Genomic DNA, 72,089 nt, shown 5'->3' on the forward strand with positions numbered 1-72,089 from the left:
GAAATAAAAGGATAGATAGGCGCTCGAGCTAAGATTTCCATCACGAACCTTTAAGAGGACATGAGGCTGCTTTCCACTCAGGGAATTTTTAAAGCCATTAAATCGCGCTGACCGTGGTGGCATTTCATAGTAGATTGAATGGTAATTTTTGCGTTACTTTGTTGTTTTAATAGCAGGTGTGCTAATATTATCAGGGGTAAGAATGGAAACAACAAGAAACAAATCTGTACAAATACTACCAAAAGACGACGCCAGCAGTTTGAACGTACCGAATGTTTCCTTCGTGGAACGTCCGATTGAGAAATAATTCATTCGCTGTAAATTCCTAGTCATCTTTTTGGGTTGCCACTAGTTCCCTTAGCCATTATGCCCTTTTGCTACCGCCTTTTCACTGCTGCTACTGCTGATGGCACGGAATAGACGTTGCCGGTTAGAGGCGCTGAGCTACACCTCGCATTTGGTCCGGTGAACTGCCTTACCATTTCTATCAGGCGGCCTTGCTATCCACTATCATCAGCTGTTCCACGGGTTTGTTGGTGCTCCGGGTGTAGCCGGCCAGCACCCCCGACCTGCCATTCGTGGACACCTGTCTAAACCGAAGTAGTGCAATAACACTGTTCCGGTATAGAATTGTTTCGATAAAAATAGTGCATGCGGAAACAGTTGAAATGGACGAACCAACAGCAGTCGAAACAGAAGTTAGCAGAACGAAGAATAAGAAAGCTATATAAAACGTCGTCATGGTGATACGAAACGATCTGTGATTTTTAGTGTTCCAGAAATGCTTCCCCTGCAGAAGGAAAGCATTGGAAAATGATCGAGGGAAAAGGCGGAATATGAATCCTGGAAAGTCTCGCAAAGTTTTCTGTTGTAGATGGACGAAAGAAGAAATTAGAATGAATGGGTTTCCAAATAGACAAGAAAATGTGTGCCCTCTGAGTTTTGTATAGTGATTTGTAGTCATATGTGGATAACTGTTCTGTTGCAGTTTTACCTTTCATCATATTTTGAAGTATACAGAACGTAGGTTTAGGTTTGTGTTTATAGTCCCCCGTCACGACAAATATCGTTTATATAAGACCACATAAATCATTCATTAGCAAAACATTCATACCTAATATCCGCAGTATAGACAGTTAGCAAAGCATTCTGACTAACTATTGCACTATTGTTTGATGATCACAATGGTTAAAGATCCGCGTTATTTCATTATCACGTTCTTGAAATCATTACCCTGTTTTACTTCGACTATAGTCTTGGAGTGCGTGGTATGGGTTTTGGGCACTGCAGTCTGTACTGTGACATGCCCGATCATAAATTAAGGCTTCAGCAAATATTGATCGTGGTTTCGCGGTTGTATTACAACAGTTTATGAAAAGAAATTCCACGTAATATCTTCCTTTTTCGTCCGGTGCTTCTCCCACCGACGTTACTCTTTTCGATGTGGTTGGTCGACCCTCGCAGTTGCTAGCATTTGCCCTCACCCACCCTACCTCCTTTTGCCCCCTAGCTCTGATTTGCCTTCCCTTCCAATTGTTATGCCTACCGCGTCCCTCGCCCCCCGATCTCGGCCCATCTATTTGTCCGTGTTGTACTATTCATAGCGTTGTTTTACTTGCTGGCACCATCATCAGATCTCTACGGCCTGATCCTTTACCGACCTTCCACTTTCCTCTTGTATCCTTTACTTATGCCAATACCCTTGCATCCTTTGCTTCTCTTTCCCCTGTAGCCTCCCTCTCTCCACCGAAACGCCTACTTGCTCAACTACTAGTCAGCAACTCACTGGCAGTTTGTGCAACTCCGTTGCAGATGTGTTGATGTATTGCGATGATGCTGAGTGCCTCGACATCACTTCCCATCTGTTTGCTTATTTTCTTCTTCGTTTACGTACATACATAGATAGACAGTTGATGCTGAGCTAACTGCTATGGTGCCAGCTGTTGCTAGTTGAAGCTCTCTTAACACCGGTGTGCTGTAAGCGGGTCAAGGCCATGAGTGCTTGGAGCACGCGTATTACTTTAATGGGGCCCTTTGAGGTCTTCTTGGCATGCCGCGACGCGTATGCGTCGCCGCGTCCATTTATGTGCCGCGGTGAGAGACACGGCACGACAATGGTGACGCAACCCACACCAGTAGTAGCGGAAGAACTAGCAAAGGAATAACATAAAGCGTAAAAGTGGAGGTGGCGGCAGGAAAATACTGCAAGAAATGGAGAAGGCGCGAGTAAAAGAGGATAAGAGGCAAACCTGGCCAGGATACGATCCAAATGTTACTAGTGTGCTACGTCTCTAGTTTAGGCCCGAGGGAAACTAGTGACCATTGGCGTGGCACGTCTCTGTATGTGAGTGTAGGAAAACGGTACATTCCCGGTTTATCGCCACTGTTGGCAAAAGTATCGTTTGCCCAGCGAAGGATGGACCTAGAGACGGGCAGTTTTATCATGCCGAGGCCCTCACCTTTGTAGCTAACTGTTACTATTTTTGTAGTTTCCATCGGATCATAGGAAGTGAGGCAGAGGCAGCTGAGGGTTGGTTCGCTCTGGATGCGTGTGCTATCACATGCGAATCTTGCTGATGACTGCCGCGTGTCGTTTAGGTAATAGAGGAACCACTATGACCGGTTGGTGGTGACGCCAGCAGGACCCAGGGGGCTGTTAGCTACTGCCTCTCACTGAGCGTCCAATGACCAGTTCAATAGCGACTAGAGACAGCAGCTTTTCTTGCAGTTGGTTGAAGCAACCACAATGACAACAGCATCGTCAACAGCAGTGAGCATCTAGCACCAATAGCAGCGGGCCGAACAACGCTTACTGCCAACATCCTGCCGTTAAAAGGACTGGCATGGCGGAGGCTTCTTTTTGACTACCTGACCTCTCGCTCGCCCTCTATCTCTGCCAGTGGAGTAGGTAGTCGACTGTAGTCGCAAGGGGCCAACAAAAGGATCTACTAAAACTGTCCGCCTGTCAACGAACCGATCCGTTTACTTACCTTGTCGCATCCACGGTTTCTTATGCAGTCATGCTAGCAAAGAGCGTGCACCCTTAATAGATCCCCCGACATGAACGGCGTATAGTGACGCATGAAAGAAAGTGAAGTCAATGCATTGTGTTGTCTGTAAAGAGGGAAAAATTAGGCAGAGCCTTTTGGGTGGGACCGGCCTCTGGGGTCCTGTTGAGGATCTTTACAAAAAAGGGGAGTCCGAAGGCTTTGCTTGTCCTTTCGACCGTCTTAAATCTTACTTACCACCGTAATGCCGCTGCCGACAGCTCACATCTTTTTCATTTCAGTGGCATCATTGCTTATTTCTTTCGGCGTTACCCTCGCCGGATCCAGAGGTGGTACCGTGGCTTTTCGTTGTCGTTGACGCCGATGTAGTCCTCCACGTCTTCGTCTTTCACCGCACCTCTATCGAAGCACGAAATAAACACAACCTCCTAGAGGATGCGCTCGTCATCTGCCAGTCTCGCAGAAATTGATAATCGTAATAGCTAAAGAGGACAAAGAAAATGAGGATATAGGTCTTACGTTGGTTTCAAGCTGCTTTAAAGCCGTACGAAGGAGATAGTTACTGCACTAAAATCACTTTCTTAACCCGCAAAACACATTATAGTAACCTGGATGCATATGCATTGGCATCTGTTCTTATAACTCTACTAGATTTTTTTTACATATTAATAGATGTTTTATATGCAGGCTTAGTCGAAAACGATTTAGGAGAATGCCTAAATGCTGCCTATAACTGTATCTTAGTATGGGTGCCGCCTTAGTAACGTCAAGAAGCTTGACTTGAACGCTTACTGCTTGGTCTAGCGCATCGACTCACTCGATATAAATTGTATTCAAATTATTACGCTTAGGCCTATTCAAACAAGTTTATCACGTATGTCTGTAGGGCGCACTCGACGCGGTCAGATACAAGATGAGTGATGTTTTACTTCAAAGACGGTTTGTGACATATTGCACTGACTCTTCATCGTGTAAATTTTCAGGCTACTACACGCCTCAACATTGTCTGCTTTAGTGGGTTACGTATGATGCCTTGCGAACATTGTTTCGTGTCTACAATTCTCAACGTCTCATAAAGACATATGCGTATAGGTTTAACAAAACGGCATCTTCTATTACTTAAGCACGGTATCAGAAATATTGTTTTACGCTTTATAATAAGTCGACACATTGTATTTGATTCGCTGTACGTCTACTGATTTGTCTTTACCCCGCCAAGCGATTGCATAGGATGAAGATGTCAGAACGAATACGAAAAAAGACTGCCTTTTTCAAACGTTGAAAACATGAATCGCGCTGTATGAAGCTAGCAGCGTCCGAAAGGATTAAAAGACGGATCGTGATCGAACGCGATTTTAGAGACTGCAGGGACAAATCCTAGCCCCTGCCTCCTTGTGAGCTTTTTCTGCATCGTTGACCATCGAACGTCCTCCGGCCGCTCGCTCGTGTGCCCGCTTTACAAGAATCCGGATCTGAAAACAGAAACCTATAAATAATCGAGCTTGCAATTCGAGGCTTAATTCTGTGTCTCCATCTCTGGAACAGCCTCGACCAAGAAGATGCCATGCTGCTGTTGAGCTCTTTTTTATCCAAAGGAGCTAAGCCTCAAATCTGCCTATCCCGTCGATGCTGCAAGTTCGGTCATCACCACTTGCTGACTCAGCTGGCTAGGTGAATCGAAATTCGAGTGCGGCATTTTGTACACGCAAGATAAGTCATGCGTATAAACCCACTTACCACTTGCGTCAATCCTTTTTATACTGCGGTATGAATCTGTGAATGGATGTTTATGGCATTGAGCAGTCAATAGTTATCTGCTTACTTGCGAGGAGGTAAGATAGCACAATGTTTATATATTAAAAGCTGAAATAATGAGATTTGGTAGTACGACGATTTTTGTTCTATTGAGCTGCGTAAAGGCAAGGCCTAACCTTTTTGAGCTTGTCCTGTTTTTTGCATTTGCACTAAATTAATAAAAACTAAATTAAACTTGTAACAACGACATAACACGGAAGCATCCAGCGTACAAAACAGTTGTGTGTGATGAGACGAATTGTTCATTCCGCTTAATGGCTCCCGGTAAATTACGTTTACAAGTCAATGTGTAATCATTTTGTTCAATGTGTTTATGGAATCTTATCGTCTCACCTCTTTCGCTAGTCGCCAGTTATTAGGTAACGGCTCGCATACAGCCATATATTTATATACATATGTATTTCACTGATTTCAATTCCCCGTGCTCATTACTTCTACAATTTAGTTGACAAATATAGATTAAATGTTTGCCTTTGTACGCAAATAGGATTCAATACGGTTTTCAAAATCTGTGTTTCCTTAGTCTGTATTAGCAATTTAGTCAAATCCGTCTCGTATCCTGAAAATTTGTTTCAATTGCATCTTTTCGTCCGTCCCGTGAACGCATATACTTCTGCATTATTTGTGGGTCTATTGGACAGAAGACACACACGAATATCCTTAGTTGTGCTTTGACTGATGGTGGTTCAGCTCTGTGCCGTTTTATCTGCTGGTAGATACCTACCATCGATTTGATAAATACGTAAAGAATATATATCATAAGATGTCCGTCAGCTACTCAGCAAACGCTATTCTTACGGCCGAATTAGTACACTGCAATAGTGGGGTCGATTTATGAATCTAGCCGAGACGTCCATTGGCCAAACTACAAAAGTAGAACGACGCATTGACGCTGAGCTCCAAGGGAGCTCGACTTCCTAGTATAGTGCGCTAGTATCTGACCGGTGCTGTTGAGATCAGGAAACGACGAAGCGACAGCGAGAAAAAAACATAAGGGCAGCGAGGACACTCGATAAAGCCCCAACTACTGAAGAGATAACCAAACTTCTTCCCGTCGAATGCGTCTTTTCCACTAGTTTTCCCTGAAGACAAGCCGTCGCCTCAGAGCTGCCAGCGAGTACACGCATAGGATGTACCCGATCACCTAGCTTCTGTCGAAGGTAACTGCTGAAAGAAATAGTGAAACGCCAGACAGATATGGATGCAAACCGTAGGGTCATCCAACAAATACAAATGGCAGATGGGCAAAAGTAACGGAAAAGCAGACCATAGCGGGCGGAGCATTCGAAAAGAGGACGACGGCCTTGAGGAACAGGACAAAACGTCGAATCTAAGGTAAAAGCGAAGGGCACATTGATGCGAAAACGCTTGTGGTCTTACGCGGCCATTCCTGGAGTGGTTGCGGTTACCGTTGGATCACTGCCGTTTCGATTTGAACCGGGCCTAACGGCAAATGTTATGGATGTGTCCTTCCGCTCGTCGAGGACATCGCCGTTGCAGCTAACCACACGCTTTGACATAGGAATACTTTTTTTGCAGAAGTTGTTCTATTAAAATGTTGGGCCAGTGTAGTTTCGCCGATGAGTTTCGACCTTTTATACTGTGTCATTTCTACAAAACGTCCTGGAGTGGGTCGGTCCAGCAACTATTTATTTCTATTGTAACTACTCTGATCACCTTTGGGGGGTGGCTAGTTTATACACAGTTGTTCCAGAAAGCGACTTCAAGTCAATGAAATCAACAGGGCTTGCTTTCACACAGAGGTTTCAAAGTCATATATGCGGCGCGCGTGCTTATCCCTATGATTAGTTTGTGGGCTTGCGCCATATCCAGCGTAACATTATTACTGAATTATTATACGTGTACAATAAACGGAGCTATTTCATGTGAAATCTTAAAATTCGAAGCGAATTTGTACGATATGACTAAACTACCTACATCGTAAGCAAAAAAGGACTAATCAAAGCGGCGCAATTTCTATCACATAATTGAATGGCTACTGGCAGTGACAGCAATCGTTTGAGAGAAGATCCTAATGGTCTTCTAAATTCGAACCTAGACTAGTTTACGTATCCGTAAATTTAATGGGCAAGTACATTATCACCATCGTACTAGACGGATGTCGGCATTATCATTTTGGGCTAAAATTTAGCCTTCTGTCTCTCTAAAGTAATGTTTAAACGACAGTACCGCATATGAAACCCTGACCATCTATTCAGATCTGCTCACAGTTATGGGCAAGCATTATTGCTTGCTTTTAGTATTGATATCTGACTAACATGAGCCGATTCCGAACAACAACAAGAAGAGGATGGTAAAAGTTGGCCCGTTTGTCATCTCTTTGCTATAAAGCTCTTCCAAATTCTCCTTATAGAATGACTGTGATCGATAGGAAAAATCTACTTGTTCAAATTGCGTTAGAGAGATGAGTAGATTCTAGTGAATACAGACATACATGCAATACCTGAGATGAAAATAATTCTACACTTTCCTTACTTGTTTGGTACTCGTCATCAAAGAGATATTGTTCTCGTATTGGTTCTTTGGTAAATTGACAGGGATTTGACGGTGCAATATTTTGAACGGAAGTATGATAACTTCAGCCGAACATTCCTATAAAATATCTAGCTTTACTTCACGGCTATTATTTATGAACTTATGCATATTTTCAAGAGCTGCTCTTTATAGAAGCAGCGATGAAATTCAATCGATGTGATAAAACACCACATAGACCTCCGTGACAATGACTGAGGCCTCCGTAAGAAACTTTTAATCCGGCACCGCAATTGCCAAACTATAAAAGTAACTTAAGGTACGAACTTTTGATATCTAGGGAAATCTTCATATCGCCTAGGGAATTGCTCAAACCTATTGGCACCTGCATGATGCAAAAGGCTGTCGGCGCTAGAACTCATCAAAAGCGAGGGCCCAAACTGTCAGGCAGATTTACGTCGGCCACGGATCTCTTTGGGCGCACGTAACCAGGAAATCCCGGATCGCCGCCAAACGCAGCTTTTTACAACCAACGCTTCAGGTTATTTGAAGGCCATAGCACACAGTATTTGTGTGCAACCGCTTCCCTCTCCGGGAGCCGTTGTGAGGTCTACCGTCACTAATACATTTCTGGTTTGTTCTAGTTTTGTTCTTAAGAGGGTAAAGAGAAAATGCGAGAGGGAAAGGGAGAAAGAGCTACCCCCAACTCTCCAAAAAGCCCCTGTGCTGAGGGAAGCGGCTGGACATTTAGCTGCCGAACTTGCTTGGCCTGGGACTCCACGGGAGTGTTTAAATTGAATATGCAGATGGCCGCAGCACGCACTTCACTAGCCCCACTGGTTTTGGTGTCTGTGCTGCTGGTACAATTGCGGCTATTTTGAGAGATAGCAGGGATTTCTGCAGGAGCAGTCGGCGATCCAGTATTTCGGCACTTGTTGGATGAGGGCCTTTAAATCAATTCGTTGATCTGGTCAGCGCCGGTTTGAGCCCGTCGTTTTCATCGTGGCTATCGCTGGAGGATTGCGTGTATCTGTCTTTATGTTAGAAGATAACTGTGTATGCTCGTGAGCAGTTGTCGCATTTGTCGTGACCTTTTGTTTTCTATAACAGCAGATCTTCTTCATGACCGGAAAAGTTCAGGACGAGAAGTTCTTGTTTTCTTCTTGCTCGAGCTCCAGTCCTAATTCTCAGCGTGATCCTATCAACTTTAGCCTGAATGAGCTACCCCACCGGATCGCTGTTTCATCCTGCTTCCGTTCCGCTCTACTGTCTTAAGTGATAAGGACACTTGCTGCTTTTGTCACCCCGATGATTTCCTCATTTCTTCGTTAGCATTAGTGTTCCTGAGGGAGCTCTTAACGATCCCTAAACTTCCCAGGATTCATTGCTCTAGAACACAATATGACTCCGTTCAGTCGTTGCAGCTTTCTCAGATCGATCTGTCGATATTATGATAACGACGGCCCGTCTAGCCGACGACGCAGATTTCAAATATTGACGAAATTAACCGCCATTCTTACGAATGACGAGTCAGGCTTGCTCGAGTGATTGCGTTTAGAAGGATTCCCTATTGAGCATTATTTCTGTGGATCTCAAACAGGTAGGAGCAGCAAGACACTATCAGCAATAGCATAAGGCAAGAGAGGATGGCTTAAGCCGATTTTGTAGTCAGCAATCATTTAGAAGGAACGCGTAAAAGGCAGGTCAGTACATCATAGTACAGGTATGGCAATCATAGAAAAGCATAAACTCTGTTTATATAGATAAATGTATATAACAACAACTTATGGGTTTAGGTGAAGTTGGTTAATCGGAGTGGCACCATGCACGAATGGTCGTCTTCCTGATAAAGGGCGCAGGAGACAGCCCTGCCAGTTCGGCCATTATAATAGAACTTAGAAATGTGCTATTAGAATGGTAGTTCGCAGTTGTGTCCATTGTTCGAGCTACATTACTTCAATAAACATACGATCTTCAGCATACGAGCAGCTACCCTTTTGTACAGATACTGATGTACTTTACTGATTCATTAGCCTTGCAATTTATTTGCCAATATTGTTAATACATAGCTGGTTCTTCTTATATAATTTACCGGCTTTTGCTCTATTGAAATGTCGACCGCTGCAAAGCTTAAAACTGCTTTAAGCTTTGCAGCATGCAAAACATGCGATGCGTCCACAATTGAACTCATTTTCTGGACGACAATTCTGGGACCTGAATCACGCGTCCTAAATATTCGTTGACAACCTGTAATATTTACATATATATAAGATAAAATGTATGTCTTTAACAAGCAATGGTCACTTGGAAGGCATTTTTTAATATAATCAGTCCAAAGACATTCTTATCGATGCCGGTGAGAGAAGAAGACGGCTTGTCTAGGAAAAATCTAGTTTATGCTAAAAAATAGCAAAAACTCTATGCACTACAGTGCATACGGATGCAGTTTAGGCAAAAATATAATAGCGGTTTAGTACGGACACGCATCTAAAATGAAACCGCCAGACGTCTAAGGACCCTGCTTTGTGTAACCATAATGTTTATACGTTTTTTTTGCAGAGGCCGCACTTTAGAAATCGACACCTTTTGTAAAAAATTGTCAAAATACGCCATCTCAGATATCCAATGAATGTTTATAATGCCGCTGCGTGCTCACAAGAATGTATGCAACCGTCAGATATTTATCCATCTTAAATATTCTACCCCTATAGTATGATACTACGCTTCCCGGCGTAAGTATACTCTGTCATAGCAGCGATTAAGTCGACCAATGTTTCAAGCATTAGATTCTCAAATCCGTAGCATCTAATTTTGCGTCTTCCAAGTAGCAACGATGTGTTCGCTCACCCAGATGGCCTATTTTACGACCTCGTGCGCCAGATATTGTTATCCTATTGTTTCAGGCTCTGATCCGGATTTCAGGCACAGCCTATCTGACTGACGCCACCGATGAAATTATCTAGTGTATAGCATTTAGTTCAATTGGAAAGCTTTCTCTGTCGTTTCTGTAATTTGCCCTCGTCACCGAATCTGAATCGTTGCTATCTATTCTTTCTCATGGTCTCTACTCATCAGCCTGTAGCTACTTGCATGCCAATAAATCAATAGTACCACCAGTTAATGAATTCATGTCCGTTGATATCTACCTAAATTATTCTGTGGTTCTCTCGGGGCCGCTTTGCTCTGGATGTTTCCCATTGTAGTCAGTATCACCTTATTCCATCGTGAGTATGGCATTGTGCTAATTGAGCGAAGCATTTGCTTTGGATTTTTTGTTTTTCAAATACGCTTCATTTCAATTCACTGTTCAGAAATTCTCATGCCGTGAAATATTCTGCTATTAGAAAAGCTTACGTTGTCGCGTCTAGTGTCCTTCAGGCACCCCGGTGGTGCTTTTAGACACAGCGTTTCCATGTGTTAAACTAGACCTTAAACGGCCTATTAGTAAATTCTGTTAGAACGACCTAACGGCCTATTAGAAGATAACTAACTTATTACACGCCTGCAGTGCCGTGACTTTTCAATCCATATTGTCTGCTGTCTAAAGAAATAGTTTTGGTTTTGATATTTCATCTGATTCATTGAGCACCAGGATATTCTTTACGGGATGGACAAGTCCGCAGTGGTACCGACAACTTCTTCATATAAGAAGATAACTGGGGGGTCAGCTCTGGATCGCGCAATGTCTTGCCTTGGATTGGTGACCTTGGCCCTCCATTTTGTAAATCACTGTTGGACTTTTGGACGGATTAAATTTCAGCTTAAGTCTGGATGCTATTTAAGCTCAGTTGTTCGATAGGGTTCCAACGCCCTAATATGTGTGTGCGATTAAGCCTACGTCATTCGCGAATAAAATCCCAGCATCTTGAATCTCTTTATGGAGGCTCCAACACTGGATATTGACTTGTTTCTACAATCGTATCGCTTATTTTTTTAGTTATTCTATGTAGAAGAAAGTCGACATAATCGGGCAGCTTTATCTTATGAGTAGCTCATCGGTAATCTAGTACTTTTCACATTCGCACTGTCTACGGTATACGATCAAGCTGTTGGTCATGGCGATACACTCTACATTTGTCTAGTATTTTGTACAGCTTTTTTTCGTGTTGGTATTTTTGGACGCGTCGATAAAGCTGTGCCTTACTCCTTCGCCCTGGTCCCTATAATCGGCGTCAGTAAAGATATTAGTGGTTCCAAATGTGTCCTTTTCAAATTCATTGCAACATTTCTCCTAAAGCCTTGTGCCTCTTCTTCCATTCTCCTGTCAAAGATAATTGTTACCATTTGCGGTCCCTGTTATAGTACACTACTAAAGTGTTTGCGCACTAAGATATGTCATAGCGTAGCCTTGAATCCGGGCGTACGGGCGGGTAGTTTCTCTTTTCGCGTTTATTAACTTATTTACCACTGAGAGAGCTACTGGACGTCCGTGTAGCCATTCTTCTCTGTTATTGTCTTTGACGGTCCCTATCCTCATCTAAGTGGTTTAGCTTGCGCGCATACCTCCCGAATCGTAACGTGCTTTCCGGTCCGGGACGGTATAGAAGACGGCTGTATTAGTTTTTGCCGATTTTTCATTTTTCACGCCTTCTTTATGTGGCTGCTGCTTCCATCGTTTCGGCTAAACGACGACTGTGTTGCATTGTGGCCTGATATGTTTACTCGTTTATCTTCCTGCCTGTCACTCACCCCCTCCCCGCCGTCCCGAGATAAATGTAAAGAGAAAGGTCTCGCGTCCCGCTGCGCTTTTTGAATTTCATGATATTACCCGAAGAACTATTTTTGAATCGTACTTTAAAAAATGCGTGTCTTCGTCCTCTAAGCCATTAACTACTCCGTTGTTCGTGTCCAGCCGTTTTCTTCTGGTTTCTTTTTTCGTGGCTCATGTGTAGATTCTGAGGTACAATATGATAATATTGCGATCAGATCGTCTCTGGAAGCACGCGCGTTTAATACCCCTTTACTTCGTAACTATTTAGTGATATATGAATAATAGATTATGTAAGACTTTTACCGTAATTCAAATAGCGCTATGTCTGGACAGCTCCGGATGTCTGGAAAATTATAAATCTAACAATTTAGGTTTAATTTGTTTTGTGTTGAATTGCCATAGATAGCGCTTAAATGAATCTCCTTTCTGTGACGGCAATGTTACAAGGTATTTCAGCTGGAAGTGATTGATAGTCCCGCGTCCTGCCTTCAGCCAGCGGAATGATAAGCCCTACGTAAAACAAAAGCCAGGACTGAATAATAAGAATATGTTTACATATTATCAACAAAGTTTATGCGCGCTGATGAACAACGTAGATCGTTCCATGAAAACTGAAATCATTCTAAGACCATCGTATAACGGCTATAGGATGCTAGCGTTATAGCGTTTTATGCTTAGCAGAAGGCCAAGACGGCCAGCTCGGCATTATCGAGGAGTTAATGGTGTCGACTAGTCCTGATTGTGTACAATAATAAAAAAAAATATACATCCATTTCTTATAAGAATAACAATGAATAATGTGACCCCATTTTGCTGGGGAGTAATGTGTGAAAAATAATGTAAAATTTTGTTTTCAGTACATGGAATTATAATATTTCGTAGGTGACTGAGATACAGAAGTAAATGTTAGCTTTTGCGAAAGCCATTACATACGGTAGAGTTGATCGTCCTTTTGATCAAACACTCATCTTTACAAACACTTTACAAACAAAAAGTAAAAAACAACTTTGACGCGTATTTATTCACGGACAGTGAAAGTCCAACTATAAACTACAATGGGCATCGTCTCTTATGCGCGCATAAATTTCAAGAGTCACTTTGGTAAGCTCACAGGCGAACATATATATTTATGTGATCTTAAAAATTAGCATATTAGCTGCATACACACCATTCATTGTCGAATTGCCAAGCTCATCCTGGCGACTTTACCTGTATGCGAGCCTATTGTATTTTCTACTCATCCTTCCAACCTACAAATAATAATTTCAACTATACAATTTTGGACTATCCGTGAGATCGCATCCTTACCTCAACTTCCTTCAACACTTAAATGTTTGATTATATCTTTGTCTTGTCCATGCTGCTTCCATTCGAAGCTCAAACCCAGCTTTCACCAAGAAGGCTTCGAAAACCTCTAGGACTACTAAGGCTGCCGAATCATCTCGTCGTATAGTAGCGGCTCCTCTTAGTTCTTTACCACAAATATCCTCAAACGCATAATTTTGTCTGTAGTTCATAGTGTTCGGACAACGCGACTGCAGACGAAGCGGGTCCACCCACATATAACAATGGTAGTGAAAGCGCAGGCTCGATAAGCTCAAACGGAAGATGAGGGGTTGTTGGGGCTGCTGCTAGTGCTGAAGGATCTACGTTTGAAACATAGTAGCAGACTTCTTGAAACCGAGCCAGATCTTGGCTACAGCGGCCGTAGTAGCACTGCAAATGGCGGGTACGAGAGTCGCCAACTCCTCCGGCCGTCTCCCCACTTCGCCTTACATCAGCCAGAGTGGCTTTCTCTCTCTAACAAACAGGGACAAGTTTTCTCGCTGCCCTTAGCAGAAGTATACAGCCGCCCCGCTGTGGTCGACATATATATATATATATGTTCAACGGTTGGGTAGAACTGCATTTCCGGATAACCTACGGGGGGGGGGGGGGGTGTTAACGGGTAGCCTCAGGGTTCCTCAAGGCGTTGGACTTCAGATGGGGCCGGCGGCAGCGGCTCCGGACGTGGACGGAGTAGGCTGCATAACGTATGCAAATTGGACATTGTGAACTACAGTACAGCCTTTGGGTATACTGCATATTATTCTGTACTGCTGCGGCTGGCAACGTCGACAAAGACGAAACAGAGAGGCATAGAGAAATGGAGAGAAAGACTTAATAAAAGGCACGTGCGTTCTACTCCTTAAAAAAATAGGGCATTTTACGAACGTAAATAAATTTTTAGGGTAGACTACGACGAGAGGCAGCCACGCGGTACTGCACCATGGTCGACTTCAAGTGGAGGAAGTTGCTTTGGTGGGAAAAGCTTGCATAGAAGAGAAGGGCTAGTCGCTAAGAGATGAGTGATCGGGAACAGTGATGTGCTGTGTGTAAGACGGACTGATGTCCATCAAGCAGAAACTGCCTGCAACAGTATGTATGAAAGACGCGGGAGAGGGGTGACAGCCATCTATGTGAATTTTTACTTGTCTGATTTGCGCATTCGGCTGGCAAAATGACTAATAGTAGAGAAAAACGTTACGGCCTTCTGATCCTTGGGGCTCATCATTCATTCCGTAAATGTTTATGGGAATTCTACCAATAACACAACTCATGATATGCTTCTGGTGTATGATATATAGGAAATGTTTATATATATATATGGAAACTTTCTTTTTACACTTTTGATGTATGATATATGTAGATATATATTCTACCTATATGGTTATTTGCTAATGCATCAAGGATTATCATGTAGCAATGCAGAGGAATATCGGGTATGTGCTAGGTGATATTGTTCGTTAAAAAATCCTCCTTTTTTTGTATGCCTAGAGGCATAAGTGTTGGCGTTCATCAGTTAATGGAAAATTAGGGTTATCAATTAATGTTCATATATTCACAACTTCGTAAGCAGTTTTAAAGTAGTAATAATGTTAAAATCGATTAGTCATGTTTTGAAGTAGCTCCTTGCTTCCGCTGTGTCTCAGAGAACTCAGCTTGTCAAGACTGCCACTCCCTGAAGTGCCGCTGACAGCTGTTACTACAGACGATGCTATCCCGCTACCGTCTCCGGCTATGCATAGTACGGTGAAAGACGTTGGTGGTCATGCACATTTCTCTATATGGAGAAATCTATCCAGTGTATGAAGGGTGTCTAATTGTCTTTGGAAATGTCCTGCAAAGTGGGACAGATACTGCTAAGTTGAGCTTGGCGGAACAAGCAACTTGTTCTCTTTCAATGATAATAAATCACTTTCACAAGAAATTAATGTTACGTTATATATAATTAAACCTGGGCTAAACATTGGATGCTAATTAAGCGCTGTGCTTATCTATCTACAATTTTTATATCTACAATACGAAATAGGTACCAAACAGTTTTTCGCAACCTTAAACGCGGTTTTTTGAAATTGAATGGGAACATTTTTGAATAAAATTAAACGCACGAACAAAAGTAGTAATGAATGAACATTAGTTGTAACATCTGACCTGATTAGAAGATCCCTCTCTCTTGCTGCCTGTTCCATATCCAATGAGAATTATATACGCAGTCTATAGTAGCAGTAGTAACGGGACGCATAGTTCGGTCTCCCATTTCACCTTCTTTATGCCTCCACTTATTTCGTCTATTTGATTTGAAGCTTAAGAAGATACCGTAGCACTTCGAATGAAGGAATTAAAGAGTGGCTGAAGGTCTATGAAAGCACCGCCTAAATTTTGAATTCTCCCGGCGTTCTACGCACCAATTCAACACCAATTACAATAAGCAGTGTTTACTAAATCCAATCCTAGCTCTAATTAGTTTGTTTCTGAAAACATCTTATTTTTAATAATCTGCCATCCAACATGTTGAGTTGCTATGCATTTGAAAGAATCAGAGGTGCTTCGCGCGGACATCTACCACATCGACGTAGAATGGGTGCGCAGGACGCTCAAAAAATATTGGTAGCCGGCAGGAGAATTGATAAAAATGTAATATTTTGAAAATAAATTTTGCCCTTTTTTGAGAAATTGACATTTGGATGATCACATGGGTTTGCTAAGATAAATGGGTTGTCGCAAACTGGTGAAGGCACATGCACGCAGCAAATAAAGGCAAGAGGTATTGAAACTATGAAAGGCCATTCTATGTTTTTCCGTTAAACACATATGTTTAAAAAATACATACCTAAAAAAAGCTCAAGCAGTTTAATCGAATGTGTAATTGCTTAGAATTTCTTACCAGAGCTAAAAGAAATAGGTTATCCATAGTGATGGCGAAGAAAACAGTTGTGAATATTTCGTTAGAACTAAGTTTGAAGCTCTGGACGTAACCCTTTAGTAAAAACTATTATATAAAAATAGACTAGGCACATAAAGTTTAAAGAACCGATTTTGCTAAGCAGTAAGCGTTGCTAAACATAAAGACTCGAAACAGAATTGCCATCGCTTTTTCCCCCGCTTTGTCTCAAAAATAAGCGTTATAACTTTAGCTCATATTTTTAGAAGGTCGACGAAAGATAGACTCGAAAAAGTATTTTTTTAGCGCCTTATAGGTAAATCTTAGAGGTTTCAAGAATAATTTAAGTCGCGTTAACTCCCACAACTGAGCAGGTGTTCCAAATCCATTGGGATCTAAGACAAAAGGTTCACACACTTTATCCACTTGATAGTCGATCTGAATTGCCACTTTTTAATGCCTTTTTTTTTAATACTTTGAATGCCGTTAGCTCTTAAGAAAGAAATAAGTGTCCTTTTTATAATCTTCTGGTAGCATTTGGACTATAAACGGACTCGGGGACAAACAAAAGAGGTACCCATGAAGGTATTCATTCGTAGGTCCATCTTCTGACCTCTGTTCACCGTTTTAAATCCTTTACTTTATAGAGTGAATCATTTTACTTTAATCTAAATATTTTTAGGCCCATAAGGCAAGGTTTAGGCTTTAAAAGATTTCTCATTCATGACCTGTTAGAATTTCCGAGGTTGGCAATGCCATAGCCCTCGCACTTATTTTTTCTTTGCTAACTCTCTTTATTGAAGCAACACAAACGATTCCTTAGGGTTGTTGTCTTTCAACCTGCGTGAAAAACGTACAGAACAGGCCAAAAGTTTCGCATGATGACGTTGTCGACGTCGGCCGCGGTGCGGGCGCCGGTTAAGCCTCCGCGACTATGCGTATTGCGTAATGACCCTTGCACTCACGAATCCACTTCGTCTAGGTGGACTTTAGCCCGTTCGGAACAGTAAGTGTAACTTTCCACGCGTCTGGCTTTCCAATGCGGTAACTAGGACACACGAAAAAGCCTAAGCGGCAAAAAATATGAGAACTAACGTTCGTTCAGTAAGCCAACACGGCACAGTAACCCACTTGCACGTAGGCGTACAAACACGAGTGTTTAAGTGTGTTCGATTGTTAATCTCCTCACGAAGACAAATCATCTGGGACTAGTTTGCCATAACAGACAGGTTAGAGGCATCTTCCCTTAAAATTGCAAACAAGCAATATCGCTCATAGCTCGTACTATTCATCTCTACCACAGCGAAGTGTCGCTCTATTTCAAATCAATGAAGGGTCTCTTGGTGAGTGTACAAGTATAAATTTAGACGCGCATGTATATGTTTTCCTATGGGTATGATGATAGTGGACTGAACTGAGGATACAACTGAAACGGGAAGACATTCGGCATTTATATGCAGTGAGCACAATGAGACAATGTTAGTACCTATCTCGATCTATGTGTCCCTCTCGTTCGTGTCGAGGCTTCACGATGTTGAGCCTAATAAACACAGCCGGCCGTTCCCATGGGGCGGCGCGTTGCCGAAACATTTCGGAATCTCGTCGATACTTCTGCTAGCTACATACAAGCTGTTCGCATTAGTCCTTCTGTCGTGCTTGGCACAGACAGTTCCCTTCTGGTTTCGAGCTCAGCTTAGATTTAGGATTTAGGAATCACCGACTTGACGTTCGAAATTCTAGTGTGACACTCCAAACTCATTGTCCCTGACTCCCGTCTGACTCTGCAGGCTGATTAGTCACGGTGGCGGCGATGACGGACGTGCTATGTAGCTCCGACTCAAAGAGGGGCAAAATATGAGTATGGTACGAAGAAACTCGAAAGACCGAACACGGGATATCAACAATGAAAACACGCTAAAGCATTTGTGTGATTAGCTATTATTAGGCTCACGTGCCCTGCGCTCTATTTTAGGGAGGACAACTTCTCAAAGCTATGACAAACAAACCAACGAGCCAGAAGCTACCATTTTCTTGCTGGCCCTTTCCTTTACCCCCACTTCTTATTTTGAACCCCCTTTCGCTGTCCCTCCGCACTGTTGTTGCTACATCCCTGCTTCCTTTAATTACAATGTTCTTTCTTCTCTGCCGGTTTGTCCGTCAGTGGCACTTACGGCCTTGGTTCTGCCAGTGTTGGCAACGACCGCGACGAGTATGACAACATAGTAATACCGATGGTCCTGGAAGCGTAGTTCATTAGTTAATTAATCGTCTTGTCGCCGTTGTAGTCAAATGTAGTAAGTTTGTATACGGTGAGCTAGCCTGATCTCCGGATATATGCTACCCATTGCTTTGAGGGAGGCTGCGTGCATCGCGTGGGGGAATACAGTGCGTAAGGCAGCTAGGTGGAACGAGCGTGATGCAAGATATGGTGACATGGATCGGGCAGAAAAGGGGGACATAAATGACACAAGATGAAAACAGAGAATGAAATGGAGCCGGAGTGCGTGGGACTGCCTAAGACAGCCCAAGCAAAAGAGAAAATTAAGAGATGGGCCTGCGGACCTAGGTTTTATGCCGTTGTCGCCCCCGACAGTGTCAAATTCTAGCGGCCTGTCGGGAAGACCGTTCACCGGACGGTAGTCTCCTGTTCCTGCGGAGGAGAAAAGGATTAGAGGTCAAATAGTTCCCGTTGTGTAAACAAGGTTGATATATCGTCTGCGGGTCGTCTGTAGGAATTGGTAAGTGAAAACGAGTGATCGGTGTACGGGTGTCGATTGCCAGAGCTCTGCATATGCACATTCAGATGTTAGAGATATCGACGGAATAACCTGGTACTCGACACAGCATTACCTCCTTATCGTGCAATGGTTAAAATGTAAAGGCAATCTTTTATTATTAATCTTTCCTTTAAACAAACTAAAAGTTAAACTAAGTTATGATCTATCTAGCGCATGTTATCACGTGCCTACGGCTACGATTGGTACGATCGCATTATGATCAGACGGGAGAAAATGATACAATAGATACCTGTTACTATTGTTTGCAAAGAAGAATTCTGTTTTGTGTTACTCGATCGTAGGGTTGTAGTTAGTTAACTTAGTGTCTATGCGCCAATGTAAAGTTTATGTACGAATACCTTTTCATTAAATTCTGACTTATGTCTGATTATTTAAGTTCTACCGAAACAATATGGTGAGATGCGAAGATCGGAACGAAAACGAGAAATATATCGTTTAATTGTATTTGGATTTTAATTTTTTACTTTTTTTTTGACGTAAAAGAACATCGTATCTACAGTAGGTTCTTGTATTTGTATATTCTATCCTATACGGTCGACTTCGTGCTACTGACATCTCCAAAGGCTAAAATGATCTGAACTAGTTTCACCTTGGTATACATCAGCACCACATTAGTGTAAGACACTATAAGAACTAGTCTATAATGCCGAGCTGTGTTTTTGTTTAGGATCCAGTCTCAGAAAAACGTAAACTCTGTATAAATTCAACAAAGTTAGTTGACATGACATATCGAAGTGTGTTATAATTAAATAATGTAAAATATATATAAAAATCTGTCCTGTAACTACTAAATGAAAGCATATGGATATAAGAGTATACGTGGACAAATTAGATTATCTAATTCAGGTGTTTTACTTCGCAAGCGCATATCTTCTATACCCCACATAATGGCATAAATAAATATATATGAAAAACTACAACTTTTATCTCTGGAAAGCACGTTTGGACCATTTATTCGATAGCAGAGCACCACAGTTGGACATGTGCGTGTTCCATAAAACAGCTTTAAGCGCAGATTACTACACTTCTGACATTTCAGTATAGCAGCTTTAGTTCGGATTAGTAATTATTGACCATACGCCGCTCAGATCGACTATGCACATGTAATAACAGTGTGGAAGCATTGCCTAGAGATAGGTTCTTTCGGGGGTAAAATTCGAGGGTCAGCTCGCCTCATATTTTAATTAAGGGCTATCCGCTGCATACTAGTTCTACTACGATGGCTTACTACTCACATGAATTGTAGTCGAAGTAACTATCAGCGAGCTACCATAAATTCAACTACGGGTTTGCAGTCGTCTCCTAAAAGTGTGCCCGTTGCCCAAGCAATTCCCACCACGCCTGCCATTTCCACCGTATCCGCCGTCAACTGAATTCCCCTTCGCTGAGTTATACACAGTACGTTAGTATAGAAGGCTTGATCTCTGGAGAAACTTCTGTTCCGAATCGCGAGTATGCTAGGCTTGCTCTAGGCATTTCCCCGTCGATGCACACACTTGCCAACGAAATAGCGATTTCGTTCCACTCCGACGAATAATCTAGGACCGAAGCGCTTGTGCCATCTTAGTCAATTAACGGGGCAAGTCACTGAATCTTGAAAGATGGCTACTGCCCCCCCCCCCCCCCTGTTGCGTTTAGCCTCACCGACTATGAGAGGACACCGAATTCGGATGTTGCTTAATCTACTCCGGCTCTTGAGAGTCAGCGGTATAGAGATGCTGGTAATTGCTGAAGTTCGTGTATAAAAATATGTTAGCCTTTTTCTTAAGTTTAATTCTAATTAAGGTCACAAAAGAAAAGATGGAAATACATCGACAGGAAGCTCTTGAGAGGTGAACAGCTTTTTGTAGTGGCATACGTTGGATTTGCAATTTCATTATTCTTTAGTGCATTTTTTTTTTTATTATTCCAAATACAATGCTTTACAACAATTCTTGTTATAAATTTCGTGCCTAAGGTACGAAAAGCAGAAAATTCTGTCTTTACTAGAAAATACAGTTTGGTCGGTATAGCTTTATAACTGTCACATTTTGGGATCAAGATTCTTTTTAGTTATCAGATTCGCCTATTAGTTATTTAGCTCGGTTTGTGGAATTACTTTTTAATTTATTTATTGAACCGATGAATGGGCACCTAGTTTATTTAACAACTGCACACAGAATAAATCCGAATGTAAATTGTAGTTTTGTAAACTATCGTTTAAGGCCCCAACGTCATTGTTAGCCGCTTGGTACTGGCTCTTCAGACTCAGAACCCATAAGGAAGCTATTTTTATAAGGTTAAATAAAAGAAAAACTAAGCACTATAAGTTAATGAAGGGCTGACGACGTCATCGCTTCTGTGTTTCTGGAAATGGACAACACACCTACAACGTATTTCGTGGGCGACCTATCGCTGTTGTACGTTTGTAGTTTTAGCCTTTTAGAATCACATGGTTCGTGTAACCTCAAAAATCGATTCAATGTGAGCATCAGTTTAACATGGCCTGCTAGGCTCATGCTGAAGCCCAGTCAAAGCTTTGCCGCTTTCCCATTGATGAGGCGATAATTGAGGAGACAGTATTGTTTAGCATAGGTTTAGAGGAAACCTGATGACAATTGAACCGATTTTAAAGGTTTCCTTTAGCCGACTCCTAAGCTCAGGAGTGCCTCACAGTTGCCTGTTCTTGAAACTCGCACCGATTTCGCAGCCATGTGTCCTCGTCATCTATCTCTCCGGCGCTTCTGGTATATTCGTAAATTTCTTTCTTTCCTAGAAGACATCATTTTCCTTATTAGCCCTTTGACGACCCTGTACAATCTCAAGCCAAACTCGTCTTTTTTTTTTTGTGCAAATTCATATACTCGCGTTATAATTGCGCTGAACTTCGCACACGGTTCGCACTGTAGAGTTTTATTAGTCATCGATAGGAACCAGTTGACGATTCATAAACCTTTCATTTGTGCTTTCTTCCTTTGTGCAGGGTGCTCAGAGAACACCCTGAGAGATGTTCCGTTTCGATTTATTACGCTTCATTTACGTCATCGTTTTACCGAGAATATTGATTTTCTTAAGTTTGCTACGTAAAACGGATCAGACATAATTGGTACTACCTTTCTAATAATACATTACTTACAAAATCAAAACCATTACGCAATCCTTCCCTTCATACGTTACGTGTTCACATGATGCTCCACGTCACGTAGCTTTTTTCTAGAAATAGCGTAGCTAATCGTATTTCGTGAATGTAAGTAAAATATCTGCACATACACCAGCAACTGTTATTAATATGGGACGGAAAACTGTGAACTTTGGTTGATGATTAGGCCTAAGCCGATTGCTTCAGCCTAAAGCCTTCCACCTAAGGGCATTTGTTACAGTTGCATGCCTCATACCAGCACATGCAAGTAAGAAATACATACTACGTTTAAGGTCATGTGTGCATACATAAACGCCGGTATCCAGGCACAAATCTTTGACTTGTGTATACACGTACGTGAAAGAAGCCGTTGTTGATTGAAGATGATCCCCTGCCTGATTCCGATAAGCCAACATGTGGACTAACCTCAATCGTGTGCGCGGGCGGATGACTATATTACTCGCGCATTTGGCGCCCTACGGTTTCGCTATAAAAGAACCTGTATTAAGCCAGCAGTACTGAATTGCAACCGATTCACTTAAAATTAGGATGGAGCTTGTCCCGGTTGTCACGCAGTGTCCAATTTAAATTTACCCACCGCCTATGCTATGCTGAAGTCGCGGTTCTCGGTACCCCTCCGGAAGGACGAAGAACTGTATAGAGATTTGGTGAATTCAACTGAATTTTAGATCTTTTTCTTTCCCCACATATACAAAGGGCAAAATGCAGACCAATTCGCTTATCAACTAAACGGTCTAGGTATACCGGTGAATGACGGCTCATCAGATCCTGTTATTTCTGCTTTAGCATAATTTTTTAAATACTGTAGTTCAAAACCCCGCCTCGAACTGTAATCGTAGCCGTAATTTTCGAGCGTGAGTGTAACAGAGTCCCAATTGTTCCATTCTTTCAACAAGTAACTGAAAGTTAGTTTTTTTTTTTATACAACTTGAACCACTTTTGCCATTTAAAACGTAAATCAAACAACTATATGTTTCTTTTATCGCCTTTTCTTACCAGATCTTATGGCCATACACATGTGCCACATAATGAAAATATGTTTGAGCAAAAACGACATATTTTCCGCGTAACTGAGAGCTGAGAGTAAGCCTGCAATTTTCATCCGTTAACATAGCCAGCATATGGCTGCTATGGGAACAGATCTAGCACGCAGCACGGTAGCATAACTGAATGACATTAACCGGCCACATAATGTATGTGATAACGAGAAGCAATGATCCAGGACCACGAGTTCATCATGTGCTCCATAACGCTTCGACTGGCCAGCTGCTTCTCTTACCTCCTCGTTCTTGACGAAACTTGCGATTACGGCACTGTAAGTCTGAGAAGGCTTAAAGAAATTCCGTGACCACTTTCCAGTCGACAACTGTTGATGCGCCGACATTTCCTTTAGGTTTCTTCGATTCTCCATCGATGAAAGTGATCCGCTAGTGAAGGAGAATATTACCATTTGATTATAAGAATATGATCTCGATTAAGATAAACGCCTGACTGCCTTTTTCGAGTGAGGGAAGAGCGTTCTCTAACTTCTAAACCGATTGGTAAAGCTATTGTTCCACGTGCTACCATATTCAGGCCGTGGGTGCCGCTCCCTCTATCGTCATTGATCGTTTCTATCAAAATTATTCCCCCTTCTGTACAGGTTTTTTCATGTCGCACTTTCCTATGTCCCCTTTCTGATCCTCTAGCGGGCTGCTTCTACAAAGACACGTTTGCACGACGAAAGTCGCCGCTGAAATCCGAGCACGAAAATCTCCAAAACTTTTAGTCACACGCCTTTAACACAACTACACATATTTACTATGCGCACGTGCGTTCACTAGGTGTATTAATAACAGGAAATGACTAATCTTGGGTTAGGGTCCCGAACTAACTAAATCATATGGCATATACAGATGGGTATGAGGGCGCAGGGTGGCCACAGTGATATTGTCATGGCACCAGTGCGAGAACTGAAATCAACGGCTCAAGCTAACTACCGTTTGTCACGTGGGGCTCGTTCTGTAATTAACTGTAATCAAGTCATGGTTGGTTAAGTGCAACAGGGCTGGCCACAAGAAAGCTTTTCCAGATACTAAAAAAACTGAAAAGAATATGAATCAATGTATATGTCATTTTGCTCATTGCATAGACAATATAGGGAAAATTGTTGGACAAAACAGATAGCAAAAGTTATGTTCTTCTGTATGCATGGTCATATAGAAATAAGTGTAGTACTCATATAACGCTGAACTATTTGTGAAAGACAAGCTCGACGTTGGCCAACCGTCTGGCTTAGCTAGGAATAGAGTCAGATTAAAGTACTACCTATTCATTTAATGTGTTTTTGATATAGTCAGCGCGTGCTCAGTGACTGATACATTGATACTGATTATAAGGCCTTGTTTAAAAGTGAGAAAAGAATTACCTAAAGGAGCGTAGCACGTAAGAGATAAATGCCTGCTTTTCTCAGTAAGTACTCTCTCTAATATTATGTGGTTTAAAATATTTGAAAAAGCTATAAACACTGAGTGAGTACCCGTTCATTATAAACACGAGTTTACCATACTTGCTTATGCGAGCACGGGCACCAACCATTCATCAACGGTCACTCCCTGCTCCGTGGCTCTTTCCGTTTTTTCTTCGTACTAATTTTCAGCAGGTATACAGAGAGACGTACAAGAATCACAGATAATATAAGCTAATGTTGGCGGGGCAGTGGTTAGCATGTTTCGAAAATATCGAAATTATGACGCGTGCCGTCAAACTGCGTTTACGAGTCTCTTATTAAAGATTGCCGTCGTTAATTGTTTGAAGAATGAATGTTGTTGTATTATACCCACGATTGGTCATCGTGGGTTGTTTTTCCTCTTTGAATTGCAAAAGTTTTCTATCAGTTGTCTTGCTGAACTGGCAGGTACTGTTCCTTAGACAATGGGACCTCAAAGGCGAAAATTCGTGAACGTTTTCGGTATGTGTAATGAGCAACTGAACTCTAACGGCGTACTTGATACTATTTACCAATTGCCTCAACAAACTCTTCAACGAAAATGACGCATGCGTCAACAAATGCTGTTGTGATCGGTTATTCTACTATCGATTATTTAATAATTAAGTAGAACCATTCTAGATTTTGCCATTTTTTGTTATGATAATAATAATTATTATTATTATTGTAGAATAGGTTTAACATAGCTTCGATTACTGTAAGTTGAAATCGCGGTTTAAGGATCTATGCGTAGCGTTAATCTCTATTATGTCCTTTTGCTTATTCGCAAGCAGGTGTTTAGTGGTAAAAATTTTCTTTCGCTATGATAGTAGCTAATATCGGATCTCGTGTTAACTTTATGTTATACTATATAGGTCTATGACCTTAAAGAACAGTCTGTATCTGACACAAAATTGTAGCAAGACTGTATGATAATACTAAACGTAAATAAATAAAAACCTAATACTAGTTTCACATTGAATGTAGATATTAAATGACCCTTGTTCCAAGACCACCATAACACTAGGCGTTCCCCAGACGTATCGCTTTAATATTCAAATCATTCAGCCATGTCATAGCATTGATGCAGTCGGTATAAATATATCAAAGCTCAACCCAGCTGTAGATAACTCACTTACGCAACGCGCTCTAGCGGCTTGCTCATGCAACAAGTATAGTAACTTTATGTCTGCGCCGGAATCATCGGGCCGCTGCTACTGCTAGCTTCACTGTCGACTAGGTTACGCTTTGACTTCAAAACTTACGTTTTTTCAGTACGCGTCGTACTAATCGATGCATTCATTGACAGTAATCGGTTATCCGGAATCGATTCCTCTGTTGACTCGTGGATCCATTCAGGACTGGTTGTGCACAAACAAACGACTGACTACACTCTCTGCCCTGGGTGCAAGTAAATCGATATCTCTTTGCGTTATGTACAAACTGAAGGCGGAAATAGAGGTGACTCAGATATTTGCATTATTTCGTCACAGTTTTAACTGAACTTCGATTCTTTATTTTTGCAGGTTTTCCTTCCACTTTGTGCAATTCTTTTCCTTCTATTGTTTATAAATGACTTTGTACCGTACTCACTCACCTCGCGCACAATTCTTGGCTTGTAGGCTTTGGGGTAAGAATTAAACTATACAATACGTAAATGGGCTTTGCTAACGTTCCGACAGCTTAATGACTCTAGATCTTGACACAACACCAATGGCACCCTTCAATCTGACAAGGTTTTTTTAGCCCAGCGAGATGCTCACATCGACAGGTAAAGCTACATCGTCCAAAAGGTACCGCCGTGATAACCCTGTCAGCGATTCTACGTAGCATCAACTTCAATGAACGAATACAGAACCGCGTTCTTGTTATTTGTCACGTTTAACAGGAATATTAACTTTTTGTACTGAAACATTGGTATATCAGTCACCTTGCATCCGGAATCCACCTCTATCGTTACTTCAACATATCCGGTATGAACCACATCAAGTCAGTTCATAAGTATGAAAATTAACGCATTTGTTACTAGTATGGGTACTATTTTGGATAACGTATAATGCATTAGCATATCTCCAGAGAATTAACCTTAAACTCACTCCAACAATCTTTTTCCAGAGGTGATGCGTCCACACGTTGGGCCCACGTCCCTGCAACGAATGCACTGGCCACCCTTGAAGATTGCATCAGATCGCATCTGGAGAATGCTCGCGGGCTTTAGTTATTTTGCAGAGTGGCGCACGGGGTTTGCCTTACGGGAGTACCGTCACTTTCTACAGCATTAGCTTCTTTGAAAGCCGCTATTGTCACTGTTTCGTCAATTTAATTTCCGAGCAAATTTCTGTACCATTTGGCCAAATTTTTGGCTTTGATATTCCAAACAGTCAATCGGTATACGGGCTTTCTGAGTGTATATAGGCTGCGTACTTCGCCGAGGTCGTCGCAACTATTCATTGCTGGGACTTCTAAGTAAATCTGATCCCTTTAGTCACTAAATGGGCCCGACGTAAGGTAAATTAATAACGTCACAACTTGCTTTGATTTTTGGTGTTTGATGATAGAATCGTCGACTTTGCTATTGTATGAGGCCCGTTGCTCAACGTCTTCGCAGAATTTTGAAACTGAAGCCATGCCTGTCGATCGGCACACGCGTGTAATTTGGCACATGCGTCAAGGAAAATGCGTCTCCGCACGTTGAGCTTATGCTCGGGTGTTTGTTTACCTCTGGTACTAAGTCTCGGCTGTCGATAGTGCGGGCGTTTCGTAATTCATGTCCTTTCAGTGCACTCCAACGTTATACTTTCCATGGATTTTTTCTTTCTCTGTCCTAAGTCTTTCCTGTAATGACAGAGAGCAAATATACAATTACCGCATTTGTACGCTGAACATTATCGTCTCTTTATTGTCATTGCCTAAGTTGAGGAACAAGCTTTTTGATATCAATGAAATTTATGTGTCGTGCATTGATTCTTTGTGCTTGTCTTAAAGATTGCCGCTGTTTAGAGAAAAACTCGTTCGACAGGTGTTCAATATCCCTTGAGCTCCGAAAAGATAAGTGACTCCAATTCATCGGCATTCCCAAAAGAACTGCCATTTACCTTACCTGGTGGTAGGCTCAAGGTGAAGTGCTAAGAAGGTGTTACTCCCTTAAGGCTATGATGGTCTTTTATCAGGGCTCTCTAAGGGCTATTAGGTCCTGCGACTATCATGAACAGCATCAAATTCCAGAGCTCTTAGGTCGAGTAAGGCACATATGTTACACTTCCTATTTTTCTACCAAATGTCTTGGCCTAGAGTTCTATACAACCTGAGTACATTCTATATGTAGGGATAATTGGAGGTGAAGTTTCTCAGCGGTCTGTAATGTTTGATTTAGACGGTCAAGATTTGAAAAATTGTTGGTCGCATGGATCCTGTTCTCGTACAAATCAGAGTTGACTCAATATAAACGGACGGCTTTGAGGGTTCCACATGCTTCTGTGAATACAAAGTTACTCAGAGATCTTTTTCCTCTTGTTTGTTCACTCAAAGTCGGCATGACCTATGGATTTCAGAATAGGATCCAAAGTAAAAATAATGTTACATCGATTTTAAGCACTTCATATAGCTGCGTAACTTATAGTATTAAAAACTTTTAGTTACTCGTGTCCGCGTTTTAAATATTGTTTGTTCGTCGTAATAAGTTTAAAATGATTCGAAGCCTAAAATGGACGAAGGATATCTTGCAAGTAAACACAACATTCAGTCTTGGCTCAGTAGTTAAGTAAGGAAATAAAAACAGGACATAAAATTATGTAGACTTTGAGTAACTAATGGAATACTCCAAGAGTAGCTTATATATATATATATATATACTCTCCCTATTTCCCCTGCGTGTTTCGTCGACTTTAATCGCTGTATATTTATATGGGTGATTATTGCTATACATTGGTTTTCCTTAACAACTGCTTGATATTAGTTCTAAAAGTCCTAATCATTGTTGTGGGTAAACTTGAGTTGAGAAAATTTTATGACAAAAACATATCTTAGAAAAAACAAATCTTCATATTTGAAAATTTAAGAGCAGCCGAGACTATTCCGATATTGAGGGCTAGCAGGCGGCGCTGCTGAGTTGGGCACGTAATTTCTAGCAGTTAGTATACTTCGATCTTTATGTCAAGAAGTGTTATCGGTTGCATAAATCTCAGACTGCCTCCCCCTTTTCGACAGATCTAAAAGCATTCCTTTTACTCCTTGTATGTATGTATGTATGTAACATGCATCCCATGCGTCTAAGATTTGGAAACAAGCATGTTACGATTAAAAAAATCTCGCAAATTCACTTTTTAGCGATAACTTTATGTGAGGTTAATTACTACTGTCACTTTGTGGCTGTTTCTGCTGAGGGAGACAGCGCAGATACCCTAAAAGACCACTCACGTAACTGCTGGTACAATAGTAAAATGCCTTTTTTCCGTTTTGCCAAATTTGATCCTACGGATCACCAAATTATCTTCTGCCTTTCGAATTTGTCCACAATTGCCCTATTCTCTGTAACGTAGAGCAATGTGCCCTCCGTACCAAGATAAAGCACTTTGAAACTAACATATTCACCGGTCTTTTTGCACGTTTGTAAAGGCTTTCGTTGCTTGAGGACATCTACAAAGCCTAACCGTTTTAGCTGGACGATTATTTTCGATTGAAAGTTTAACTTTTTCAAAAATGAAAATAAATTCGGACAAGAACTTTTTTAGAGACTTGTAGTAACAGGAATAATAATAACAGCGGAAAATGGAGTTTTCTTATCGAATCATTGGAAAATATTGCTACTAAGGAAGTAATAGGCTATTCCAAACCGCAGGAAAGATAACAGTTTTCTAATGTATAGAGGAATTCGATCCCTTTACGCAACAGACTCTCGATTTTAGCATCCTCAATACATGAACACTACCCAAGTCCTTTGCACTAGATTTGAAAACAACTTACAAACGCTTGTTTTTAATAAATATATGTTTAGGTGCTCATGTTTGTTGGCCGATTAAAGTAAACTTTTACATTGATTGAAATTATTTGCGAACTTACATCAATAGGGTCCTTGATTTAAAATTAAACCAATTGTTTTGTATGGACTTTGTGATGGGAACGAAGCAGTACCATTACACTCAAGTATTTTTAAAGATTAGTTCTACTGAATCTAGAGTAATCTCCCGCTCTCGACAACTTTTTAACGAACCGACATTGTACTTACTCCTGTGGCTAGTACATTATTACCGAAATAGCAAAGCAATACACATAGAACAAATAGAAATATAATTCAGCATAACTGTGTCGTTCACAGACGTCATAAGACGTGACGTTTTCGAGCGCTAGAAACAGCAAAATCGTATTAATTATTTGTACAAAAATTTCGATTGACAACCATCCTTTTAGACGAATCGGCCATGAATACAGGTGTTTTTTGGCAATTTTTTTTCCGCAGCTAACATTCTATGAACGGCTAAGGGCAACACGATTTTCTATACGTCACTCTGTTTGGGAGTAAAGTTTCATTGACGACAAAGCGAACAAGAAAGCATGTGAAGTCATCTAACCGCCATACGTACTCTCTTCGATTTGTATCCGATGTCAAACCGCTAGTTCTGTGCATCGACTGTAGCATTTGCGCGGTCATTTTGAAAACATCGAGAATGTTCTGTTTATCGTACATGACTGTGTGCAGAAAAAGCAATCGTACATGCTATCCCTAAGGTTTTTCGAGTTGATATTCCCCGGCTTATAAAGTGGCTTGTAAGCTAATCTGATGTAGCTTGTACTCGACATAAATGTCTGTGTTATTTCAAATGCTGCTAAAGACATTAATCCAAAATACTAGTGCTTTTAGCGGTACATAGTTACAATTTGCCGGTCTGCTAATATTAGAAAAATCGACAAGTAAAGGAAAAGTCTATTTGTCTTGACGATACGTAGCTTCTAAAGGCTTTCGTCAATGTTTAAATTTTTTGGTTTTACTGAAAAGTGTATTTTTGTTTCGTTTCCTTCATTACAAATACGCATGTATCGTCCGTTGCCGGTACAAAAAGTATGAATACTGTTGATATGTGATAGATTGAGTATAGTTTGGATTGGTACAATGCAATTTCGCATTTTTCGTGTTTTAAATACTCTGGAAAGTTTAAGCCATAACATCTGAACTACAGTAGTTACGATTCACCTGCAGAGATTGCCGCATCTCCAAGAAATCTATGTTTGACCATTAGAAGATGCGTGCCTAAAATCGCCACTACGGACAACAAAACGAAATTTATTATTTTACTGAACTTAAATTGTTATTCAACAAAATATCCATATACCGTTCTTCCGAATGTATTGGTCGTTGTTAGATTTGAAATTGAAAGTGCTATTTAATTTTAGCTCAACACATACAACCAGTTTATCCAGTATATTGAACTCTTAAAATACAATGGAAATTCGAAAACGTGTTTAAACACTGCCACGCCTCTTCACACATCTATTCTGGCCCGATACGTGACAAATCTATTTACCACATTCTTCGTTTACTTCAGTACTTTTTCTGTATAATTTTATAGCATGTACGTTGAAAAATCTCATATTGAATTGACGCCGTATTTTTCGTGCTCTGTGTTCCTCAAAAGCCTCCATGATCACCGCAGCTTGTTCATCACACTTAATGGCTTATTTGATTTTATGGGGCATCATTATTCCATAATACTACAGAACGTACTACCTAGTCATCTTGCCTTTGTAGCCATCAGTTTTACTGTTTATACTATATTGACGGCTTAAACGAACAATTTATTGCCGCTGCAAGTAACTTCGGTAAATGGCGAGCGGTTTGCTAGCTACAGCGAATCGGGTTCAAGCGTTTGCATATTTATAGCCCTTCGCTTCTTTATAAATCGCTAGCTTTCTGTAGCAATCTATGTTTAGACGAAGTCCTCGAAACACCGAAGATCTTACGATTTTCATAACTTGTGTACAGGATGCTTGACAAGTTAGGACGCTACATCGAAGGAACTTTAGAAATCGTTGTATTATACGTGAAAAAAGCACTATATAATCGTAACTTTCCACTGTGTAATAAGAACACTATATGAATTGGATATGAACCGGTTCCGGTTCCCTTCTCAGTGACTCGAACAACCCTATTCAATATCTGGTGTAAAGATCCCTATATCCTCATTCACGCTGCCTAATTCTAATTAGTGTTAGCACCCCTCGACCCCCCAACTTACCAACTTCTTGTAAGTAGAAAATAGCCTATAAAATGTTGTAACCGTATAGGGGGCGATTGCTTTGGGTACGTTTCCATAAAAAATAAATTTCATTTTTATAGGTACAAGTCGTGCATATTGTGCACGTTGGCCTTGAACAAGCGGCATTGCATTCGAGCTTCTCAGCATCCAGATATTCAGTCTAAGCCGAATGAACCAACATGGCGTTATTTTTATGCGATATCAAAAGTCAACAATTTTCTGATGGAATGGCTTTGCCGCCGAGGCCGTCAGCCAGTATGGTTCGAGGGCCGCTTAGTCATATACTTTATAGAGTACGCACATATTTAGATATACCCTATTCGCTTCATATTAGCCTATATTAAGGGTGCATGTTTTTATTCGTGAACATTTTAAGTAAACTATGTATATGCTCTGTGTCGCATAAAAAAGAAAAACAACAAAGCATATATATATATATATATATATGCTCTGTTGTTATATATATTTGTGTATATGGTTTAAACACGGACAAGTCAGAGGTAGCTTCGTCGGTTGTCCGAGCACCCGCTTAATGGCGCGGCATGGCAATGAAGCATTTAATGATATTTCATTACTTCAATTTTTCTTCAGCTTTGCCGGGCAATTGGATCCGTTGCTATTAAAAGGATTCCGCAGGAGAGACAATTGGGAGGCTGGTAGAAAAAATTCTCTGAAGGAACTGCTATCTGCGGAGACTGCTCAGACCAAACATAATATATCGCAGAACCCTCCTGCACTCTGTGTTATTACATTTCCCATTAACGACAAGAGCTCCCCAAGTTCGCCCAAATGCTCTTGAAACATAAAACTAACTACCTAGTGTTCTTATTTTATGGGAAGAACGGACCATTCTTAGATCTACTTATGTATCATGAAAAAATGAGATAATTCGAAAATAAACTACGATATCCTTACTCTTGTTGTCCATATTTATTTCTTCGCTATTATAGAATAATGGCAAGGAATAACACTTGCTCGCTTTTTCCACTGCTTTCAACACGTTTTGAAGATCCCGTTTTGAGAAGATAAAGAAAATTTCGTCTTTGTAAAACCTGTGCGGATCAATTAAACGCGTTGGTTTTGGTTTTGCACTCAATATCAAGACCGCGATAACTGAGCTTTGTACTGTGATAGAGAATTATTAAAATAACAAAAGAATTTTGGCTAATACCAACAGATCTGTCGAATAGCAGCTACTCTTTACATGGGATTTTAATCGTAAACTAAACACTACGTAAGAAATTCAAATCTTCGATAACACGTTCAAGTACATGCCAACTTAAGCGCCCTCTCCAAAAACTGATAATTGAAAACTTCAATAGTTAGCCTATTTTTAATAAAAGTTTAAGCTCGGGCTGGCGTCCAGTAGTTCAATGATAAATAGTATGTATCTTTGTTTCATAACGTTTAAAAATTTATTAAACAACTAAAAACAATTAAAAATATACACATTTTTAGAGGACGAGCAATATCAATTTACACACAACAACAATAACAACAAACATGTCTGTTTTAGTAAGATGCTTTAGCAGGTTAATCGAATGACGCTACTAGGAGAATCGAAGAAAAAAATACATGTACTACTTTTATTTGATAAACATTGATAAAAACTGACAAACGATTTTGTGAAAGAAAAAAGATCCGGACGAAACTTTCTATGCCTATTTAGTGTGCTACAGGGTTGTGCTCTTGAGGCCATATTGTTCCAAAGTGACTATCTGAAATCGAGCTTCTTTTAAACTTTAAGCAAAGGACTTGAATTCGTATCGAAATCCTGACAACACCAAAGTTATAAGTTGTTGAAAGAATCCATCCATGAATTCTGAAGTATGCGCTCAAGCCAACAAGTTTCTATCCATTTTAAACTGTGCCGCTTTTTCAACGCGAAAAAACGTTCACTTACGTAAAACGTAATGCAACACAAATACAAAATATATACTTATAATTTCGCTTCATCTTTGTGCTTAATTACATGTAAAAATTGTGCACAAGTGACGATGCCTAAATTAAATGAAGGGAGTACGCGAATGTTTTTGTATGAAAGATAGAAACTGGCAAAGAAAAAAACATTACGCATAGGCCATGCACTGGGCGGATTCTGTTCCAGCCCAGAATAGAAACAAATCGAAGGGGCTAATAAATTGTGGTGAATGAATCTGCGCGTTAGCTAACGTTGTCATTCAGTCCGCAATGTCATAATTTCTTCCAGTGTATGACAAACAAGGGTTAGCGTGCAGCTCTAGCATTTAGTACTGCTGGCAGTACTCTTTAAAAGCAGAGAGATGATTGCATAAGTCAACATACCTCATGGGAGTCTATACGATGCCCTTGTAGCATGTCTATGACGCATGTTAGCTATGCAGGAGAACCAACAGGTGAAAGCCTTCGATTGTGCTGCTAATTATACATTTTTTGTTTAGTAATAAAAAATGGCATCGATATTTAGAGCTTATTGTAAATTCTAGTTCTATTATTAATTAAAACCTTGGTAATAAAGTTAGAAATTATCGGTCGGCAGCAGGCAAGCTTGCCATAAATAATACAGTTAATTAACTGTGTATTATCAAGTTACTCCCGAAGCTTCTGTGTTTTTGACAGCGTGTTGTTTGGAACTTTGTGGGTGAGGACAGTAGATAACGGCGTCATCGCTGCACTATCAATGAAATCGATTAGATTAACCAATAGTCAATAACCCTTCATATGAAGATACTGTGAACTACAAAAACAATAAAAGAGATAACAAAGTACGTTCAGATAATCGATTTTTTGTCTGAAAAAAAACACGCATTTACGATATTTACGGACAAAGAAGACTAGATCGTACGGTGTCCGTTAAGGATCTTTGTCGCGTCCACGGAACATAGACAAGCGACTGCTTACTTGAGCATATGCTATAACTTCCAATAGTGTTCTCCACTTCGAAGAGCAAAGCTTCAGACATTCGTTCAACGTGCACGCACGCTAGGTTAGCTTTTGACTCGTACATGACTGTTCAACATCGTCCACCTCACCGCTTGTGGACTAATGGTGAGCAAAAACTTCCATAAGGCCTAGTTGAATATGGTGGTACACTAATAACGGAAATTAACTGGGCAGGCTGGGTTCGATGCCAATTGTATACGATTGAATAAAACGTCTGCCCGTAAGGAAGGATAACTTTCAGCTACCATTATTGCTAAGTCCTTTTTACTGGCTACTGATGTAGCCAGCAAAAGCGAGTGCGGTCATTTCCATCTAGCCGTTGTCGTTTCTAGTTGTTGCAAATTTGCGGATTGCAAGGGTGCTATTTTGCTATACTTTAGCGCGCGGATAGAGAGGATATCACTCTGACCAGGCCGAATTTTGCTTCCTATAGATCCACAAAGAAAGTACATGTCGAGAGTAAACCCGAAAAACCCTGACCTCCATCGGACCCTTACGTAGCGACCTGTAATATGCATACTCTATAGACTTGCTCGTAGGACATAGCTACCGGTACGTTAAATGCGACAGGAACTGTCTTCATTCCACGGCTGTGTCGCTAATATACCACTAGCCTCACGTGATAAAAGATTACATTATATAGAGGCTATATCGAAGAGTAAATCGCATGCGAAGCTGTGATTGCTTCGAAAGCCTTCTGGCGCGGCCAGGGAAACGTTAATATCACCGTTCTTCTTGACAGTCGATGTATGCAGCGTAATACGTATACGTACATCGACCCGACTCCACGAGCTTCCTTTGCCTCTAACTACTCGTTCGGTCGTTTACTGTTTAAGTAGTTGGCAATTCCAATATGCCGTTTGTTTGTCCAGCACGACGTCCAGATGGGTAGCGGAACGTTGCACGTACCACTCTCCTTTTTGGGATTGTGTGCAGGGCCACTTACTGGTGGAAGAAGTCAAAACAATGACAACGGTGCTGGATCGTCACAAATGAGGGCACTTTGAATATATATTCACTTATTCGAGTATAGGAAAAACGAATTTTTGGTTGCTATCGCTAGCATTAGAGACAATAGACAATTGATCGTTTTGATGTGATATCCTTAAAAGCGTTATCGTCTAATTAGCACTATGTACAAAAGTCAACCCGAACGACCCAAGCGCTCTCATTTAATCACCTATTATCAAAGAAATTGTCAGTTTGTCAACAGTCATCATTGTCGCTATGACAAAATATAGAACAAACTATAATGGTTATAAATACAAGGTACTTTGTTTTACTACTTATACAAATTGTACAGCGTTGCAATCAATACATTACGTTTGACAAAACGGAAACTGAAAAATTGCACGCAGTCACAGATTTGAACGGATGCAAAAGGCTTGGCACAATCATGGCTCTGCGTTCGACTGTACTTCAACATAGTTCTATAATACGCAATAGCTCTGTACATCGGTTCTTGCAATGTAAAATTGTCATTTAACTTTTTTAAAAAAATGTGGTTTTTTAGCTTTTCATGTCGTGTTTAGTAACTGTTTTCAATTAATTCAACTACTGTAGTACACCTTTGTTTGTCACTACGTAGGCTATTTGTTTCCAAACAGATATATTTCTGTTTGTTCTGTGCGGGGGAAGATTGTCTAGACCGCTGCCCAGCATATATTAAATCTGCATTGACCACATACAAATCGCGGTCTAAATTTCCCAAAGGATTACGCACGTCACCGGCTTAAATCTTCTATTGATTCTTAATCTTCATTCCAGTACTTCTATCGATTGCGACAGCCCTCATTTTTAATCACAGGAGTCGATTCAAGCCTTTGCAGGGCTTTTTGTATCCTTCATCAAAATCAGGCTTATAGTGACAGGCTCATTCCTTTGCAATCTCCAAGTGCTCCCAACTGTATTTAGTCCACGCTGCCAATTGAAATGATGGTAGCGTGCTCGGCTTAGTAATTTCGGCCAACCCGGCTATTAAGCCAGCACATGGCGAACTTTTTCTCCTTCTGTCAGATGGCTTACTAATCCATTTGCTTCTTGTGCCTTTTGTTTCTGCCTAGCCAGTACCCTTCCTTCTACTACTCATCTCAAAATAGCGCCCCCTAATCTTACCAACGTGGGCATAACCTCTCACACACACAACCCCTAGGACAAAGCCCGAGGCCCAAAGCTGCGTGGGTCGGCATTTGCTGCTGCTACTGCTCCTGCTGTCATTGTCGCTAATACTAAGTAAAATATAGAAAGGAGGAAAAGAAGTTGCGAGCCACACGAATGTGGGTAAGCATATCGGAGCATGGCGGGTCGGTAAATACGGCAACGCCAGTCGGCGGCTAGTTGCTTGCCGTACAGAGCTAGTCATTGGGTGTGGCATGTCATCCTGACGGCAAGCAATATGCTGGCTAGTGGTTTGCCAGTCTTCCCCCTTTTGTGTATTCCTAACTTACGGGATAGTTGAGGATAAGTTTTGCTGCGCCACTACCGCAGCCATCACCAGTGTTTTTGACGCGTGATGTATTTGCTTTTATAAGTATACGGCGCTTGAGATCCAAGATTCCGCCTAGCGTTAGTCGCTGCGACGGCCTCTCATTGCCAGCTCCTAGTGGACCCGTAGCTTATGCGAGGAGTACAACGCAATACACCTATGGCATGTTTTTACGTATTCAAGCCAATCTATAGTAACAGAAGCAGGAATGTCAGCTAGTCACAGAATGACGAAGTTAAACGGTAATGGTTAAGGGGTAGAGAAAAATACAAAACCTACTGCGACAGAAAATGTAATCATAACAATAGGACAACATATGTATCATGTAAATTTAGGAGCGGCGTGACCTGGCTGGCTAATGCCTATCTCTTTGGTGTTACCATGATAATGATCATAATTGACGAACATACTGCTATACTGACTCAAATCTGGACAAAAGTTATTACCGGAAATTAATAATCAGAAAAATTAAAATATTAAAGAAAAACAAGAAACCAAAGAAAATAGAAATGTTACTAAAAGCAATTGTCAAAGTCACTCCAACTAGGCTTTTCGTGAGAGCGAGTCATTGACGCTATATTTATACAGAAATTTAAAGGACAGAAATGCTAGAGGAGAAATAAAACAAAATAGTTGAGCTGAACCTATGACCTAATCAGGATCAAATTTTTTTCAGTGTTTTGCAGAAAAGAATTATAAGCCTTGTATTTCTTTAAAGCTAATGGATATATGTCCCATTTAAACAGTATACATACAGTATATAACAATATATCGTGTATATTTCTATTTTGTATAATACACTAACATAAAATCATTGTTCAACAGATTTTTGTTAATAGAAACGATTCCAATTGAAAAAAACAACGATCGTCAACTAATTCCTGATCAAAACACCCTAATCGCCGTACGCGTCAATGTGAAAATGCGGATTACCACAATTTCGAAAGCTATTTCGGTTCGACTACTGGTAATATTCGCTGTTATCTCTTAATTCGTCGTATCGCCAACCAGATGTATTTACCTCAATCCCTCATGTATTGCTGTCCTTTCATTTCATCAGATCCAGCTTCACACTCGCGACTCGTTCGAGTAAGAACCGAAGTCCTGGTAAGGGTTTTTGAAGTATGGCCTGCCACCATCAGCGCGCATGGGCTTCTCTTCGTGATTTACCTTTTGTCGTCGCCTTCAGAAGCGTAGTGATAAGCGGTCAGTTGGCAGTCACCGAGTCACGCGAGATTGAATCAGCGCCAATACTAAAAGGGAGTGCTAGCGGCACGCAAGGGAATAAAACTTAAAGGCTATTCCCCGTGGGGGGGGGGGGGGGGGGCTAGAACAGACACAAAAAACTGATTCTTTTGCGCAGCTTGATTTAGCTTTAGCCGAGCAAATTTAGACTGCCTGAACAAGAACTAAGTCAAAAGTTGCGATACGTAGTAAATCTAATTTTATTACATATAGTTGTGATATTTTATAGTTTTGGCTAAACCATTGATACCCTTTATGATAACCCGGTTGTGACGTTAGCTCTCTTGTTGTGTTCGTCACCAATGACTATCACCGTTCGATAGTGCCTCTTGTCAAGTGCACGAGCGTTGAATGTTGGGCCACCGCCGCTTTAAATCCGTAATTAATATGGCGAGCTTTAACGCAGTTCCAATCAACAAATATACGAGTATTAGTCTTTAAGAGAAACATTTCTACAGGGCTCACTGGTACATACTTTTATGGTGATATGAGATATACGAAAAACTGAACGAAATCCATCAGTGCGGTTCTCGGTAAAGTGTATGTAGGCCATTTTGGCATTATAGGGCTTTTGTACAAGGTGTACGCGCATAAACGTAGATTTTGTTCGAGACGATATCTAACAATGGTGCGTATTAATGTAACAGAATTTTTTTCTAATTAAAATTGGTGTCGGTAGAAGTTTTACTTTTCAGTCATTGCTCACGCCCGCCATTGATGTAAGCTCTAAATCTAGTTTACGCACACGGAGCCCACAGCCGTAACATGAAGGTATGCATTGTTTCATATAGCCAATACAATACCAGAGTCCTTCGGTGAATTCATAACGCTCGGTAAACTAGAGATAGCTTCTCAGATTTATGCGATGCACGCCTATAGATTCCCTAGCGTTCCTAGATGAGGTGGCAAAACAAGTATCCAAAAAGGAAATATTGAAAATCGGCTTTTTTAACTGATTCTATATGACTAAAGCATCTACATTTATGAAGATTTTTCTAAAACATTTCGGAGAGTTTGAGCTTATGATAGGAAAAAGCCCGAACGGCATTCTAAGTCATTTTAGAGTTATAATTTAGTAAGAGTTATACTTTCGTGCTGAGTCTGTCTGAGTTTGTGAAACTGGTCATAACAAGCACGTGAATGAAATCAAAATATGCCCTTCAGGGTAGGGACTATTCGGAAGCTTATCAACATTATGATGGAATGGCATATTATAAGGTGCAAACGTGCGCTAGGCAGTGACTAGGTAGGCTAGGTAGCTATTGTCCTAACTATTTTTCAAGGGTTATCAGCTTTTCTATGTTTAAGAAATACGTAAGGACTATTAATGATTCGTTATTAGAAACCTGCCAACACCAACATTGCCTTAAATAGTCCATCTATTTCCATAAACTAATTGTTAATTCATTCACTTATTCATGCAGAAATTATCAGTACTGAGCGGTAGCAATTGCAGAAATACATAATAGCACCTAAATCAGATAAATGAATGATGAGCTTAAGCAGATACTCACGCTGGACCCAGATACGTAACAGTTACTTACCCCGTAACGTCACACTTTAAACTTCAGAAAAAACATTGTTCTTTTATATATGTTATATTCCTTTAAGTATAAAACAATAATACGCCTAATACATTTCGTCTTTAAGTGCTCCTGCATTTTAGGTGCATTTGCCCGACCTAAAGGGCAACGTATACTATGCTACATGCATTTTGCTATACTAAAAGCGCATGCCATATGGATCAATATGAGAGTATACGCTGTGAAGCCAAACTCAAAACGATTGTGGTTACCTATCTTTGCACAGAGAAACTTTTAATATACCAGCCTCGTTGTAGGGATGACGCGTAATCCTTTGAAATCGTACTCAAAGAAGTCTGATTTCAGTATAGCGATACAGCGACACTTTTAATTGGCTCATACTATTGGGATGTACGTCGAGATGGTCGCACCCGGAATTTCTCTTACTATAGATGTAAATTTTAGCTGCGAAACAAGTAAGTTGGTAATAGACTTTGTTAAAGCCGCAGTAGTTGAGATCATGAGGCAGGCAGTTGCATCAGCCATAAACTTCAAAGAGGTATACTTCGAAATGTCATAGGTGTCGAAGACTTTCCATCTAAGGGAAGGTTTCGTTATGTCGAGCTTTGACATACGTTCCCATATGTCAGTGCTCGACGTCCCATATATTACAGTGTGTTATCTTGACCACAGAACGTGTGCTGCACGCTATGCATGTACAACCGGAAAACACGTGATAGAGCTGTCCAGTACAATTCACTCAGAGCGTGTACGGCGATGCAGTCTTTTCGAATAAGGTCGGCCACAAACCAGGTTAGCGGGGTTGTAACTAATTATGATTGTTTGATGTTGTTTGCATTTGCCTGTACAAGGTACTGCGAGACAAATGAGGTTTACGACCTTATCGATTACTTGTGATTCTGAAACAGCAAAAACAAATAACAACCAGTTTTTATCGTGTTTGTTTTTCACGGTACCCGTATACAATTAAACTGCACCAAATGAATGTTCAAGAAACACGTGCTCACGAACCCAGTATTGTAAATATCGTGTAAGCTATCGGCTCCCTAAAGACAAGCGAAAACATTCGAACGACAGGAACCTTGTATATAGTTTTGCCCCCTTTAGTACTCTATTACAAGAGGCAATACGTTGTTATATAATAAGATTTGATCAACGGAAGACTGTCTTTGCTCTTAGATTTCTAAAATGCTACTATATCATTCGGAATGAAAGTACTGTAAATATGATAAGAAAGCGGTCAAGATTCAATAGGTCTATATACATCTTGTTGTTACTATTGCGTTTTTGTTTAGTGTAGGTGGTCGGCGATTCGATTGTTCTCCAGAAAAAACTCGCAAACGTAAAATTTCCTCACAAATATATCTGCCTACATCTTACGTCTTTTAAACTATACATTTGCTCAAATCTCATTCTCCCTGTCTGAGACTTTTTTGACTGCTATAATTTGAAACTATTATCGAGATTGCGGCTACGAGCTTCCAAGTTTTTAACAAGCAGGGACACTAGCATTCAAGCTCAGTGCGTTTAGCAGACAGTATCCGTGATTTTAATCAACTCCGATGATTATGGCCATAAGAAGATGCAAGGGAAGCGAAGCAAATCCCGCAACATTTCCCGTCCATTCTACAAAGCAGGGCCCGCACAGGAGTTCATTAGAAGATACCGGGATAAGCTTCGTGCCTACATGTGCGTGTGTGCATGTCTATGTACGATAAGCACATAGTAACTCTGTTGCTATACTCAGTGAACAAGTCTTCACTCTTAGGCAGTGCACACTGGTCTATTGAAGTGCTCTTAAAGCCCTTTCCTGCTTGGTCGAAGATTCTTCATGTGAGTACGACAAATCATATTTGTGTGTAGACACGCAGCGTATTCGCCTAACATTCTCTTAGACCGTATTCACTCTTTCCGCAAATGAAACAGATGATTGCTCTATGTCTTCTCTTCAAATCATTGTTTAGGCTAGTAGAAAACAACGATGAAAAATTGGGGTAAAGCATGAGATTGCCTATGGAAGCGTACTTCGTCGAAACATGTTCGATGAACTCGAATAGCTGAATTTAAGACTCTGGCCCCTGCCCAAGCACTATGCGCCTCCACTTTTTCGAAATATCTTTCTGACTTGGCTCACCTGTCTAGCGACGTTGTTAACTTCGTTGTAGCTACGCAATATAAGGCCTCCTCCTGTTGGCGTGAACTCCTACGGCCTTCTTCTGTTATGAAATACAGCAACGAGAATAAGAGGGACAGATCAAGAAAGATAAGGAAGCCGGAAGTAGCCCATACGCTTGTGAAGCAATAGGACAAGCGAGAAGGCTCCGAGCAGCGATGGCTAGCGCGGAGCTATTGAGGCGTTGCTTAATATAGTAGCGGCAGCGGTTTCGCTGCTTGTAGACCGTCCACCTTCAACCAGGCGCTTACCCCTAAGTATTACGAAATGCCCCTCTTGCCTCATGCAGCCATTGGAAGTGCAACATACAACCGATACGAACGAATATACCTATATTGGAGCTCCACCCTAACACATGAGCAGGCACAAACAACCGTTCCATCCGTAACTCCGGCTCAATTCTTTCGTTAGTCATTGGTGGACCAAGAAACCATAGGCAGCAGGCGGAAAAAGATACCTCACTGCAGACTACCTTGCCTCACATCAATCTCCACGTAGTAATGTTCGCACGATGGCTCTCCTCACTTCAGCCGAAAGTCTTCAGTTGCCAGCGCATACCTTATCCGTCTATTATACACGCATCACGCATTAGGCCGCAGGCTCCAGAGGCCTGCCGAGTTCTCTTCTGCTCGTACCCATTCCCCCATGGAGACCAGCGTTTTTAATTTGTATGTGTGTGTGTTTTCCGAGGAGGAGCAGGGCGCAAAGATGACATGTTGGCCATACACTGGCTACCAGCCTGGCAAACTTTGATAAGAAGGTTGGTATGTTTAGTTGCAATACAGACGGGGCGAACTAGCCGAGACCTTCCATCTGGATTGAGCTGCTCAGCTCTGAGCAGAAGCATGACGGTGCGACCTATCTTGTCTGAGTGACAGCGATGATTGCTTCTGATCGGGGTTTACCTCATATCATCACCTCACGGCAAATCAGGTTACTCAGCTATTCACTAGACGATATTTGTCAGGCTACCTATTCTTCACAGACGAGCAGCAGAAACGGCACCACCAGCGGTGGCGGCTGCGGAAACATCGTTTAGGGAACCTGTATGAGCCAGCGAAGGGTCTCGTTACAGTGTTCTAGTAAACGATATATCCCATCATCTAATTAATTAGGTAACGCCTAACAGTACATAGCCTCGATGAAGGTATGGCCTCGATTAGAGAACAGATCGTACGAGAGCCGAAATACTCCGGGACGCCCGGAGCCGCTTGGCTTCGTCCATTCGAATCATCTGCGGCATGGCGGCAGCGATATCGTCAATTTATCAACAGTTGACTTTATTTTTCTATATTTTTAGCGCGCGATTAAACAAATAGTGATAAGAAGGAATTCTGCTGTGGCAGGTCTGATTTAATGACGCGTCGGCGGTTCTAGGCGGAAATGTTGCGCAGCACGATATTGTATAGAATATTGTTCATAAAGGTACTCTGGGGTATTAAGTTGGAGGTAAGGATGCTTAAGACGAACGCAATAATAGGCGCTATTTAATATCTTATTCAATAGTCATTTGTTAATTCGTTGTGGTCAGACTAATTGTTCTTTGTGTGATACGCTTTAGAGAACTCATCCATTGTGTCTTAAAGTAAATACACATCTTGTCTACGATTATTCTATTGATTACTGTCAATATCGGGACCAAGGTAATGGGTTTATGCAAATTTCATATTTAGACGGCATAATGAAGCTCAATCACCTCGGAAAATGGTCAATTTGCTCCCCATTGCCTCCCTATTGACGTGTTCTTTTGTAACAAAAAATTGGCTCCATTCATAGCAAAGCGTCCTTCGCGCTGCTGCCAAAACACTTCCTATTATGACTAATTTAACCTGACATAATTTAGCAACGTTTCTCATCAAATCAACGATTTAGCCGTTGACTGCTAATATGGCAAATATAGATTGAACAGAGATGAAATCTGTATACAGAGTGTACTATGAACCTGCGGAAATAATGTGTATGAACTGACTGTCGCGATGGGCCTGGCCATTGTCTGCACTAAGAGCAACATGGACTCAGCGATAGAGTTTGCCTTAATGACTGGTCTTTATTTCTTTCTTTAAAACATACTATTGAAATAACCTTCGACGAGCTCCATATGGGAATTTTTGCTTTAGGCACTGCAAGCCCTACATGCCCGCTAAAAGGCCAATTCGTTGCGTGCATTGGAGGCTTCGAACAATTTATCTGTTGCAGTTAGCTTCTTTCTAACTTTTAGGGTCAACTTTGATTTCAGCTTAGCAGAGAGAGTAACACTGATATCGGTAAAGTAAACTCATCGTATACAGAGATTTCGCTTATCTACTCAAAGAAGGATTAGAAAACCTTCAGAACACACATTAGACTGAAAACACACCGTCGAGCGCGTTATATAGACTATGCTACTTGTCGTTTTATGTACGCATATATTCGTTAGAGATGTCGTCGCCTCACATGCGTTGGGAGGAAAATGGTTTGTTAAGAGATGCTAAAGTGCACACTTAAAATGTTTAGGGAGCAGGAGAACGGCGCGTGTCACCTGTAATTGGAATCCAATGAAAAAGGCAGATCCAACACTTCGCCATTTCGGACAAAAGCTACATAAGCACTGCTCATTCAGCGGACGCTATGCGAAGGTAAGAAGCGGATGTGCTTAGAGTAACAAAGAACAATTTCTCAGCCTATCCTTTAAGGCGTATTTGAAACAATGACAGAATCGATGGTAACAGCGACAACAAAAATAACAATAGCCAGCGAAGCGGCGCAGCTAGACACAAGGTCTCCCGTTTCCAATTAGCGCCCGAAGAATGGAGCAGTTACAGCAGAAAAGCTGGTGAATGATGAGCCTCCTTTTACTTAAAGAATGGTTGAGTTCACGTGATTTTACTCAAGAATTGCAAACTCTTTCTCCCTTTTGAATTCTGTCTTCGTTGTGATTCCTTTTGAACTTCTTTTCACGTTCTGAAGCTCTAGTTTCCTTTTCTACTTCTCTCGGTCCCCTAAAGGGCTTTATCGTGTCTGAGGCAAGGCATCTTCGAATCGCTCTAGCTATATTACTTTCTTCATCCTGCATAAGCTAGTTAGGTTGTATGCTTACGGATAGTACCAGCACATCGGTGGAGCTGAAAGCGCTGTTTGAGTTCACACCCATCTGTCAGTAACTGGTTGACAGAGGTTTCCTTGCGACGATACGAATGGCTCTCCAAAAGCCATTCGCACCGCAAGGAGCCCCAATGTCCCCTCAACGCCTACGTGTGCTTGCGCAGTTTACGATGAACCATGATTCCGGACATTCTCTGAACAAAAAACGGGTCACGGCCCGAAGGACTTCCATAGCGTTGTTTTTGTTATCATCGAGGCACTTTGTGGCGTTGTCACGGGCGTGCTAACGTTCGACGATGACGACGACAAGAGGAAACGACATTCTGCCAGGTGTTCCTTACACCTTAAAAATAAATGAGCAAATGAATACGAACATAAAGCAAGCGCGAATCAATCTATCAATCTACGACCAGGAGTAAACAACACAATTAAAAACAATTAATGTTTGTCTATGAGAGCGTCCTGCAGCGTCGCAGTTCCGTATTAAAAAGACCACGTGAAGTATGCAGGTGCGCCACTGAAGCAAAACAATAATTGTTGTCAGGATCGCAGTGCGTGCGTCGTTTCCATGATCATGGTCATTATCATCATCGACATCCTCATAAAATATGCACGAATGGTGGAAAAGCTTTTAATCTTGCAACGGAACATTCTGAGTCCATCTGATCGAATGTATTGGCTCGTTGAAATCTTAGGAGTGTGCAACGAATTCTCAAGATAAACGGAAGCAGTAATGAACTATCCAGAGATTCAAGAAGATTCCTTTAACAGCAAGATATTGGTGGAAGACAAGGACAAACGATGACGATTAATATTATCATCACTATTTTATCGTTCTTAATACACTTAATCAAAGCAATTATATTATCATTTTAACGCAACGAGCTGTGACGCGAATGTAAAATAATTAGTATCTAGTGTCTAGTATCTAGGGGCTAACTCAGCGTCTCAGAAACTTTTCTGATCTAAAGTTACTGATCAGGTGTCACTAGTTGATTAGGTAATGGGCATAGTGCACAAAGGAAGTTAACGGCCCTTAATAGACAATAGAGACCTTTGCAATTTTACTCTTAAGTCAAATCATCTGTCCACGTGAGTGATTATCGGCAGCCATTTATGAATCTTGAGGGATATTTCGGTATAAATTTAAACTAGCATTTCGCCCTGGACTTGCTCCTCATCTTTTGTTTATTTTTCCAATAATACATAACAAGTACAAATCGTCAGTCTTTTCCAGTTTGGGAATTTGGTAAAGGAACATGTGTAACTTCTGTGAGTTCGGTTCGCGAACAATTTTACGAATGAATTAATACATCCTTTTTTCATTAATCGTTCTTATTTGTCCTTTCAGACGTCAGCAATTCCTCACCGGAACGTGACAAAAGACGTAATTACACTGCAGCTACTTGTATGTACTACTGTCGTATATGTACGTACATTCAATGCGTGCATTTGCCTTACTAGATACATCTACACTAACAGATGCGCGTACTTCAACGGTATTCAGCGTGACGCACAGGGCAGATGTGACGGGAGGTGGTTCAGATAGAGGAATCCTGCCGAAAACGTGATATTCATTTATCGGCAAGAGTAAAACAAAAAGTCTCTAGAGGTACTTGGTTTCGTTTGTACTGCTGCAGGCGGATTTATTTGTATGATTTGATAGAATTTTTCGTCTCAAGTTACATTTAAATGTATCACAACAACGGATAATTCTTGGGATGACTATTTTATCTCATGGTCATGGCCTCGGTGCTTTGGGAGGAAAATCATCTCTAGCTATGGCTTCTGTAGTAGAGCCTCACAGACAAATAAGTGTTTGATTAGGGGGTGCATGAACTCGATGTTGAGGTTCTGTTTTTTTAGTCTCGGCCAGCTATTGTTTCTCCAACACGCGAACCAAACTAAGAGGACTTAGGGAGCTAAATAGGAAGCCGTTCCGCGTTCCGCCGTTCGTCCGTTCATTGAAACCAACATCAGGCTTTCTGTAAACGTTAGTTAGCAGCTTCCGGGTCAGGACGCGGTTAGCTGGGGAAGTTACGCAAGTTCTAGCATACTTAACGGCGGTACTTAATTCAGCCTTTGGAGAGTTGGAAAGAAGAAACATAAATCCTGTAAAACCAAGACTGAACAAGACAAAAAAACGTGTTCTTCCTCCTCGTCCAGTGAGCATCAGTAGATTCTGATCAGACCTTCGTACGTCTTCACGTACAGCTCTCTGTTCGTAACTTCTTTCCGGCAAGCTTTATCGCCGTAAAACTAAATTGGTTACGACCCGGTCTACGTTTCGCACACCAGTTGCAGCTGTATGAAAAGATCGCATTTATTCGTTCATTTCACAGATGTAAGTTTGTATTCACGTGCCCAATATGGCACGGAGATGTGTGAGCCGAAGATAAACTGAAGTGAAAACGCGAAGAAGAGTACAAGTGGACATGTTCTTTCAAAGCCTATCGAAATGGCATGTCACCGTTTATAGCGAGTTACGAACGATAAAACACTAACTGCGATATACAGAAAAAAACAATAGTTTCATGTCATACACGGCCTTCGTTCCGTCGCTTAAATTATTCTGAAAAAACAGGTATATCTATGGAAATGATTGGAGACGAAACTGAACCTAAACTTTTCTCAGCGTTTTAAAATAAGGGTCAAGTGCAGCTGCCTTTCTGAGCTGGACAAAGTGGTACGAGTAATTATACAACTTAGGTCACTGGCCTGCCACAAGCTGATGTTGACTAAACACTGAACTTATCTTTTTCTTTCCTTAAGTGCCAAATCATATTCGAATTATATAATAGGAGCATTTTTTATACTCTCTTCTCTTCGCGTTGTTTGTTAGCCTATCCTGACCCCAATGCAACAAAAAAAAAAATGGATAAATTATCAGTATTAACTGTACAAGCACCTTTTTTTATGATAGTAGTCCTTCATTTCGTTCCTTCTTTTCGAGTAGGCGCCATTGCTGTTGATCGGTGTCGCAGATGGCCGTCATTTTGCTACGAACCTTTGCCCCCACAATATTTACGTTACATAATTGCGTCAGCTGGTTCATGCTGTTCCTTTTCCGCCCTCAACTTTCACATCCTTTCAACCAGTGGTGGACCGCTGATATTGAGCGAAGTAGCTGCTCGTTTGTGTTTTCTGAAGTTTTTTTTCTGGGTAAAGGCCCATCCGAAAAAGAGTTCCGAAAAACAGGGCGCGAGAAGAGTGGCGACAACATTCCCTCCCCTTTGAAAGGAAACGCTCTGTGAAAGGAACGCGACCAGCAGCAGCATTACTTTGAGCAATTACTTTAAGTTCTCCCCTCACCCTCCACATAGCGCTTGCACCGGGCTATTTTCAACCAGCCTCTGGCCCTTACGCCCTTTTCTTCGTCTATAAAGGTTATTCTTTTTTCTGGTCAAGATTGCGATCCTTCATAGGGTCATCAGCCACTCTGCCGATTTTGTACTGTGTTCTTGCCATTTCTTCCTCAATCTGCTGCCTTCGTCCACTTCTGCTTCTCTTTATTATTTTTATTTCTCTCGCTGCTCGAGTGCGTTTTCACTTCGGTGCTTCTGCAGCGGAGGGAATGCCTTCGCGAGAGTTCACTGCCGCTGACGCCTGGCGGGCTCACGGTGCAGAATTCTTTTTTCTTTCCGTCACTCTTGCAGAGTTCGCCCCTTTACGCTTTGTTGCCGTATTTCTCATTTTCTCAAGAGACCAAATCGAAGGTGGACCGCAGGGTATATTGGATTGGATACAAAGGGAATTTAAGAGTTAAAGGAAACCGGGGCACTTTTTGTCGATGTACCTTTAGTCGGTGTAAGCAAACGAGCCAGGCCAAGATCAAAGTGTCCTCACACCACACGTGGTCCCAGTGCCTTCTCCAGTAAAAGCTAAGCGTCTACGAAGACTAGCTGGATGCTAGACAACATATAAGTCAAACTTCCGAAGGTAAAGCAAACGTTTGTTGATGCTCGTGCAAACCTGCGGTTATAGTCTGTAAAAGTCGTAGCGGACACCAATATCTGCACATAGGACAAAACAAGGTGGATAAATACCCTGCGCCACGGTAACAGTCGCGCGTCGTTTCCGGCAGTTTCTTATTACTCTCCAGGGACGTAAGATAACGTAAGGTAAATTGGTGCAACAGTACGCATAGGAGTCGAGACGCTACCCACCCAGCTTCTTTTTTTTTTTTTTACTTTTCTTGCGATGTTGCCCGTCGTGACGCCTACCCGTAACAAACCGTGGAGGAAGTTCTCTGCAGGTCAGAAAAAAGCGAACGAACTGAAGATCTCCCCGACTTCCCCCTAGAGTGTCTGATTCATTGGCTGTTCAGCCGATCTAGGTTTACTATGTCCTCGCTGATTCTCGCGGTCTGTAATCTTGGAGCTCGTTTTTGGCGATACTTATGACCATGACTTTCTAAAGGTGTCCGCTTTTCCGTTAAAGGGCTTAGTCTGTTGTGCGGGCTTTTGATACTTTTCGCGCGTTCGTACTCTCTAGTCTAGCTCTTGGATTTTTTGCTTTTTCTTAATTATTTCTTTCCCTTTTCGTTCCCGCTAGTTTATTTACTAGTGTTGCTGTAACATATTTAGAATCGAAAGATGGAACGTGGTTTAGTCTCTCAGAGCGCGCCCACGCCAGCTAGTCTCGTTGTATGTACGACACCACGGCATGTAGTCGTCATATTTCCTGGTGGAGTACCGGAATGCACGGGAAGCAGTAGATACCATCATCATTACCAGCAGAGACAGCAGTAAGACTTTCGGGAGGGTATCAGCTGCTAGCAAATTGCAAGCTGGTTCTGGTGTAAGCAAGGATCTGGTAAATACTAAATAAGGGGGTTGGGAGAATAGTCTTCACGGAAATATAACACCGACCCCAGAACGAGACAACCGTTCCCTTTGACATCGGGTACGGAGTGGCTCTACCCTCGTCTCCTTTCCTTGGTTTTGTTCCCTCTTCGGGCGCTCAGAATTATAGCAGAAACTCTTGATTCTTGATAGTTTCATAGTTGACGTACATCTACTACAACCACCGCGCTTCGTTCTCTGTTTTTCTCTTTACTATTGCCTTCTCTTTTTAGGCGAACAAGGCCAATGGGTAATTCGGTAACAATGTGAATGGAGAAATTCAATGAACTTGTCCGTCCTTGATATCAGCTTCTTCAATTACCTCGGAGCTTCTCCTCTACTATCAGTTTTTTCTCTCATATATTTCTGTATCTATCTGTATCCTTACGTCCTTTCATATAAAGACATGTACTATTAACTTAAGCGATAGGTAGAAAGATCGTTCTGGTGCAGAGGGAAAAAACAGCGAAAATATGATGGATTGATTGTACCTTGCTTTAACGCACAGTCGAACACTGTGCAAATGATATACGGCTTTGACGTCGGACAAAACCAACATAGTTGCCTGTGTGCATGTGTAATTTATTCGGAAATTTTGTTTGAACACCACATAATCAATAATGTTTAAAACTTTCGTATTATGAGCTGCCCGTAATCACGCCTTCTGTAAACTTATATAGTTGCATCTTCACCTAAACGGAATGTTTACCTCCCGTTACGCGGGCGTAACCACATTTAAGCCCCTAGCTCTTATAACATCTTCTATTCTCTTACCATTCACTGATTCATAGAGAAATAAGAGTTGCTTATCAATGCATTGCGGCTAGAAATCATTGTCCCGTAGTTGTATTGAGTCATTAAGACCAAGGGGCTCTTGATAGTCCTCTTAGGGGAGCTTCACCATGCGGCTTTCTATCGTCGGTAACACGTACGTTAAGCTGGCGAAGGTCAGATCTTCGCTTGAAAGAAAAGCATCTCTCGGAGAAAAACAATCATAATATTAACCGGTCCTTCAGTACAGGCACCTGAGGTCAATCGTAGCGTCCTAACTCTTGTACTGATTGAGCTTTAGAATCGGGAAGAACATTTCGCTATAAGTAACTTAATCACTATCGCCATATGATATGGCATGCTTCATGCTAGAAATCAAATCCAACAAAGAAGAACCCAACAGAAAATGTCAGAAGCAACAAGTAATTAAATGACCGGCGTTTTAGCCAATGAAGAGAAAACTCACCTGATAATAAAAACACAGCACCTGAGTGGAAACAGAAACTAACTGGCACGAGATATAGATCCCCTACTTTATGCTCCAATGGAGTGAGCTTCTACCAACAGAAATCCAAATTTTAATAATTTTTCTTCTTCAGTTCTAACAGTTTTTCTTCGAAACATGGACGTAAAATACTAACAGTAATTTACATATCTCATTTCCTAAACGAAGCGTTATTAACGTTACATTTAGGACTGGAGCGTTTGATGAATCCATGATAATTCCTTTGGTAGTGCATAGATCACATCTCATCAGTGGAACAGGGAAACAAACCGTACTTGTATATAGTCTTTTTTCAGAGGCAGAGATAACTTCGTCTCTCAAAAAAGTCTATTGTTGTCCTGGTTTCATTGTTGTTTTCAATGGTACCAGGTGCATGTATTGGAAGTATGCTAAACTTACATCAGATTTAACAATTAGCTTGACAAGGCTGTGTGCTCCATATCGATTCAATAAATACCAAGGCTTCGAAAATAAGTAATACGTAATTTACCAGATTTATAGCATCATAAACACCACCATGTAGGAAGTAATTTATCTACGAACATGTGACGGGAAGTGGGTTTGCTGTCTGGGGGGGGGGGGGGGTCGCAAACAAAAAAAGGCAGAGAAGAAATCGCGATAATAATATTATTATTATTGTCATTATAATGATATGGTGATGAAACGGAAAAATACCTGTTGAGGTTTTTTTGTGTTTCTACACTAAGTTTTCTGCAGGATTTAGAGATCCGTTGCGACTGACAACGGGTTTACACAAGGACCATTTCCAAAAGCCACTATCTAGCATTTGCTTTTCATCGATATATTTTTCAGTAAGGATAGAGATCCACCATTATTATTGTTACTAGTATAAGACAGATATTACATACATTTATAAGCGCAATTAATTGATTATTTATTATGCTCAATAATACGCTGAAAGGAAGGAAAACACAAATATCTAGCAACGGGAAGATCGCAGAAAAGACAAGCAGAACTTCTGTCTTTTCCAATAACTTCTCGCGATCAGAGAAACCCCCGTTTAGGAATTAGGAAACGATCAGCTCTGACGTCTCCGTTTTGTCCGAATCATATCAGCCGGGGTCCAACTAATCCTTAGGCACAATGTATGACCAACACCGATCATCAAGGCTGTGCTGGTGAACGACGACGTGTTAACGTGTCCCATTCCGCGCGAGGAACCCAACAACGAAAAACACAAATTGTATCTCCGTGCAAACGTCATTCCGAGTGCGATGCACCCAGCCACTATAATAAGGATCTTCGCGTTGCGACTATTCCACTGCATTTTGTTATCTTGCGATTTTCTTGGGATCACTGTTCTAACGGCTGATCGCTCAAATACTTTTCAATGAATGATGAATCTCTGAAAGCAGAATAAGCGCTCGTTTTTGCACGCGGAGCGCTTAAACACACACACACACACACACAAACAGAAAATAGAGAAACGAGAGGAAAAAGCAGACCTTCTAATTGGTGCCTGTTGTTTACAATTACTGTGATCCGCTACTGCAACAAACTTGTCACAATGAAACTGTCGTTAGCCGATCAGTCTGGCTGATTTGCGAGAGGTGACTTTATGTGGGTCGCCTGATGCCATGTTGGAGATTGGCTGCTGATGGATAAGACGTTGGAGATCTTTCGGACGCCTTCTGGTAGGTTTTTCTTTTTATCCGTGTATTTGTGTCTGTCTATTTAGCTCTCAAGCTTCGTCATCTTCATAACTCTGTCGCACTGCCGGACACTGTTCCTCGGCTTTGAGGGAAACTGTTTCGCTGTTTCCAGTGTCAGCGGTCCAGAGCGATGTTCGTGGCAGATGAATGGCAATGTAAATCTGCAATTCTAAGCATGCGCCGAAGTAATAACGGCAAAGAAGGTACGAAGAACCGAACTTTCACAAACAGGCCAGGGAAACAAAAATGTGGTGTGGCGTTGAGATCAGGAGACGCTTTGATTCTTACAGCGACAGAGGTTTGCATACAGTTCGCCCACGTTGTTACCCCCGATTGTAGCGAATCCTTCGACCGATTTATCATCATCTACCAGCGGCGCACATCCTCGTGGAGTAAAGCTCATCGTCAACCGCGTATAGGAGACCTACACCGTACCAATGTCAACATTTGAGAGCGACGACGGCCGCAACGCAGTGGTAAAAGCCTAGAGATAAGAATGGAAAAACTGTCCATGCGGAAGCTGGCATATTGGGTCTTGGAATCGCAGCATTTATTGATCAGAACAAAGGTGCTGCGAGGCGAGTTTAGAGCAGAGTGCACTTTTACCATAGATATGCAAGGGTGAATATAATACATTTGTTGGGTAGAAAACAAAATATATATAAATGTAAGTGTGTTTGTTATATAGAGGTTGAGATATGTGTGTTGACTTTAAGTGTATTGTTATCGAACAGTTTGTTGATATGTTCAATAAAGATGTTGGACACTTTCAAAGCAGACATCTTGCTTCGTCTGTTTTTTTTTCAGCATTATTGAATATCACCAAACGCTAGGATTGTAAACCAATGTAGGATCACTGTTCCGTTAAAAGTACACGTTATAGACTTCGAGAAGCCAAGTACCTTTAGAGATAAGCATAGACCAGATTGGTCTCGTCCACAAACAGTCAGTCATTCATTGAGTACGCATTGCGCCTTGTAGTGCTATCGTACTGTTATCTGTGGGATTGTGAGATTGATTTAATTTATGCTGTGTGCTACTGTTTAAATTAGCAGGGATCGCTGGTTCAACGTCTTTCGATAACGCATATTACTCGAGAACTGCTATTGAAGAAATAAACTTACCAAGCAGCACGAGGTAACAGCAGTACGAGAATCAACAAAAGATATAATCGCTCAAACGTTTTTCTGTATACCTACAAACGGTGGTCCTGAGTTTTTCAATTTATTTCCTGATTAATGTCGCTCGACTATTGTTTAGTTCAGAGATCACTACGTATTATTTATCTATGAAAGGAAAAAAACCGGAACACGTAACAATTATTACGATGGATTTATTCCGTTAACTGTATCGTTATTGTTGCTATCGGCATCACAATAACAATCATAATTGTCGTTATCAATAATATAATTATCGTGTTTTTAGAAATAGGGTCTTATTTTACTATCGGAGCTCTATCTATTTTACTATCGGAGCTGGAAATGGTTTTCCGCGGAAGACCCCAGTCTCTTGTTAAGGATGCATTCGTGATAGCGCCTTCAATTTTTCGCAGAATTGTGGAAACTAACAGAGATAGTATACACAATAATACACAATGGGTGTATACAAAATAATGATTAATTGGGTGCTTGTTTGGCTGTCATAGAATCTACATATATTAGTCTATGTTGTCAAGTCATAGATAAAAGACATTATCTGACGAATTTGGATGTCAGTATCTATAATCGTCTATTGGTCCGCAAAGAAGATCACAGATCAGATAAAATTTACGCCGAAGCCATGCGCAGTGTAAACGATCGTTTCTTTGGAACAAACCAACACCCTCATGCCTGTCATGCTCGTGACGCCCTATTTTACGCTTTTACTTGTTGTTCGTGAGAATTTATCCAGCCCCCCTTGTTATGTCTTAGAAGCTTATTCAAAAAAAAAAAAAAAAAAAAATAGCTAAAATTTAGCACTACATATACTATACAAAAAAAAGGAATATTGCTGCGATTTGACAAAGAAAACGGGCTAATCGACTTAGTTTAAACGAGTCGTTGTATAGGCCCTCTAGTAGACGCCGAAGATTTTCATTTCGTGTCACCGGAATAGTGTCCTAACCAGATCGCAACATGGAGTCAGCAGGAGTATACATCGCTATGAAGCTGCACTCGCCGCGATTCACATAAGAATCTGTAGGAGTGATCTGTGAAGGCGTTCTCGTCGAGGTAGGAAAAAATTTCATATCGTTTGAACGATTCGAATTAATCCGTGCATACAATTGAGCCCTGGGGACGGAGGTCGGCCAATTGCTATAACGGTGTAAAGGTATCCTACACAGCCATTCCCAGCGACGGTGGAGTGGCGTGCGAGACGTCGCAAAGTAAGGGAAAAATTTTATCACTATGTATGAAATAAGGAAATACGGAATGGGAACATCTTATAGAAAAAATATAATCTTTTCCTGACTCGACAAACGAGGACACACGTCGTCCCTATCTAGTAAAAGATGACTCGTGAGTACTGCAAACGCACATACGAACGAAAATGAAGGAAGGGGTGGTCTTACCTATTTCGCAATTTGGCATTGACAAATAGTCGATACGAATTCAATTACTGCTGCGTTTAGAGGCAAGTCTAGGATAATATATTAATGACTTCAGCGTTTGTATTATATGCATTCAGTTGTGTACGGTATGAATAACATTATCTTTAAAAATGGCCTGTAAACGAATGAAACTAGAAACAATGTTAAGGAATAAACGTTTTTCAGCTTCGTAGCTGTGCGCTCCATCAGTTACCCGGGGGGAATCGACAATATATGTTATTCGATCAGAACCTTCAAAGACTATTAAGTAGTAGTTTTTTGGTTATTATGATGAAAACCAAGTTTGATATTCCACTTATATCATAATCACGTATACATGTTCTTAGCTGATGCCGCTCGATTAGGTCATCTCAGCTTGGCCTTAAAGATACTAGTTGCGTATGTGGATATCTGCAGATTCAAATGCCGTTTCGACCACTACCTTCAGAATTTCTTTGGTATCTTCTGAGATCAAATCTTTGCGGAGGAAGTTCTTTACATATATATAGTCACCGATCGCGGAAAAACTGCTGCCGTGCGCGTGACGCTTACCAAAGCGTGAAGCCTCATATTTCTATACATACATTCAGTATTGTTCAGCCTTCGGTGACATGTTACTAAAAACCATGCGATTACCAAGGCACCTTGTATTCCTTTCTTGTGGTTCCGTACTTTCAACTAGGTTAGGATCGCAAGTAAATCGTCATGGTTCGCGTAGGTAAATCTCCCTTTGTCCATAGTCGATTTCGATGATGCCCGCCAAGTGCCGGGATAAATTTTGCACTTTTCCAACCTTAAACACCGAAGTTAATTCGTGCTCATTAATAATAATAACAGCTCCCTTCAAATCCGCTTTTCTTTAACTTGTTAGACATAAACGTCATGGCCCGATCCATTCGTTCCTAATCTAACCTAACCTTCTAGATTAGTCAAGTCAGACGACATCACCAAATGGCACTGCTACCTTGCCGCTTAAGGACAAAAACCGACCGTCCTCGGATGTTAACATTTGGTTCAACAAATCCAATAGGCAATGAACACAGCTTTTCGACTTCTGCTGTGCTATTTCTACCAAGTGCTATATGGCGGTACGCTGACTTAAATAGGTAAATAGTTATTGCAAATGGAGACAACCACGTAAATACAAAGACGCCGCTGTTATTACTACTGGCGCCACCGCTACGAGAGAGGTTCACAGGGCGGACTTGAGCAGACGATTATTTTGAATATTTTTAAGCACATACACGTGTAGCTTTTCCATGCTTATATTCTCTGAACAAAATTTACAAGTAAGTCACAGATGCGATGTCAAATGTATTCCGCTCCTTGAAAACAATTGCACCTGGCGAGTTACATTTCTAGCATTGCTGCTAATTGACTGCAAAGACGAAGTGAAGCTTTTCCGTAAATTAAAATAACATTATTCTTTATGTGATTTTATTTTAACTTATGGAATATTTAATTCGCAGGCCACAGCGCCAGACTCTTAAGACAGATTATTTGACTGCTTATTTCATCAATTTTCGGTGTACCATCGCTATTTGGATGTATGTCCATATTTCAATCCATAAATTCGATTCAAGAACCAAGCATCTTGTTTTTGTTTTTTGCTCTTTTTTTTTTCATACTAGTAACACGTATTATAATTTGTTTTATAATCCCTCCGTGAGTTATTTGTCAGCTTACAGACACACACAAACTACGACATACACATGTGTGTTATATGCAAGATTCCTGCGTGATACCGAAATCACTTGAGCTGCTCTCTGTCATCCATATCATGACCACCATCTGCGTTGAGAGGAATTCCCTAAAGATATTTTTATACAAAAGGAAGGTTGATATCCTAAGGTCTATTTCTTCTCCGACAACTTTAGTTGTTTTTTTGTGAAGACCCTTTCACTTTCAGCCGTTTATCCGATCGTTTGTATCCATGTCGAATTGTCGTGCAGGGCCGCTATCAAAGCGAGTCAGTTAGAAGTATAGGCTACAAGTTTCATTTAGAAATGTAGCTAGAAAAAAGAAAACGGAAATCCTTACCTGTTCGTCTTCTTTTGACTTGAAGCCGTAAAACGAAGCAACGGAGCTTTGCAAAATCGGCGCTCAGAAAAGAACGTTTTATCTCAATTTTTTTGGATCGACGGAGGCTCTCCGCCCTTTTAGCTTCTCTCCAAATGGTTTGAGATACATCACTAGTCGATGCAACCGTAGCGTGAGCATTGGCACTACCACCACTGAAGCCGAACGTTAATTGTGACCAGAACGAGAAGCGGCAGTGATGAAAAAGGATCCTAGTGAGGAGGGAGATGGTTAACAAAAAATAGTACCAAACGTAGAAATTAGAACAATTGAAATAATCAGCATTTATTCGAAATTATACCTGTCGGATAAATGTACAGTTTTGTTAATGCGGCATAAAACAGTCTGCGGTAATTCAGAGTCTACTAAGCACGACCTTTACAGGCAATGGTTTTTCTACTAACTATAAGGAATTATACATAGAAGGAGTGTATAACAGGTTTAGCCGAAGTTTCATATCAAACGCTCTCACTTCAATCCTATGGAACTACGATGGATTTTGAATCCATAATACAGCAAGGACGACGTCCAGTGTTAAAAACAATGATGTACAGAACGACCTGTAGGGATGAATCAATGTGCTAGTCCTTAATGGGTTTGTTTGTTCACAAAACCCACTTGGGTTATAGTCTTATATCAGCCGCTGTCTATACTAATATAAATTCACATATGTGCACCATTATTGAATAATAGTAATAAGCAAAGGTAGACGCAATTTCTCGTAGGGGTCATTCATCAAAAATAATTTGTGATAAACGAGTAATCAGAAAAAGAGGGTGCAAAAATTACTTTTTATATAGGATTCAACACAATGTCAACTATTCATAATAAATAATCTCCAGCAACTGACATTAAAATATCTAAAACGTCTATACTTTGTAAAAATACAAGTATTTTAGCTTTTTTACGTAAGATTCTTATTATAAGAGCGTGCCTTTTTATGTGTGTACGTGTGCCTGCTACCTTACGACTTCCAATTTGATGCGCCTGGAATTTATCATAGCATTGACTACGATTATAAGATTTACAACTTGAATTGCAGAAACCAATCGTCTCTTAAAGGCCATACTTAACAGGACAAAACGATTACAGGCCTTCGTCTCCATAAAACCAAGAGAATCTTATAAGAGACGGAGGAAGGTCGCTTACTCGTAGTTGGTAGAGAAGGTAGCGTTTCTACATGCCAAATTACCAAGTCAATGGCAGACAAAAAGGAACGAATGCGATAACAGACAAGGCAATGGTAGCCCGTCATGAGTTGGCATTGTTCGTCTACGGAGGGGTTACGCCCTACCGGTAAATTACCTTGCCTCTCGCTGGTCAATCGTGATCAAAGACTCGGACGATCAGGCTAATCAATCCGGCTACTGGACATTGACGAAACGCTGCTTCTGTTGGTGTTGCTATTATCTCTGTTGTATAAGAGCGCTAACCTTACGATCTCATTCGTACGATCGTCGTCTTCACGCAACATTTCTGCCAACCGTTTCTCCTTGCCAGAAATTCCTGGCCGTCGTAGTTTGCTGTCGTGCAGTCCGACCAAACAGCCTCATCTGGCTCAAAAAGGGGGCGAGGGGGCTTCGTTGTCCTGACCACGTTGATTTTTTCGTTTTGTCCTCTTCTCCTTACGCGGGCGACATTGCTGTGTTGATAGCGAGGTCTTAAAACCAGCAGCGTCTATGCTACTGCTGGTATTGTCGCCATGGTGACCCCTCTCCTTTCCCCAGGAACGGCCCCGCGACTACTGCAACTCGTTGCTATTCTACCTCTTTGCTGCAGTCTAATGCTTGCCAACTCGCCAAAGCCTCTTGCCTCGCCCCCTATTACTGAACGAACTTCTAGTGTTCGCTCTATCCCAGTCAGCGATCAAGATCACTGCTGCGATCCAAAGGACAGAGGTAGCAATAGCGGTCGGTAGCTATGCCGACGAAAGACCAACTCTGACGGCCAACCCTGATGGTTGGCCATCAGGGTTGGCCTGAGCTAATATAGATGTCGAGCTATAGCAGGAGCAGTACCTACGGCAGCAAGCTGAAAGCAACCGAAATAAGCCAAACAACAAACACGAGCTTATAGGTATCGTGGTTGGCATAACGACACTGTGGTGAGAGAACGACCAGAGGAATCTCTACGGTGTTTCTGCTCCTTACGTGCGCATACCTTGAAATCAACCAGCCAACACTCTTACCATAGGCATTCGGTATTTCCGGGCGCACGTACATAGACAACGCCAGAAGGAGAGCAAGTTCAATTCGAACAAAATGACAATGCAAGGAAATAATGGGTGTATATGTGACAGCGAGGCTTAATAGCTATTATTGCTACCTTAAGTCCGTTCAAGTCAGACGATTTCTGCCTGGGCTGTCTCATCAGTAATAACACGGCGGCTGACACGAACTGTCGACCCGCACAGAACATCGCACTTCTGCACCAGCTAACGAAGAAGACTCAGGCAGGTCCGTGGCCCACGGATAGCGATTGCAGACACGAAAAAACCCTTGAAAGAAGTGGAGTTCGATTAATAGAACTGGTAAGTTTCACGCAGACAGGTTGACGATTGCAAAACCTTTAAATTTTACGACGGTTATATGAAAGAAATATTTAGAGCAAATGTGCAAACTAAACTAGTTTCATATTTCAGTAGAGTTGAGTGGTAAACATCATCGCTATTGGTGTTACTTGGGGTAAGCTACACTGCTCATTAAGCTAGAGAGAAACTACGTATTATGCCTACCGCTCATAGATCGATGAACTGAGAAATCGTGACCTGGGTAAGAAGCGTGGCCTGGGTCAAGGTCGTTTCGAACTATGTCGAAGGCCAACTTTAAATGTATTAGAAAAAAATACACTGTTGTTAGATTTGCACGGATCGAATGTAAATAGCGAGTAAACTGATATCTGTAATTAGAATAATGTCAATGATCACTGGGTTTTAAGTGGAAATTTGGCGCAGAACATTGTGCTTTCAAGATCAATGCCCTACCAGCTTGAGTGCGACAACAACGATATCTAACAAACTTGTGATAAAAATGCAACAGAGGTAATATGGCTCCGAGAGATGATTACGATATATTAGTATCAGTTGGTGCGTAGAAGCTAAAATGGATTGCCCAATTTCTGCAGTTCGTATACTACTCACTACTTTCATGTATAGCCTGAGATTTTCAAAGGCAAACTACTCACTTCGCTGAAACAGGTACACTACCCATCCCATTACAACACCTGGTGCCTCACCCCTCATTAATCCGGTTGGGCATTCTGCAAAGCTTCATTAGCTGGCGTATTACCTGCGGTAAATGAGTTCCTTACTTTTCTGGCTGAGCTAAGTAGACTCAAAAATGTGAGGCGTCACCTATTTGCCTTATACCATATATTCATTACGATCGAATTCAACACATATGAGAAACTAGTTGCGTATAATTTATTTTTTCTAAGGACGCAAGGCTTCGTGGTTATAATGCTACCTCTGAGCGATCACAGATGAAGTAGCCACGAATAATTGCATTAGCCCAAGAGCGAATTTTCGCCTATTTGGAACTGAGTCGCAAAGTATAACTTTGTGGACAAACTTAGGGCAACCATAAGCTGATGCAAGCAAAAATTGATATCTATCTGGGGTGATGTATAACCATATCCCGATTGAGCAAAGACGTTCCATAACAATCTGAATAGCCGTGACCATTTATAGCATTACAGATTCACTGTATAATAATATCAAGCACAGACGGCATCTCGCATTTTTTGCAAGGGTCGATTTCTATTTAGGGATTTATTTTTGACGACTCGTTTATGTTGACCCTATCACGAACCTTTACATTTACAATGATCAGCTCATTAGACGTTAACACAGTACACAGAATTTCGGAAGCCAAAGCGATATATATATACACAGATTTCGGTCAAGCTCTATTCATTCATCCATCCACACGGTTTTTTTAGTGCATGGTCTTTCCTATCTGCCGAGTATGCTCACTTGAGGCAACTGCCGACAGTTACGTCACGACTGAGAACAGAAGGAGAGTTTTTTTCTGTGTTCCTTTCAGCCCACGGCACTGGCCTATAATCCGGTCGGACCATGCGTGGGCCCTTTAGATGGTCGACTTCCCGACTTGCTTACCCACTACAAGTCGCTTCTATCCCTTTATATTATCCATGGTATTCGTGATGTAGTGTCTGGACAGGGAACTACTTTAGTTGCCTTCTGCCTGTAGCCAGACAGGCGTTACCCTGTTAGCCTTCTTTATAGAAGCGGCATCTTAAAGTATAGCAAGGACAGTTGCAAGCCTAGGACGGGACCCTCGGCAAGGAAGATGCAGTAAGCCGCTATCGTTGTGCTGGTAAGTGGCCATAGGACACGGTTGGCCAGTGGCAAGTCTGTATATCCAAGAGATAAGCTAAGTCAACACAAATGGTTCAGCTAAAGCAACGGTCAATATTGGCAAGGCTTTAGCTTGCTGAGATCACATTGGGCTATTCGGAACCCGAATAGAGCATGTAGTCCTCATCGGTAAGTAGAGGCTGTCGCAAACCAATCCTTTTATATTATCACGCTTATGGGAAAGAAGGCTGCGTGTTGCCTATAAGAGTATGCTGGCCAATAAATAATTCCGATGGAACGACCAATCGATGAATGTACTATATGGGTGAAGAACCCAGTTGATTCACTTATCCAGAAAGCATTACTACTAGTACGTTGAACGTCGTTTCCACTACGTGAGCTGTTTGGTTTGAGCTAATGCAAGCAGTCTATGCTTCTATTCTCCATCCTGAATAGTTACGAGTAACTCTACAGTAACCATAACGTATACACTGATTATTATCACATCGGAACGATTTCCATAGCTGGAAATAAGTTAGATTTAAGTGTTTACCGCATAATTTTTTTTGTCGTCTAATAAATGAATCGGCATGAAGACGCGCCGACGAAGAATACCAAAAGGTCGTTCGTCGGCCTTTCCCTTACACTTCTTGCTTTCCCCTAATTTAAATTGCCTGGACAGTTAGACGGTGAATAAGATGACTGAACGTAGTATTTTAACTCGTTTGCCGGTTCGTTCTATAAAGATGTTCATTATCGAGAATCGAACAAAATGTTCCGAGTACACATCAGGCACCGCCGTTCCATCAGACGACTAGCTCCCAGCACGAAACAAAACCGGATTCGGATCTAGACCGCTACGTACTCTCAAGGTGACCAGGCATATATGTTACCCTTTAAGGTATCACATTAAGGACTCGTTACCTAGTATCTAGTAATTCGATGTAAAAGAGGAACATTATTTACTAATAGATTTATTCACTGTTGCTGTCATTTCGGAAGTCGTAGCTTAATTAGTACCTTAAATAAGAAATCGCATGGAAAATTTAATTGTTGTATCGTAATTGTGAATGTTAAATAAAGTAAGTAAGGAACCAAAAGCACAATCAAATTGTTTGTAGTTACAGCACGTGCACCTATAACAGGTTCCATTATAGCAGATAGCTTGCATCGACGGTTCATACTCTGGTAGAAAAAAAAACATGGTAAAAAATTTCTGCAGCTGAATAGCGCCTCATTATTCATGCAGTAACCAGCCGTCCCTTTGTTTCTATCTATCTACTGTATGCGATGTTATTTAAATATAAATTATTTTCATTTAGCCGATAAATTAGAAAAGAAAGATAAAGCCAAAGAAGGTGATAGATCTAATGCAGTCGAAAAAAATGAACGGCATTAACCGTCCAGTCACGAGGGGCCGGCCTCTAATGCGAATGAAAGATGACTCGTTTAATTTTTTAATGTCACATTTCATGTACAAACAGGGGCGTATTAAGTCGGTAAGCCCACGCAATTAAGTTATATAATGTTTCGAAATTACCGGTGCTGCCTTATCTGAGCATTCTTTAAAACGGCCGACAATTCCCAAAATGGTTTTTAAACATAAGCCACCTCACATGTCCCCAGTTTCAATAAGTAAATACGGTACCACTGAAAGATCCCGAAAATAAGCACAAGCGATACCCATGCACTATTTTGAATTACGAATAAGTAGCTATTTGATTGTGTCATCTCCAAAATGCCACTCGTCACGCTAACGCGCCCCATTGCTCCGAGTATCAACATTTTCATGTTTCTAGCTAGCCTCTCGAGACCTACCTGTTCGGTCTAAAGGCAACGAGCATCCCTCGCATTCTCGTGCTCTGAACTGTTCGGCGTTCGTAGTCCTTGTTTGAGATCGTTAGTAACGACACGGCGCAATTACCTCAAGAGGCCACACAGCTGAAAGCCTAAGAAGCTAAAGCTTAGAAGCTGCGCTGTCTCAAATTTTCTCTAGCAAAAATAGGATATTTTTTAAAACAGATATTCTAATCGTTGCTTACAGGGCAGAAAATAGATATTTCCGTACCGGATTCACTATACAAATTGCACGCTTTACGACAGTTTTCAACATAAGATTAAATGGTTGGGTTCAGGACAACCCTCCATATCAATATACTAAGTCGTAACGTTGGCGGTACAGCAAAAGGCCGCACAAGGTGAGCATGTCGTACAACGATGCTTGACCTCATGTGGCTTTGGCGACCCAGAAAGTTCTGGGGGTCTTGAATGGAATATTTTTTTACGCCGTATTTAAGCCTCAGGCCTTGTTCTATCTATATCTATGAGAAATTATTTGGTATTCAAAGGAAAAAAATAAAACAGGCTGGCTATAAATGAATCGGCCCAAGTAGTGCCTTCCTCGTTGGCCAAGGAGCCTGTTCGTTATCCGAAAGATAGCGGACGCGAATGATCTAACTTTAGTACTAAAAGTTAGTTTCCTACAGGAAATTAGTTGAAAAATAAATTCCCTTTGCGTCTTGAGGTTAAGCTTTTAGTCTTCATTATTATTTCGAATTTACAATTTACAGACAACTTTTATGCTTTTTTTTTCAAGCACATTTCTAAGGTAACCCTACAAAGGAACCTCGCTGCGTGATCGCAGTAAAATATGAATTTGACTACCAAGATTATGAATTCGTGCACAGAATTGTTAAATATGAGCAAACTAAATGGTAAAAAAAATAAATGAATAAAGTACCAATTTATGGCTTCCTGTTCGAAAGATAGCTTCGCAAAAACGAGGCCCAGTTTACCGTCTCCATGTTCTCACGTTTTGTGCCTAATGTGATACTTAAAAACCTAGATGTTCCATTTTACTTAAGAAAAATGTTTGGGAATATGCTGGCTCAAATTTGAGGACCCGCATTGACGAATCCTTTTTACTCATACGGTTAGTACTAGGTACAAAGATAACACATAGGCCATAACATAAAATGTTTTTGCAATTTTCAAAAAATGAACGACATCGACCGGTTCCTGGTTATCCAAAATAGTAAACGACATAACTAAATACATTGATGTTACTTGTAAACGATTGGAGTTTAATTATTACAGAACATTTTACGGCTGTGTCCAGCTTACGAATACCCGGCCGTAGCTTGCGAGTCTATGCACTGTGCTCAGTTATAGTTAAATATAAAGTAATCTATGCAATAGAATAGGTTTCATTCGAATCTGCCAGGAGGCGGCCACGCTGGTGCCTAATAAATCTTAGGTTCTCTATTTAATTCTTATGGAGCTTATAGCGATATATTATTTCGAATGTATTTTTTCTCTTGCCGGTTAGGCAATATACCCTGTGCCGGTTGTCATCTCTCTGAAATGAGCACTGAATTTTATATATAGTTCAGCTGAATATCAGATAATTATATTAATTCATGAAAGCCCTGAGAGCCCTACAACTGAAAAGAGCAACAGGCACAATATCCTAAACCGAACGAAAATTAGGCAGGCAAAACTGACGTCTGAAAGGCACATTTTTAGGGAACGCGCGCCAAGTAATAGCCATATGGTGTAATATAAGGTTGGCCACAACGAGCTCCATATATACCACTGATGTGTTGCTTCATCGAACCTTCTCCGGTTGGGAATTTTGTCATAGGCTCTTACGTCCACGTGCCTAGCAATGCGCTTATAAAGGAATCCTTCGGATATATTCTTATAAATCTTAACACGCAGTTTTCTAATAAAGCACAAATCATAATATGGAGATGTGGAAACGGTATGCAACATATTCAACCTTCTTCATGGCGTCCCATCCCAACATTCGTTGGAAACCTTCTCTGTGAATGAAGCTCATCTGACATAAAACACCAAAGGTAATTGAATGTCAGTTATTGCTTATTTTATTTGTTATATTAGGAGCATAGCGATGATTCGGGTTGCATGCATTTTCTGCAACAAGATTGATCTTTATAAAAACAATTCAGAGTAAATGTACGAGGGCTGACTGGCACTTAATCCGGCGGTCAGCGAGGTGGATACCGAACGATTCCGCTGTGGAAAAAGAATCGAAGGACGTTGCAATGTTCCCTTTAACATGGCAAATTTTAATTCCAGCTGTGCATTTGTCCCTTCCAAACCATAGTTTTTCGTACTTTGAGTTGTTGAGGAAACAACGCCGGGAGCAACCGATAGCAACTGGGCTCTAAGTATCATCGCACCAGCGTTCACGAAGTGTATATACAAGCATACATACTTACCTGTAAACATGAGGGAAAGCCTACATTTTGAGGCTTGCCGCAAAGTGGACATTTGCAAATATTATACGCATATCATTCTGAAGCATTTTGTGTCACTTTTTGTTCACGCCTCGTGACACGCTCGTAAAAACAGAATTCCTAAATGAGCTCCGCAATGATCTTTCCCTGGAATAAAGCATGTCATAAAGATGGTGTACATATATCAGTGTCGCACTGGTAGAGCCTCGTGTAGGGAAGCAAGTTCAGCAGATTCCTTGTGGGAGATTTGACCACAAATTTTGCCTATAGCAGGTCGGTATTGCGTGTCATAAAGAACTTATATATATTTATATCATTGTGTGATTAGATACTGTGATGGGATACTGTATAATATTCACCTATTTCAATGACGCATAACACTTTATATAATATTAATAACGAAATGTATTATATTTCTCTAAAAGGAAGCCTTAACCTAGGCCAGCTGTGCCCGTCTTTTGGCTAAAATGGAAATAAAATATTTTCAGTAGCATAAAACTAATGGCAAAATATTCCTACAACATAAGCAGTATATGCGATAAAAACTACGTATTACTAGACCTGTGAATATTAATCTAGATAAAGTTGCATAGATAAGAGCAGATATGTAAGTCTGTGAAAGAAAAAAGCCAATGAGTGCTTGACAATTCTTCGGCTAGAAGAAGACACGATGTTCTCTTGGCTGGAAATGCTTAAAACTGCTTGAAATCCGTTTGAAACTTGTAGAAGGTTTGGCACAAGCGATACGGCGAGAGGTTTCACCTCCGATTGCTTATTGCATTTAGCTGAACAGAATCGTACAAACGCTTATCTGAGTATTTCACGGTATCTGAAGTATACTATTGTATAAGGCTGGGACTCAATGACCTGAATTTTATAACACTGGATCTTAGATGCATTTATGGGTTCTGCAAAAAATCCCGTTTCATACCACCAATAAAATGCAATGAGTATCGCCCTGCGCTTGATCGAATATTACAAGCTTCTCGATGTTGTTACCTTACGACGAGAATTTACACAACCGTAACACAAGCGCGAAGTCCAGCTAACTTTCACAACCTGATCAAATTAGCTTAGCTTCGTCTTTCTTCTTTTCTTGTTGCTCTTCGGATCAAATTTTGCGAGTCTATCTTGCGATCGATGTCTATGTAGTTCGGCATGAAGGAAGACGGCTCTTTCCAGTGCTCCTTGGTCCTTTCAAGCCTTCACTCTGGCATCGAAGCTACAAGGTTATCGATAGCATTACTTTAGGTTAAATGACAGATCGGCTCTTTCAGATTACTTCTTCTCCGTGCTTTTTGCGGCGAATCAAATCTAATCGCTCTATGACTGAAAAAAAGAAAAAATGTCAGCGGTAAGGAGTGTGTGTGTGTGTGTGCGGGGGAGAAGAGTAAAAAGAAAGAATAAACAGAAGAGGATAGGGTGATGGAATTAAGAGCGGATTCGGGCTTTTGCTCTTTCATACCGTCATAACAGCCTGCTGACATTTGCAGTGACTCGCTAATTCCGCTGGCCAAAATTACCTCTTCCCTGAATTTTCTTTTGTGTGTACGCTGCCCAGTATTGTCGCACCTTTTCCACTGGGAATGAGATAAAGGGAACAGTTTGTTTTGCCTCACAGACCCATTTGTTCCTCTTCGAGCCTAATTCAGGTACATTCGTAGCCTGGCCAATCTGGAATCTCGGAGTCGTCCCGGAATTCCAGGACACTGCCATAATCGAAGTAACCGAAACTGCACCGAAGGCTGCAAGATTTATGGGCTGGGACGAAATATCGTTCACTATATTATTTAATGGTCTAAATCTTTGGCACATTGTTGTTGCTATGTATGCGTCCTAATTCAGTGTCAGGCGGAGTGGTCATGACATTTTCCGGGCGAGATGTATTGTTGAATTGTCATCCAGTCTATAGAGAACCCCGCACAAGTGTGTGTTTCTGTACTCTGGTAAAGAATAGCCGACAGAATTTGAAGAATCTATACTACTTTATTTACCGTTGTCCAATGTAACAATCTAATAACATTGCATATAATAATGGGTGCTTGCTTCATACAGACCACACCAAGGTTTCGCTCATTCAAACTACATCCAAAAGTTTACGTCATGCGTCTTTCTGCGCGTCTATTGAGCAACGTTGAATCCATTAATCTGTCAGTATTTTAGATATACAGTACAGAGTGCAGAGATGCGACTTGTGCTGACAATATACTCCGCTTGCCTCTTTCCTTCATCACCTCGTCTGTATTTCCTGTAGTATACTAGAGCTGAATTCACAACAAATATACGATACTTCTGGCACATACTAGCGCGAAACGAGACAGTGGCAAAAAGTGGACCGGCACGCTTTGCTCTCTAGTTTTACCTGACAGTTTCGTATATCGTCATCTAGGCACCGTGAGCTGCTACTATCAGACGTTTGGCCACTGAATATGCTGTCCTTCGCGAGTTAAAGTCATGAAAAAAGAAATCCGTGGTGCGGAGTCAACACGCAGATGGAAACGAATGAAGGTTCAAGGGTTTTGTGTGCCAGGTATAAAAGAGGAAGAGGAGAGAAGAAAGACTTGGTAAAAATGAGTTATTCTTTCTGTCGCTCATTTTCAGACGAGGTTACCCTCTGGCCGACTAGGTCCACTGGCGATACGGCTATGACACCGACGCCACAGTAGGCACCATGGCCGGCAGCAGAGTACTGAGCAATACTGTGGCCTAAGAGGCTCGACAAACCTTCAGTGTTGAAGGCCTAACGCTCTTCCTACCCTTCCGTGTTTTTTTCGGTGTTCTTCGAAATCAGTCTCGAACAGAGTCTGTTGAAGCCACTGGCTCGCAGTCATAGAGTGCACTCAAAAGGATTCGCGGATCCGGCCGACGTACTAGTAGCAGAAGTGACTGCAATTGCGGCCACAATGGCTCCGCATTTCAATATCCAAAAGGATCAGAGAACCTATTTAACTCGTGTCTCGTTCATTAGACCTTTGACGTTCAAGGTTAATAATTCAAGATTCTTGTAACTGTTCAAAGTTATTAGAAGTTGTTTTCTTTTATGATGCCTGTAGGCCGCCACCGCCGCAGCTATCGACTTGTAAACCCCTCACATGAAGGACGCCGTACTAATCCGACACAAAGAGATTAACTTCGAGACTAACGCTGGCCGCGCCACTCGGGGTCCGTGTGCTCTTTCGATTAGGGCTTTCTCAGCTTGCACGTCGGCCACAGGCGCCTCGGCTCCTTTTTTAAAGCTGGCGCCTTTTCACCGTCGAGGTACCGAATATTGACCAGCCACCGAGGACCGGTTGCTATTGTCCGGCAGTCAAGTCGTGGCTTGTCAGTGGGAAACTCTCTCGATCTCGCACTATCTTTTCTCACATGTCCGAGGTTTTCTTTTGAATTTTTACTTCTACCATTTGTCCTTTAAGGTCCTCGCGGCATTGCAGGTCACTCATAGCAGAGTCTCGTTCGAGGCGGAAAAGGAGCCGCTATTGCCCCTGCTTCCAGCGTCCTCGCCCATGCAAATGTAATGACGGCGGTGGTCCGGCGCGACACCGATGATGACGGTAACACAGAACGAGAAATGAAAGAACGAAGGAGACCTGACTAGCAATTGTCGAACCGCCAAACTGCGATGAGCGATTTGGCTCCCAAACGTTTGGCGAGATGTGATTTGTGTTTTGCTCTGAGCCCATCATTTGTAACGAAACAGAGAACCACTGGACGATCAGTCGGAAGCGTTCATTCAGGTAGACAGTCATTCTCACCTGACTCAGCGATAAGTCTTACTTCGGTACGTTGAGCTTTGGCGCCTAATCGTCAACCTGTTCGTGTATATTCAAAGAAAGAAGTAGGTTGAACGCATAACGAGGCAGACATCATTGGTGGTGATGTCTACTGTGAAAGGAGAGAAACGCAGAAGAAAAAAGCGTGGAAGCTTTTTGAACGTAGCTAACCGTCATAGGAATACGCAAGCGAGAAAAAGAGAGAGTAAGCTATTTCTATTTATAGTAAAGAATAAGTCAGACATTCTTAAAAAGAGATTCAGTGTTGCAGTCGTTCTTTAATGATGTCAACAAATAACAAGGACAAAATCGAGGGGATCGTCTACGGCCATCCAACGGCACTTGTCCTGAAGGGAAGAACAGTGCCACATATTACTGTATTTATCTCATACAATAATAACTGCTGAGTATATTGTCCCCACTTGGTGGGGATCTTCCTGGCACGAATCATCAATTTATTATTACATTTCTGCTATTTTTTTTTAAGGATCCACACTTCTTTCAATGACCGTACAAGGAGTCATCTTTAGAACTATTCGTGTGTTCTCCTGTTTCTTAAATTGCTTACCCAAAGCTAATGAACACAAACGACGTGTCATATAAATATCTGTTTTTACAACGCGCTTAGTTATTTCCTTGAATAATGCTTTATGGGGTGCAAGGCATACTCGTATCTACTAATACTAGCGAAATTTTTTAATGAATACCGAAGCCCGTTTCACACAACTTTGCGTCGTGCTCCTCCTGCTCGATTTTCCAGCGACTTCTACCGACACTGCGTACAAGTCAGAAACACTAGGCACACTTCTATTGAAACGCCAGAGCTGGATCCATAGTTTATTAGCTACCAACGAAGTGACGCTCGATATCATCTTTTGGCAAAAAAAACCATCTGGCATTTACAGGTCGTACATACATAATTAGTATAAGCGATCGCGGCTTCGCCTTTCCATGAGAACGTTTATGGTAACGTTGCAAGAAATAGGCACACACACAATTTGTATGCAAGTAGAAAATAAAAATCATAGATTACAGTATCCATCATTTGCGGCATTAGGAGTCAAACTCAAGAGTATCCCTTCCTCTTTTGAATGGATTTATGCGACACTAGGGAACGTAATGCGCAGTTGTACCTATTGTGTTACTATATATATATATATATATATATATATAGTAGGACGCTATTAACTAATATCATCTACCAGTTTTTGTGAAGCAAAAAAATAATTTCATTCATCTGCACATTATTTCACAATGGCTACACATTAACGTATTTGTTTGAGATGTCTATAAGCTTGTCGTGTTTGGCTTCAAGTATTTTGTACACTTTAACTCTATCGTTCAATCGAATCTTAGGACATCATCGGCCTTGATCAATGTGAACTTTTCATTAATAAGTCTTACTCTATTTCCGTTAACCGTGTTATACAATGGAACGCCGATTGTTTCGAAAAACGCGTCGGTACAATTGCTGTTCTCATCGAACTGTGCACGTACGTGTAGAACGTTTCGTAAATGTGATTAGTCCTTACCTTAGTGAACAGCCAATCGTACTATATATTTTTCCATCTATCCATGCTGTATTTCATAGCTATATTCTACGGCTTAGACTTGAACTAGATTCTATTTATTTGCTTCAAACGAAAAACGTCTTTTGCCTAATGTGGCCGAACGTTATTACGTCGGCCAAAAATGTAATATGCGTGATTCTGAACACGTTCATATCCGTGTCCGCACGCAAATATGGCTTAGTTGATTCTCACGTGTGGTACTGCTTCCTTTTGTCTTGCCTCTATTTCTATTACCTAAGAAAAAGTGGCTGGACGCCGGAAACAATGAATCAGTCGGCGAACAAACAATGTCAGACGTTCAGCGGTTAGTCCATTCTTATTGGATCCACCCGTTCGTATCCACTGCACAATGTTTGAAATATAAATCAGTGGGTAAGCCTTACGGTATATTT

At 41.2% G+C, this 72,089-nt stretch overlaps 2 long non-coding RNA genes across 6 annotated transcripts; one reads left to right on the plus strand and one right to left on the minus strand.

The window, feature by feature from the left end:
* Positions 1-19,940: 19,940 nt before the first annotated feature.
* On the minus strand, positions 19,941-30,119 carry LOC111264412 (uncharacterized). Of its 5 annotated transcripts, XR_015312680.1 has the most exons (5): positions 29,694-29,853; positions 25,901-27,470; positions 23,448-23,595; positions 22,505-22,634; positions 19,942-21,780 (listed from the first exon to the last, which is right to left on the minus strand). It is a non-coding gene; the product is annotated as an uncharacterized LOC111264412 (long non-coding RNA). The 5 variants fall into 5 exon arrangements; XR_002682847.2 differs by having other exon boundaries at positions 19,941-22,634; XR_015312678.1 differs by lacking the exons at positions 22,505-22,634; positions 29,694-29,853 and adding an exon at positions 30,031-30,119.
* A 65-nt stretch (positions 30,120-30,184) lies between these two features.
* LOC111264413 (uncharacterized) lies at positions 30,185-32,799 on the plus strand. Its single transcript, XR_002682850.2, has 2 exons — positions 30,185-30,398; positions 32,477-32,799. It is a non-coding gene; the product is annotated as an uncharacterized LOC111264413 (long non-coding RNA).
* Positions 32,800-72,089: the final 39,290 nt, after the last annotated feature.

Source organism: Varroa jacobsoni, unplaced genomic scaffold (assembly GCF_002532875.2).
Source record: "Varroa jacobsoni isolate VJ856 unplaced genomic scaffold, vjacob_1.0 scaffold_856, whole genome shotgun sequence".
Classification (NCBI taxonomy): domain Eukaryota; kingdom Metazoa; phylum Arthropoda; class Arachnida; order Mesostigmata; family Varroidae; genus Varroa; species Varroa jacobsoni.